Genomic DNA, 72089 nt, shown 5'->3' with positions numbered 1-72089 from the left:
CGTGGTAATAGTATCATAACGAGGGAATATTGATGAGCAGGAAGCAGGTATTAACAGGAAATAGCGTACATTCAGGACTTTTTCCAACGGCATGATAAGGGATCTCATGGACAAAATTGTTTACATTAAAAAGATATGCCAGTTATCTTGCAGTTGTAACAGCAATATTGTGTAGAAGGATGGAAAATCATGACGTAACGTGGTAATAGAATAGTAGCAGTAACGAGGTAATATTGCGTTGTCAAGGTAAACCAATCCTCATTCATAAAAAGCTTAAAGGGAAAATAAGAAACATGAAATTAGATGATATATGGTGAGTGTACTTAAATTTCCTCAAAAATAGTTCAAAAGTTTCTTTCAATCTTTGATAATAATTTCCCAAATAGTGCCTGGTAAGTATCAACAAGTACAACGGTTAAACATAAAAGATTAATAAAACCAAGTCTTATAAAAGTACAGAAAGAAAACAATATTTGTACTTACTGTCGAAGTAGCATAACACAGGATCTTTAAGCATTCTTGTTGGGAGTAGAGTATGTTGAAATCTCCTGAATGTATAAGACAGGAGACAGATTGTAATTTGACTGTCAGCAAATTCACTGATTGGTATATGTATATATCTTGTTTAATCCGAAAGTCAAAAGTAAATGCGTATACTGGTATAAGTATTTTGACTGGAATTCCATTTTGACTGCAGGAGGAGAGAGCTTGAATTTAAAAAAAACTTCCAGAAACTTCTCCATTCGATTTCCTGCATGTTGACCAATTGGGCAAAATTCTACAAGCGGAATAGAATCTACTGTCGAAAGCGGAGTAAAATGCCCGCGGCGCCTGCTATTATAAAGAAAAAGTTTTTAGGCTAGCAACTGCCGTCCCGAAAAAAAGACCGAACATTTACGGAAGAGACTGATTACGGGTAGGCTTGCGCGACAAAACAAAACAAAACAAAACGCGCAAGAATTCGAGATTCCAGTCCAATATCTATGCGTGAAACTATAAGTGCCTCCTCGTCGCTGCGCTCCTGCGGGGGCAATTATATATAAAAAAAACTTTACAAAACGGTCAAAGTTATCTCGCACTAATAATAAAAAGTTTCAAATGATAATGAAATTAATATAAAAAGTCATCAAAAGAATTTTTAATCATTAGAAGCATAAACATTGTTAAAATGCTCCTCAGTTTTCATCGTCGACTTCTTTTCGTCATTTAAATCCTCACATCGTCAGAATGTCTTTGTTTCGTCATTCTATTGTTCAAATGCATCTCTGTGGTTCATTATTATGTCGTTGTATCAAGAAAACTCAACTCTTCTTCTTCTCCCCATGAAGTGTTGGATGAAGATGAGGGTATTGTATGAGTGATCCATGGAGATGTTTCAGACATCTTGGTGTACACCCCAAACTTGTCGGGTTGTCCACAACCATCACTGTGTCCCCAACTCGTCACTCCAACTAGTGACCTGTCATAATTAAAAATGGATCATTTGTTATTGAATGCACCCTCATTTAATTTGCTTCAGGGGAAGTCATCATTCTTTAATCTAGGAGCATTTCTTTATTATGAATTTTCGTGTTTTTAACAAGGTAGGGAATAGTAAAATTGAACCTTTCGGGTACAAGTACAACTTACCAACTTTTGTCATTATTTTTGCACATTAAAGGTCCACCAGAATCGCCACGGCACGTATCGGCGAAATTGTCATTGTATGGACCTGGACATAGCACGTTCAGGGCGGCCTCATTCGTTCGCAAGGGACTTGCGTTGCAAGAGCTCAGTGGATCGGTGAGACAGATTTGAGGTCATTAAGTTGGCTCTCTAGTGCAGCTCCACTGTTGTCACAAAAGTGCCGGGATTCTCAAAGTAGCGCAAGTGCATGTCAGAACGAATGAGAGCTATTGAACCAATGCTCACAGAATGATCGAATACATTTAATTATTTTACCAGCTTTCTATAAATCAGGATTTAATTCGTGAATGATGTTTTCAGCAGAAACACAAACTGATCTTTATTTTGAAAATTCGGGAATAGCATTTTCTTGCAGTTAGTTAAAAAAATCATCCAGATCATGTTTACCATTAATCTACATCCGGATCATCATCATCATCTTTCGACCGCGGTCGAGATGATAGATTCCACCCTCTGGCGCCAAGAATCGCGGTCGCGCATGGCAGTCTCCAGGTCACTATAATGAAGTCCAGTGTCCCTGCTAACTGCGTCAGTAAAAGTTAACTTTCTCGATCTTTGAACCAGCCGCTTGGGTTTCCAGAGTAAGAGAGAGGAGATGACTTCTGTGGATGGACGAAGGCAATGACCAGCAAACTGAACACGTCTAGCCTTTAAGATGTTTGAGATAGGCTTAATCGAACCATAGATGGTGTTTTTAGTGGGATGATCGCGCCAGGAAAGATTTTTAACTCTTCTTAGAAGGTGTGTGTATGTTCCATCGAGTTGTTTTTCTAATTTACGTGTGAAGGACCACGTTTCCGAACCATAAAGAAGGATAGGTTCTATGGTGGATTTAAAAACTTTAATCTTAAGGTTAGAGTCAAGAAGAGAAGATGTCCAAATTTTGTGTAGTTTGTTACACGCACTCCAGGCAAGTGCTTTGCGAATCTTAAAATCTTTTTCAGATGACGAAATATAGGAGCCTAAGTATTTGTAATCGTCAACTTTCTTTAATTTGATTCCTGCAACAGTTCTGATACTTTCGGAAGGATCAATGGGATTGAGACTGAAAAACTCGGTTTTTGATTCGTTAAGATGTAAGCCTATGGAATTTGCAGCCGATTCTAGTGCATTTAGTAATTTTTGAGCGTCTGAAAGCTTAGAACTGGTTAGAGCTATATCATCAGCAAAGTCTGTATCAGTGAGATAAGTCGCTGGACTACGAGGCCCAAGTTTATGTTCAAGTAGAAAACCACATTGTGAGATTTTATCAACAGAAACACGCATGATGTAATCTACAACTAAAATAAAAAGAAACGGGGCGAGGGTATCACCTTGCAAGATACCTGCTAAGATGGGAAAAGTATCAGTCTCGCCGTCTGTAGTCTGGATAGAAGATTTGGTGTCTGTATAAAGAAGCTTGATGGCATTAATGATTTTCAAGGGAATGCCATATAGTGAGAGGATATCAAACATTTTATCTCGATCAACTGAATCGAAAGCTTTTTTAAAGTCAACAAATACAAGTATAGCGTCGATATTGAAAAACATCCGGATAATGTGTTAGTGATATCCCGAATCCCAACCTAGGGACAGTTAGCAAGATCCCTAGTTAGTGATCAGTTAGGTAAATATAGCATTTTCCACATATGTATTCATATATTTCCCGAACCTTGGTATTTGATTATTTTTTCCTGTGATAGTCGTTTTGGTCTCAAATTTTGAACAGTGATTCACTGCAAAGTTACTAATGTTACAATTAGATGATGGGTACATAAATGTTTTCAAATACTTGCTAGAAATCCATTCCCAAGACAATATTTGTACTTTTCAGGATTTCATGCCCATAATGCAATTGCGCCTGCTTTTTGTCAAAAAACGGTTTTGAAGCGTCAAAACTTTTATTCACTTCATTTTTGATGTACTCTAATGATTTTTTTTCTAAATCTCCATCAAATTTCTGACATTTTGGGATTTTGGTATGCAATATGATTATGTTTTGAGAAAGTCGATTTTCAGATTTTATTGACCACTACCATAAATAAGCTTTAAAATAAAACTTTGATGACCTTACGATTTCTTTGGGTTGTAACCATGGAGAAGAAAATTGAATTGAATTATACAATACCAACTTAAGTTTGGTAGTTAAGAGAGCCCAAAACCCAGCTTTGTAGGTTTTAAGGGGTGTCCACTGGCAATGACAAGGAACTTATACTTCTTCATAGAGGCAAATCCTCAATGGCTGAATAAACCTATTCTCCCTGAAGGAACAATATATGGGAACTCGAATTCTGGTAAAAAAGTCTCGAATCATCCTATTTATCATATCAACAAAAGAGGTATCGATATTAGAAGGAGCTTCTTTCGACCACTTGTCGGGACTCAGACCTTGAACCCTTGAAGGTAGGTAATATCTGAAAAGCCCCGTTCTTGATTTTATTTTGCCATATTCAAGTGCTATTGCATACGGCTTGCTTGTAATTGGCCAATCTATAACCTGGTGATCTTGTCGTAATACGTTTTTCACGGCCCGTTTTGCTCTTTCTGCTCTTTTCTTTCGACTGTTCTTTCAAGGAAAGATTCAAGGGCGTCAGTCCCTCTTTGACCTCGAATGTCCAGGTTATTTTTTATTTCTTCACTAGTTAAACAACCTGGAAATTTTACAATGAGGAAAGAAAGTTATGAAATAGTCAACTCTGGAAGTAACTTATGATATAATTTATGATATTATTCAGGTAACATCCAAACAATAATCGAATTTAAAGAACTATACGAGTATCTAACCGTAGTCATTAAATAATAAACTAGCAAGTAGCTTACGCTATAAATGCCCCGCTGAAAGCTTCCGAAGGTTTTGAAAAAACAGTGAAACTTGTTATGGAAGAAATGGCGGCTCAACCAAAGACAATAGCGAGTTTATGTATCTACTCTTTTTAATCAATATCTATCTCATCTCTCATCACCGACAAAATCAATGGTATACAACGCCATTTTCTACACGCTTATTTTTATAAGAATGGTTTTTTTCATTTCATCATGGATATTCTTAACTTTTCGGGGGAATTCATCCTAAAATATTCTTAAGGTATTCTTAGGTTAGAATTCAAACCAAGCCTGCATCTGACAATTAATGTGAACTCAAAGCAAAATTTCAAACTATTTGTCAAAGTCTTAGTAATGTCGGGGAAAAAACAGGCAATTTACAGGTAAAAGACGTTAAAAACAGCATTCTGAGGTTTGGTTCCCAAATTCCATGATGGTGATATTCTTAGCATATTCTTAATTTTTTGGCCAATTTCATCATGAATATTCTTATAAAGTATATTCTTATAGAAAAAAAGCGTGTATTCAGAGGCAAAATCGTACAATATCATGCACAAATATGCTTTCAGTTCCGATATGAAAACTTTTTTTCTTTTTTCTCAAAAATATTAACATTCATATGTACAAAAAGGTTAAAATTAAAAGTTGATACTTCAGAAGAAGTTTTGTTTAACAAAAAGATAACACGTTTCTTGCTAGAAATAAAGTTTGAAAATATATGAATGTTAAATGACATTCAACAAAAATACTAACATAAGATAAAAGAAGGTTACACTTTTTTTTTTTATAAGAACCAGTAAATTTTTGTTGAGGCTCGGCTGTTCTTATTTTTTTGGCACTTCGAGCCTCAAATTGTTCTTATCCTGTTCTTATTTTTAGGGCAAATTTGGGGGTATTTTTGGGTTTGAACCCTAATTTCATTAATTTGGCCCTTATTTTACCTAAAACTCAGCAACTCCAGGCTCAGGATTGTTCTTAAATTGTTCTTATTTTTTGGCATTTTTGAGCCTCATTGTTCTTATGAAATTGTTCTTATAAAAAAGAAAAAGTGTAGTTATAAATATGATTTTGTAGAAATGATAGATACCAATCAAAGGCCATCAAAGAATCATGACAACATTTCTGTGGTTTTCAGTAGGTAACTACAGAAGCATTCGACGAGCCATTTTTACAAAATATCTGCTGTTCTTTGCTAGGAGACGGTTTTTTATGAAAAACTGAACAGCACAGGTCTCATTTTCTAGGAGGGTCAATTTTCTTCAAAATATCTGTTGTTCTATTACAGGAGATAACGTCATCAGTGATCAGCAGATAGCATTTTCTAGGCAATAACTTTATAATGAATATTTTATCCATCTGCTGTTTCGTTTTGTTATTTTCATGAGACAGGGTACAAACTGTCGGGATATTTTTGAAGAACAGCAGATCATATTTTCTAGACAGGGGTACAAACCCATGCGCCCATGAACAGCAGATCAAATTTTTTTTTGAGACAGTGAGACAGGGATATAAACCCAAGAACAGCAGATCAAATTTCTTGAGACAGTGAGACATGGGTGCAGACAAAGAACATCAGATCAAAATTTTTGAGACACTTAGAAAGCCGGTACAACTAATCCAAGAACAGCAGATCAAATTTTCTATGGGACAGGGTACAAAACTAGGGTCTCAGGAATCAAAGAACAACAGATGTGAATTTCTAGGAGTAGGATTTTTCCAGCATTGAGACCAACAGATCAAAATTTCTAGGTTGAAAGTACGTGAACAGCAGATATTCAAAAAAAAGTCGTCGCTGGATGCTTGTGTAACTAAGTAAGTTGATAAAAATAACCAAAAAGTAAAGATCTCAAGAGAAATACATGTTCACAAAAAAACGACATGCCGATATGTCACTAAAAATAACATATTAAAGATTTAAGTTAAAATAATGTCTTCTGGGTGATGTTCAATCTTGGTAATTATCCGTTTACGGTCGTAATGAATGTCTATATCCTCCAACTCCAAAAATGCTTGTGCAAGGGATTTAAGACTAGAATTTTTGCCACTTGGTTCATTGGCGACAATCGTGACATTTTGATTGGCACAAAATCTCTTTGAAGCTGTTTGAAGCGTTTATGTGAATGATTATCATTGCTCATTACCCTGACCTTAGATTTACACGTAGGGGAGTATTTAATGTCAACATCAAAATAACAATTCTTGCTGCCAGAGACCAGTTCATCGTTAACATTGATAACACATCCAGATAATGCTGTAAAGAAGAAAATATATAATCAATCATGTACTACAGTTCAACACATACACGTTTTTTTTATAAGGAACCTTAACTTTGCTCTGAGCCTGGAGTTCCTTATTTTTACAGAGAATTCCAGTCTCAAAGTTCCTTATCGAGTTCCTTACTACATAGGAAATTTTGAACTTTTTGCCCCTTGAAAGATCAAAATTTGGTCAAATTAGTCCCAATAAGGTACATTATTTTCAAATCCACTTATCCTCAGCCTGAGCAGTTCCTTAACAATTCCTTATTTTTTGAACCATTTTCAGCCTCGAGTTCCTTATAAACGTGTTCCTTATAAAAAAAAACGTGTACATTAGCTGCATTTATATTTTGGTGGATGCATTTGAGTACCGTGAAAAGCACAGCTCAAAATCATATATTTACGCTGTGCCGACGAATCGAGATTCTATTCAATCAGCGAAGACAAAAGTAACCATGACGACCATCCAAGATCTTGGATGAGCGTCATAGTCGATATTTTTATTCCCGTCGTTGAAAACACAACTTACAAAAAGTCATCAATGCTTTGTAAAAAGAGTCAGTGATAGAGAATCATATCATAAAGTCTGTCTATTATTTCGATTCAATTAAAGTGACATTTCCATAATTAAAAGTTTAGTCATTACTGTTATACATTTGGGGATCATGTAAAAGATTTCTTTCGAAATAAACTTATTTCAACTACACTTGGAGGTTTCTGGGGAATTCGTAAATAGTAAACTGCATACTGATAAAGTCTGCTAGACATTAATATGGTAATATTTGCTCTTCATCTTCGATTTTTTCTACAGTGATTAGATTGACACATGCGCGATAAAATTTCTATTATTTGTCTTCAGAGGTTACTATTTTCTTTGAAAACTTAACCTCTGATACTCAGGGTAGCATTTGAGCGGTTCCAATTATAATCTGTTACCCCTTCTGGTCTGATTTTTGGTAATCAACTTTTGAAAAAAAAATTCAATTTCAGAAACATTCAAGATATCAGATTGACCATCAAAGAACAATTCAGTGTTATATCAGCCATATATCCATGTATCTGTTACACTTACTATTTATGAGGCTGAGGTGTTCTGTTTTAATTTGGTACTTAAAGCCTTAAATTGAATCAAGCAACTGTCATTTCGTCGGGTTTTTAACATTTAGTAAATCCTGATATATCAAGTCGGCAATCAACAAAATCTTTTGCTGCCACCTTTGATTTGCCAAACAATTCCAGTGAAATGTGCGCGCGCATGTGTTAACCTTAAAAGCGGACCTTATTTTCGGCCCTCGGGGGTATCGGCCCTAATGCGCCGCTGGATTTCTACTTGAAAGTTTCAATAAGGGTACATAAAAAAATCTTGAAATTAATTTGTTCCTTATTTCTGGCATAATATCTTTTATCGATCTCAGCTTTATTTTCCTCATTTTTTTTAAATTTTTGTCCTTTAAATCATCTTTGTCAATCTTTCTTTTCCTCAAAGTGCTAGCTATCTCAAAATGTTGGATGAGATGGAGATTTTACAAGCTCTTATTTGATTTGGTTGGTCGTTAACCAGTAATAAAACAATTTCGTTACTTTTTCTAAAGAACGCGTTATTTTTATTACTCCAAATGACCAATTATTAAGGTATCTTATAAAAACTCCATCTCATCTGCAAAATGTACAAGATTAGTTTGATCAGAAATATTTTCCTTTATGTAAATGCAAAAAAACAATCCACCATTATGAATCTCATAAAGTTGACGCAAACTTTTGCAACAAAATGTTTTTTCATGTAAATCATCAATATAGATCCAGTCTTTATCATCTAATACGGCACGTGAAAAGTGGTCTCCTCTATGTCTAACAAGACCTCGCAGGATATAGTTCTGATCATTTAAAACCACACGGCGATCTTTGATTGGATTAATCGGATTCAAATTTCCTTGTTTTAGCCTAATTTCAAGAAATTAACTGATAAGAAATGCTTTATTTTTCTTTTATCCTTTAGAGGACAAATATAAGTACATTCTGTGAAAATTTCAAGCTTCTAGCACTTTCCTATCCGGAATTATCTTGATTCCGATTTAGAGGGATCTCAACCGGGATGAGGACGGGATAGAGGGATCTCTCGAAAACGAAAGTACCCAATAACTGGTGAACAATTTGATGTATCAAAAAACTTTTTTTCCTACTTTTACATTGCTATAAGGAGACTTTATATACCAAATTTCATCTCCTTATGAGCACTACTTAAGGAGATACAAGGGATATTAGCCAAAATAATCCCGATTTTACAAAAGTTCCAATGAAAGATCACTGTGCCAAATTCTGTCCAAATTCTATATCATAATCACCTCCAAGTTCTACAAAGTAAATTGTAGGTGCAACAAATGAAACGAGCGATGTATCATGAGAAACATTCCCACAACTACTGCACATCATTGATTTATCAATCATAACTGGGTCTAAAAGATTCTGCCAATTATGGAAGTCGTCTAAAAGATTTAAGTTTAATTCTGAAATGTAATTCAAAAATGTACTACATTGACTCATTAATTCTTCACCGCAGTTAGAGCATGATCCCTCTATTCTGTAACGTGTCTCAAATAAAGCTTTCTCTTGCTCTGAAAAATTGCGAACAATACTTCCTGAAAAAATTTGAGAAAACTCAGCATTGCAATCACGATTTTCAAAAGATGTGCAATTTGTGATTAAGAAGTCCCAAACAGGCTGACGAATAATAGATAAGTTTTCTTCATTTTCCCTATTGTCTGTAATGTCAGAATTCAAAATGATACTGTATGACTTCAAACAATTTATTAACAAATCAAAGAATAAGCTCTGTGTCTCAATTTCAGCAATGTATGGGCCAAACGTAGAATATGGTATTTCCAAAAATGAGTCTACAGCACATGTATACACTGAATTTTCGTGTCTACACAAATTCATAAAATGTATGTCTCTATTTATACCTCTATTATTTTTGTACGAGTACCTTTCTTGATCTATCTGTTCTTTATCTTCTGGATAAAGCTCATCAATAATTTTCTTAGAAATTCCTTCATCAGAAACTGAAGAAGGCTCATCATGATTTTTCTTAGACATCTTCATAGATATTTGTGTATTTACGTTTTTCTGTTTTCTTGTTCAGCAGCATCCGAAGCATTAAAAAGCAGAAAAAAAGGGCAAGTCTTTCCATCATCGTGCATAGCTAGGAAAACCACCTTCACTGTTGGTTCGTCCGCGCATAGCTAGGAAATCAATACCAAGTAGCAGCAAAAGAGATTAATAATAGGTGCGCGAACATTTTTTAACAGCGGCGGCCCGCTCAGAATCGAAAGAAACATCATCATAAACATGAATATTTTTCTGGCGAGCAAGTCCGCTACGTGAAGCAACAAAAGCCCCTCCGGGACTATAAATGATAATGACATACAAATTCCCAGGCCATCGTGCGAGCTCATGGGCCTCTATGAACCGCTCTTTGTTCGGCTTACAATTTCCTTAAGGTAGAGTTTGTTCCTAGGGATCCCCTGACTTTGAATTATTCATTTCTTGGGTTTTCATACACCCACTGCATACGCCGCTCTTTAAATGTCTTCCTTCACTTTTTGTTAGGTTTTCTGTTATCCGGAAAAGTAATCTTACTCCTTTAGTGATCGCTCTCAACACTGTATTTTTGTCTACTTCGTTTGATCGGTCCATAGCGTTTCACATCTTCTCTTTCTTTCGAAAATTTCCCGATTATTTGGTTTTTCTTCTGTCTTTATATTCCTTAGGCGTTAGTAATAGTGTCTTGATGGCTGGATGCCATATTTCGATTTAATGGAAGCCAATCTATTGGTTTATAACTAGGTCACAATGTGGATGTAAACCATACTGAAACGACCGCCTTCCATCATGCATCACGCTCGCGAAAGAGCGCGCGCACATTATTAACGCCTACATGTCATCTCCAGTACATTTTAGATTATTCATTGAATACAGATAACAATATAGTCATTTAGTCATCAATTCCGAATAAAAGACATTCAGGGAGAAAAAAGAGAAACACCAAAATGTTGGAAATCAAGTATTCCAATTCTTACCGAAAACCACTGTTTTCTCTATTTCTTTCCGACTTTTACCTATTTTCAGAGAAATAATTAGGAAGCCTTATTTCGGTAATGCAATTATGGAAATTCATACGCTTTTCACGGCTACCGAATATAAACGAAACCGAAACTGATTTTCTTCGTCGGTTGATTCTATTGATGAAAGCATTAGGACGTACAGAACCAAATTCTCCAAGCACGACCCACCCTCCTCCTTAAAGGCCAGTTTTTTCAAGCAATAGTTTAAAGTCTATTCACGATAAATGTGCACTCTTTTTTCATTTACCTATAACTTTTGAAGGAATTCTTCAATATTTATAAATTTGGTATCATTGGAAAGATTGTGGATCAATTTGAAACAAAAAAATCTTTAAACAAATTCTAAAAATGAAGATGAAAATGAAGAAGAAAAAAATGAAGATCTTGTAGAAAGGTGCTATAACTATCATTTTCTCTGAAGTGAATCCTTGGTTATCGAACATCATCACTGTGAAAAAATTTCTCAAAAATAATCATTCAGTCAAAAGATATCAAACAAAGTTATAAGCTGGTTGACGTCTAAAAACGCTGTTTTCTGCTGTTTTCTGCTGTTTTTTGGGGTCACTCACTTATTAACTTTGTATCTTAACTTTATATTGAATAAATATTTTAGTGAAATTTCTTCACAGTGATGATCTCCTAAGATCAAAGAATCTCTCAAGTGAAAATGAAAGTTATAGCACTTCTCTACAAGATCTTCATTTTTTTCATCTTCATTTTCACCTTCGTTTTTAGAATTTTTTCAAAGACTTTTTTATTTCAAATTGTTCCACTCAAAAATATCTCTCCAACGATACCAAATTTATAAAGATTGAAGAATTCCTTCAAAAGTTATAGGTAAAAGAAAAAAGAGTGCACACTTATCGTGAACAGACTTTAATAACATATTTTTTCTTATTTTTCATGTGCAACCGGGTCGCCAATCCTTGGTGGAAAACCTATGCATCCACATCACAACTCGTATCAGCAACAAGAGAACCATCATATCTACAAAAACTAAACCAATAGAACAATCGTAATAAAGAAATATTTAAAGCATTTGAATAACTATATCGTCAAAACGAAATGCTTCTTGGACTCAAAAACACCCTATTTCTTAGGAAAATGGTCAAAAACATTCACAAAATGGTCAAAATAAGAACATGCTAAAAAATTTTTAGGCTTAAAACTCAAAAAGTTAAGAACATCCGAAGGCTTCAAAAAACCGTGTAATTCAACAAAAATGAGACACGACAAGAAATAGCATTTCGCCAATTTTTCCACGTGATCTTATCGCATCATTAGTCTGTTTTAACGAGGTAGGTAGGTCTTATTCAATTAATTGCCCCTGCAACGAGTGCAGCGAGTAGAACAAATGAGACATACAAAAAATAGCATTTTTCCACGTGATCTTATCGCATCATTAGTCTTTTTTAACGAGGTAGCGACAAAGTAAAGTAATTTAAGCAAACGCAACAGATTAATTTCGTTTTTCCCCTTTTTATTTAATTACTTGGAGTTTTTTGTTTAAGTGAAAGTGAGAGATAAGATGAAGTTTTTATAAGACACTTTAATAATTGGTGATTTGAAGTAATTAAAATGACGCGTTCTTTAGGAAAAGTAACAGAATTGTTTTATTACTGGTTAACGACCAACCAAATCAAATAAGAGCTTGGAAAAACGGGATGAGCTGGAGTTTTTACAAGATACTTCACTAATTGGTCATTTAAAGTGATAGAGATGACGCGTTCTTTAGAAAAAGTAATAAGATTCTTTTATTACATCTTAACGACCAATCAAATCAAATAAGAGCTTGTAAAAACTCCAGCTTGTCCCGAAAAAACTCCATCTTCTCCCAAAAGGGAGAAGCCAAAAAAAACTGTGAGGTTAGCTCCATAGTAATATCACTCTATGATCGACACTGAAAACGCATTTAAAGGCGAAATAAGAAGGAAACAAACAACATTGATATTTGTGATATCAAGATATCAACATGTGTTTATTTTACAGCTTCCAATGGTGTTGGGCAGAATTTCAACGATTTTTCAATGTTAGGGTGTTCAGAGTTCAGGAAAGTCACCTTCAAGCTTTCATGAGGATCATTTTGGTACTTCCCATCATACTTTTGATCACCGTCTTTTTGGACAAGGATTAAACGATTTACTTGACAATGAAGCATGTTTTATGGTGAACTATTTCAACAATTTTGACATCGTGAGATTTAGCCTCGATATCCAAGCTCAAAATTTTAGAAAAAACAAAATTTACCTCAACATAAAATTATAGAGCTTGGTCTCCCAAGAGAATGAAAGTGCAAACCCATCTTTCCAAAACTCTTCCTAGCTAACCCAGGGCAGCCAAATAAAAATTAAATAAAAAGCAGCCTCACAAGATCTAAACCCATTTAAGCAAGTGGAGGACTATCCTATTTTTGCTTCAGAATTGCTCCGCGCCATGCATATTGGTAATTACGGCTTTAGCGAAGTAAGCGCAAGCAAGTGGGCTGCATTCTCATATGAGAATGCAAAACGCTCTAGGGAGACCAGGCTGTAAACCAGAACAAAAAATATCAAAAACTAGACTGTCAAATAGTTTACATAGCCTGGATATCCAGGCTACGTAAGATTGTGAAAGAACTATAATATCAATTAATTTCAATTTCGAACAAAATATTTCCAATCTAAATACTCTCGACATGAGAACGAAAAGCGTAGAATCGTCGAACTAATAAATCAGCTTTATGATGAGAAAATCATGGGGAATGACGAAAACATTAAACAAACTATTGTCCTTATGGAAGGTGATATCCGTTCTGCTGATGAAATTCTCGAATATCTGGAGTTACTGCAGGAAGAGATAAAATGGGCAATTATTGTTTTTAGGACTATTACTAATCGACCGCCGGAGGCGATTTCTTTCATAGTGGTACGCTAATCTCGTTTTGCCTTGGCTCATTATTTGTCTACCATTTATTTTTTAACTAACCCAGGTGTTTCTCTTTATTGGACCTACCTCCGGGTACACCGTTGGAGGTCCTCTAAATTAACCCATGTCCGTTCGTTCGTTCGTCTGTTGCCAGCTTGTCTCAGGATTGGCTCATCAGTTTTTTCTGTTTTTTTGCACAAAGATGCAAAATGGCAATGGCCAAAATGTGACGGAGCCCGATTTTCGAAAAAAAATTATTTTTTTTGAAGCCGGAACTATTTAAAAATCGGCGGAACAACCCAATTTCGCCGGAAAGACAGTATTTTTTGAATTTCTCGAGCTGTACTTTATATTTTTTTATGAAATTTTGCACACTGATGCAAAATGATAATACCTAAAATGTGACGGAGCCCGATTAAAAAAAAAAAAAATTTATCGCCGAAAATGCCAGAAATATGCCGGAAAAACCGTTTTTTTGGCATTTTCTCGAATTTTCATCCTTACTTTTTTCTGATTTTTTGCAGAAAGATGCGTATTCGCAACGCTCAAAACATGGCCGTGTTCGATTTTTGAGAATATTTTTTTCCGGTTGAAAATGTCGGAAATCGCCGTTTTTGCAGATTTTCATTGGGATTTTTTCCTTATATTTCTACGTTTTTTACACAGTAACATTGCTCACCGTCAAGAATGATTCAATTGTCAATAAAACTGATTTTTGCGTCCAGAACTTTCTATTTATTTTTTCCCTACAACCCTTCCCTCTCCCCCCCCCATCAACAATCAATGATGAATTAATTGCGTTATGCATTTTCGCTAAACGCCATATTTTCTGACTGATTTTTTTTCATTTTTCTCCTCGCATTGCTATCTAACTTTCATCATCAGGTAGGTCCATTCAGCATCTAGCTTGTTTCCCTGGATGTCTTTTATTCGGAATTGAATAATCGAGACATGAAAAATGACTATATTGTAATCTGTTTTCAATGAACAATCTAAAATGTACTGGAGATGATATGTAGGCGTTAATAATGTGCGCACGCCCTTTCGCGAGCGCGATGCGTGATGGAAGGCGGTCGTTTCAGTGTGATTTACATCCACATTGTGACCTAGTTATAAACCAATAGATTGGCTTCCATTAAATCGAAATATGGCATCCAGCTATCAAGACAATATTACTATACGCCTAAGGAATATAAAGACAGAAAAAACAGAAATAATCGGGACATTTTCGAAAGAAAGAGAAGATGAGAAACGCTATAGACTTATCAAACGAAGAAGACAAAAATACAGTGTTGAGAGCGATCATTAAAGGAGTAAGATTGCCCTTCCGGGTAACAGAAAAACAAACAAAAAGTGAAAGGAAGATATTTAAAGAGCGGTGCATGAAATCCCAAAAAATGAATAATTTAATACCGGGTGCGCCACAAAAGAGTTTCTCTCTTTGAAACTAATTTTCTCGAAATCTAAAAATTTTAAAAGAACCATTCCTATTTCATTGGAAGGAAGAGAGATAGACTTAAATTTTGATGGGTCATTTATTAAATTCGATTCATTAGATCAAAAGTTATGTCCAATTGAATAAAAATGTTACTTTCAGAAAGTGCTCGAAAACGTTAAAAATCGACCTATCAAATTTTTACTTTAAATTTGGCAATTGCAATAGCCTTTACATGATTAAAAGCATTTTTCGTTACCTAAACAGATAAATTTTGAAACTGAAGGGTCGAAAGGGTTCAAAATCTTCATCAAAATTAATTTGATTTAGTTTTACCGAAATTTTCCTCAGATTTTTTGTTCTAGACTGGATTAAGTCTATGTAAGGCTGAATCTACCTCGAAACCCATATTTGATGTATTTTATTTTTTGGCCTTTTTCGACGAATTTTCTTCCTTTCATTGAAATTCAACCTTCCTTTAAATAACAAAAGTTCATTTAGACAGCTAATTATCATTTTTAATGACTGAAACAAAAATACTGATATATCATGTAATTATGCTTCTGAATAATTTGATAGGTCGATTTTTAACGTTTTTGAGCACTTTCCAAAAGTAAATTTTTTATTCAATTGAGCATAACTTTTGATCTAATGAATCGAATTCAATAAATGGCCCATCAAAATTTAAGTTTATTTTTCTTCTTTCCAATAAAATAGGAATGATTCTTTTAAAATTTTTAGATTTCGAGAAAATTACTTTTAAAGAGAGAAACTTTTTTTGTGGCGCACCCGGTAGAAAGAGGACACAAGCTTCAAATTTCAAGTCAGGGGATCCCTAGGAAAAAACTCTACATTTAGAAAATTGTAAGCCGAACAAAGATCGGTTCATAAAGGCCCATGTGGTCGCACGATGGCCTGCGAATTTGTATGGCATTATCATTTATTTATTATTTTATGACTACGGTCAAAAGAAACTGACAACTTATGGGAGAAAGATCAACAGATTGTGAACTGGTGACTGATAAGCATGAATTCCGTTTAATAAGTAAGCCCCATTCTTTATTTTAATTAATATTTTTATATTGGATCTTCCTAGATACTCGTATAGTTCTTGAAATGCGATCATTGTTTGGATGTTACCTGAATAATATTATAAATTATATCATAAGTTACTTCCAGAGTTGACTATTTCATACCTTTCTTTCCTCATTCTAAAATTTCCAGGTTGTTTAGCTAGTGAAGAAATGAAAAATAACCTGGGCATTCGAGGTCAAAGAGGGACCGACGCCCTTGAATCTTTCCTTGAAAGAATAGTCGAAACAAAAGAGCAGAAAGAGCAAAAGGGGCCGTAAAAAACGTATTACGACAAGATCACCAGGTTATAGATTGGCCAATTACAAGCAAGCCGTATGCAATAACACTTGATATATGGCAAAATAAAATCAAGAACAGGGCTTTTCAGAAATTACCTACCTTCAAGGGTTCAAGGTCTGAGTCCCGGCAAGTCGTCGAAAGAAGCTCCTTCTGATATCGATACCTCTTTTGTTGATATGATATATAAGAGTGGTGAGGTTAATACCGATTAGTGAGGCAAAGCCACCCACATTTTTAGAGTGAGCAAAAAGTATTGTCAGATACCTCCTAGCACTTCCAGGAAAGAATTTTCATTCGGTTTTTGACAACTACTCACCGCTCGAAGACCGATCAAAGAGGCCCCCAGCGGTTGGCGTGATGGCGTGATGGAGGGTTTTTTGTGGCGTGATGGCGTGAAATTTTGAAAAAAAACGGCGTGAAAATGAAGTGTCGGCGTGTTGCCTAACCATGGTAGGCTTTGTCAATTTACTCAAATATACATCAGCCCTAAAACCGGGACCCTTTGATGTGACCCACCAGTTGTCAAACAATTTTTGATATGCATAAAGTCAAGATTGCGTCGTTTTTCCTATCGGAAACACATGAAAAACTGGAATTTGACCCCTGTGTATTACTAAAAATAGAAAACAGTGAAATATATAATCTTGACTGAAGATACGGTACGGTACGAAACTCCGAGTATCGGAAAACAAATTTGTCTCTATTCTTGTCTGACTAATTTTGACTTACGCGTATGAGAATGCAGAAAAACTGATTGACAACCAAACACACACCTATTTGTGGGCAAAAAGTTAAGTTTATATAACGTTATTTTATCCATACCAATGGCTCTAAACGTGGTCTAAAATTGAATTTATCCAGAAAAAATATGAGCGTGAAAACTAAATTTTCTAGGCGTGATTACGTAAAATCGAAAAAAAATTGGCGTCATCGTGAAAATCAAATTTTTCAGACGTGATGGCGTGAATTTGAAAAAAAATTGGCACGATGGCGTGAATTTTGGGTCCACTGGGGGGGGGGCTCATCAAAATTGTTGTCTAAATAATTTATATAATCTCTGAAAGTATGTATTTAAATATTTTGATCAGTTTGACATAAAATATACTTTCTATAAAAGTAGAGGCCCCCCAAGCGGCAGCCTTAATCACGCCATCACGTAAAAGAAATTTCTCCATCACGCATCACAAAAATCGCTAAACTTTGTCATCACGCAAAAAATAGCGAAAAATAGCCCAAATCATGCATCACGCCTCAAAATTTTGCCCTATCACGCATCACGCCAAAATCTTGATCACACCATCACGCCAAAAAAAATCTCTAATCAGGCTATCACGCAAGAAAAAAGTCCCAATCACGCCATCACGCAAACCGCTGGGGGGGGGGCTCATAGTACAGTGCTTAAAAAGCTTTATCATAAAGAACTTAGTCTGGAGTCTTTCTAGAACAAAAACAAAAATGAAGTCATCTTAAAACTCATCTGCAGCATGACTGGGACATTTTCAGACCCAAGTTTATACCTCAAATTTACTTGTTTTTCAATTATCTTTCGAATAAGTCTAATATCGTTGATTTTCGAGCACTTTCGTTTTAGACTAAATTGTACACTTTAGGACCAAATAATAATGCCCAAAATGAGCAATTTGGGGTAAAATTTTGAAAAATCGGTCGCTGACTTGAGAATACGCTAGGGTTGAACTGCCGAAAACCGAAAAAAAAACAGAGGTTGGAGTGTTTTTCCGGGCGGAGCATGGCTATGTGACTGACTAGTTCTATTATGTCTTTTCTTTTTATGAACAAATAAACCCTTCCTGTGAGACAATAGCAGAAATTTCTTTCAGTCAGGTTTCAGATAAAACCACTCTCTTATTGTGGTAGAGTTGCTGTGTTAATTTATTTTCCTTATATTTCTAGATATTAATTATCATTTGTGATAAGAACCAAATTTTTGAAATGAGTTATCCTAAACAGCTGCCAGCAGCTAACGTAAGTATCTATATTTTTTCATTGTAAATTAAATGATGTTTTGGACTTCTTGTTTATAAAATCATTCAATTGTTAGCCTTAAAATTTGTATTGTATGAAGAATGAAGTAAAGGCTGTCCCATGAAACAATTTTCAAAATGTTTGTCAAACAAACGTGCAATTTTCTTCTTTCTTTTGTGATTTCTTGATAATTATTGTTCAAAAGTCACTTGAACCTTTAGTTGTTAGAAGGGCTTTTTAAGACTTTCATTAGTATCTGATAAGTTAGAAGTTTTTATACCCCATATAGTTTCTTTGATTATGACTTTTTTTACGAATTTTCTTTGCATTTTTGTTATAATTTAACTTAGGATCAAGGAAAAAGAATTTAATGTAGGATTACTCATAATTTAAGTTCAAATTCTGGAAAGTTTAATTCAAACTTGTACGCTGGGTAGTTAATTATGATAGGATAGTAGTTTTTATTCTTCTGGACAGTATCCACCAGCAGGACAATACCCTCCTCCAGGCCAGCCAGGACAGTACCCTCCTACTGGACAGCCTGAACAGTATCCACCAACAGGACAGTACCCTCCTCCAGGTCAGCCAGGACAGTACCCTCCTGCCGGCCAATATCCACCTCCTGGCCAACCTGGACAGTACCCACCAGGGCCTTATCCTCCAGTAGGACAGCCGGGTCCTTACCCACCAGTTGGACAGCCAGGGCAGTATCCACCTCCTGGTCAACCTGGACACTACCCATCTCAAGGAGGTAAACTTTCATTTGGAGTAGGAAAGAAATAAGAAAATTCAATCTTCAAAACAGAGTCTTTTGATTTATTACACAATATCCATATAAAAATACCTTTTTAGTGATACTTGATTTTAAACTGTACTATACTTCTCATTTTTACTAGCTAAAGATGAACATGCTGCACCATAGTTAGACCAATAAACTTTTTTTGTTGAATTTCAGGATATCCCCCAATGGCTCCAGGAGGACAACCGGTAAGATTTGATTTACGTTGATGCGTTTAAATATTTCCATCTATTAAAATAAGGTTGTAATGATTACATACAATGCAAATTGACTGCAATAAGTAAAATAGATATTTTTGAAATGAACGTTTTACTGTTTGTTTAAAAGAAATAACTTTCTTCGTTTGCCCCTTGAGTATCCCTTTTGATATTTATTTCTTTCCTGTAAGCTTTTATATTGATCGAGGTTGTCATTTTATTATCTTTCTAATTCCTTTTATATTTGTTGGTATTGGCGAAAGCAGCCGACGAGGCGACCTTTTTTTCCGATGTGTTCTGAGAGCGTATTTCAGCTAGATACTTTGATCTGTTCTGATAAGTTCTCGAAAATTAGCTAGCTACTAGAAATAATGATGTGTTCTGACGAGGCAGGGGTATAATCAAGGTCATCCAATGTGTTCTTGTTGTCTAGGTAACCCAGAACACATATTTTAAAGAGCCAGGGGTATATAATCAAGAGAAAATAGATGTAATCTTGTTGCCTAGTAACCCTAGAAATTTTCAGAACACATCTTTCGTGGAGAAAACAAATATCTTACAAGTATATCTTTGTAAAATGTTTCCTAGATTTTAGAACAAATCAAGCCATAAAGTAATAATAAGTTTAGAGAGACAAATATTGCGATAAAGGTTTCCTAGAAATCAGAACACATCATTTGGTTAAAAAAATTGATGGTCGTAACATGTGGTCTCCTAGAAGATAAGAACACATATTTCCAAAAATTCTCTCCGCCGGCTGCTTCTGTATTGGTATTTTTACCATTTTCTTAAGATTTTACATCTTTTCTTTTAGGGGTTCGATTCTGTTGATTCAGACCCAGAGGATTGTAAGTAGTATAGTGTTTTTGAGATCACCGAATCCCGGGGGGGGGGGGCAGCTGGGCAAAAGGACCGACGGGTATGTGCGGGTCCTAAGGGTACCTTTTCCAATATGTTTAAAATGCACTGTAAGGGCCGGAAAAACTAGAGATGCACTGTAAGGGTAGAAATTTCAGAAAATTCTTGAAAAATCTAGATATTTTGACCAAAAATGCTAGAATTTTGACCATTTTTTGCACGAAAGGGATCGAAAATTTGGGGGAAAATGCACTCTAAGGGTATGATTTTCACTGATTTTTGCTGCACTGTAAGGGTGCAATTTTAAAAGCCAATTTTTGGCCCGCACATACCGTCAGTCCGCAAACCCAGTGCCCCCCCCCCCGGGCACCGAATCAATCAAGTGTTACGTTCTATTTTGACTTTTGTATAATGGAAAGCTACTTGCTGGATCTAACAGTTTTCTATTTTGTATTTTGTAGATTTACGTTCCAAAGATGAAAGTCAACCGGTGACTGTCAAGTTCGTCAACAAAACAACTTTTAAGGTTAAACTTTACTGGCTTGACTTCAAAGGTGATTTAAAAAAGCCTTGCAAAATAAAGGAAGGTCGAGTTGAGAAAGTTGACAGCTATGAAGGGCACAAATACATGGCGTTTGGCTATTATGGTAAACTGGTTATCAACGGGAATGAATTGTTTATTGTTCGCACTGGTCATGGAAGCCATGGAAAAGTGCAAGCAGAAATCACAAATGGCAAAAGTAAGAACTGGTCGTATTGTTTTCAAGTAGTCTTCAGAATTTGAACTCCTTTCCACTTCCCTGAGTATCAGAGGTTAAGTTTTTAAAGAATATATCAACCTCTGAAGACCAATAATAGAAATTTTATTCCGCATGTGTCAATCTAATCATTGTAGAAAGAATCACAGATGAAGAGCAAATATTACCTTTTTAATGTCTAGCAGACTGTATCAGTATGCAGTTTACTATTTACGAATTCCCCAGAAACCTCCAAGTATAATTGAAATGAGTTTCTTTCGAAAGAAATCTTTTACATGATCCCCAAATGTATAACAGGTAATTACTAACCTTTTATTTATGGAAATGTCACTTTAATTGAATCGAAATAATAGACAGACTTTATGTTATGATTCTCTATCACTGACTCTTTTTAAAAAGCATTGATGATATTTTTGAGTTGTGTTTTCAACAACGGGAATAGAAATGTCAGCTTTGAACTTCATCCAAGATCTCAGATGGTCGTCATGGTTCCCGGGGGGGTACTTAGGCAAAATGGGTACCGGGTATGTGCGAGCCATAAGGGTACCTTTTCTCAATCCTCAAAAGTCTCTCAAAGGGGTACAAATTCAAAAGTTAGTCTCTGAAAGGGTCCCAAAATCATGAAAATCAAAAATTTCTCTCTCAAAGGGTCACGATTTCCAAAAATTTTGACCAAAATTTGGTGAAAATCAAACCAAAATTTGGAAAAAATGGACCAAAATTTAGGAAAAAGTCTCTCAAAGGGTCCCAAAATCACCAAAATTTAGTCTCTCAAAGGGTCGATTTTCGATTTTCGGCTCGGACATACCCGTCACCTCGCAAACCTAGTACCCCCCGGGTCATGGTTACTTTTCTCTGCTTTGATTGCACGCTGAATAGAATCTTGATTGGTCGGCACAGGTCAATATATAATATCGGCCCGTGCTTTTCACGGTACATTTCCTCATATAAAGGTCACAGTGAAATTACATACGTCAATTATGGGTAATCATCAGAAGGTCTTTGTACAAATAGTGGAGGAATGGAAGATATAGAGCAGTGCAAAGAAAGTGCTGAAGTGTTTTCAACAGAGTTAGTTCGGCAACCACAGAAGGGTCTAAAGTGTCGCGGAAGCCATGTCGAAATTATGCTCGTTGAGATGGCTGCAACCGACCCGAAGTCGATTAAGAAAGATCACTCCTTGAATGTCAGGAACATCAAAAACATGAGATTGCTTGGGTCTCAAAATTCATAGATTGCTTTTTTGAAAGTTTTAAATGAAGGTAGATCTCGTATATTACCTCCCAGAACATTCCACTGAGATATGCAGTACGGAAAAAAAGTGTTACGGAAACCCCAGTTCGTATATTAAAGAGGATAAAATAGGATTTCTTGTTCTAAGGCCACCTGGTGCTGTTAGTCTTACTGCAGGTAGTTAAGTAAATACGAAGGGGCTAAATTGTTAATAATTCCATAGAAAATTCATTCTTCTAGCAAAGCGCCGGTCAGCAAGACTTTCAAGACCAAGTTCTGAATATAGGTTTTTCTTGAGACGTTCCACGAAAACAGCCTGTTTATGCTAAACAGGCATTATATTGAATAGATTCAAGCTTCTGCACAAAGGTAGCATTTCCCGGGCGTCATATACGATATCACCATAATCAAGATGAGGCCTAATGAAAGATTTATAATGGTTAGTAGAGATCTCCTAGGCACATGCTTGCAAAGTCGGTTAATAAGACCAATTCCTTTATTGGGCCTTTTTATCTTCTCGTCTAGAATTTATTTATTTTATGGCGTGACTTTAAATGCCTTTTTATCAATAAAGTTTAACAAAATATGAAAAAATATTTTCTTCAATTTCTTCACTATAAGTTTCTGGGATTTCAGTATACCTTAGGAAGTACTGAAAGCTCATTTGATAATATTTATATTCTGGGGTAGCTCTCCGTGGAGCGGTGTCTGTCCGGGCAATTCCACGAAAAGTTTACAGTTGACACTCTCTAATTCGATTTCAAGGGATAAAGGAGCGTATCGAATAGTAATGCGTCAACTTGTATATAAATCCTGAAACAAAAGATACTTACAACATTCTGACAACCTTTCAACAAGTTCATTGCGTTAAGCTCCATTATTATGGGTGCCATACCACGTGAAGTCGGCATGACTTTAATAGCAACCTTCAATGAAAAAGGAGGAATGATGTTCAAATTTCTTTCCCTAATATGAGTTTGAACGTTTTGAAGTCACTGTCTAACAATGAAGCCAACAACTTTGAAACTTTAGGTATCTTAACTAAAAACACACCAGTTTTCGTATAAACCACAAATCAGAGTTCAACATAAACTTACTTGGTCACTTCGTCCAGAGGAGCGGAGCCGTCGAGCGAGAGGATCAATAGGGCAATTAAAGTTCACATAAGACGCTTGCTTCACTTGCCCGTACCCTCCCTCGCCTAGGCTCCGTCCCAGAACAAAACCATGCTGCAGACACTCGTGTGCTATGGTATGAGCTACCATAACGAGTATTCAAACGTTTCAATATATGAAATTTATGCAAATTTATTCAACTATCTTCTCAAAATGAGCAGATACAAATCCTTCAAGTCTAGGCCTGAAGGTGGGTTTCGAATAATGAAAAACCTTTTTTGAAATTTCCTTTTTCAATAGCTAACTTTTCATATTTGACGTCAAATAAAGTTTTGCACTATGACGTCAATTTTTTTAGTTTAAGATTTATTTTCTTTTACGTAGGAGAATCCACCAGTCGGCATACAACGTTTTTTTCGACATTTATCTAACGTTCCAACGTCCATATAACGTTAGATGAACGTTGAAACAACGTTGGGTGCCAGCTGGGCAGACACATAAAATACACACGATACACATTTTTATGACCTACCAGTGACTAATGAAAAGTTAACATCCTAGTCTTCCTCCCCAGTAGTGAAAGAGATCCTATATTGTGGTAGAATTTTGTCTTCCCCGCTTTAAATGTGAGAATTATTTCGCTTCCCGCCGCTACAAACAAGTCCAAAATAAACAAAACATCCTCTGACTCGAAAAACAATTTAATACCTTGTGGATATCGTTATAACCGGGTAATTTCAACATGTTTGATATAATATGAGTCGCTTTAAATCTGTCAAATTCTGTTAAAGGATTCATCAATCATTGTCCAAAACTTGAAAATGCTGACTTACATACCCGGGGGTACTAGGTTTACGAGGGGACAGGTATGTCCGTGCCAAAACTTGAAAATGCTGACTTACATACTTATAATGTTACAATAATGAAATCATTTGGAACAGGGTCCTGTCAATACTACAATCTTGGTTAAAATATATTGAGAATTCCGGTTATTTTAACGTTTTTCAAGATTTAAAGTTTCAGCGAGAAAGTCGATTTTGGGCTATATCTTTAGTTTATTTCAAATATTTCAATTTGGGAGGGGTTTGCAGACTTCCAGGCTATATTCTGAACCTCATTGGACTATTTTTCGAACTTCTGGATCCTCAAATTCTGAGGTCCTTAAGTCTAGCGTCAAAACTCAGAGTTAAAACTCTACCCTTCGAACCTACTTTAGAGCACTTTCAAATCGATCGTGGTTTCAAAACTTCCTGGGGAATCTTTTTCGCGAAAGTAAATGTCTTTGAAAATTCTTAACAGGTCAATTCGTGAAAGTTTATGCTTGCGAAAAATTCTCAAAAAAAATGGAAATACATAAAACCTGAAAACCCTAATAAATATCAAATTTTCGGCACTTTTTTATCCTCTAATCCCTTTTTAAAGTCGAAGAGCAACCGTCTTAAATCGGATTTAAGGAATATTTTACACTTTTAAGGTAATTTTCATTCGAAAATTGTCATTTTGATCCAATAATTTGCGAAAATTTATGGTTGCGAAAAACATTTTTTCCTCAAATTCGCGAAAGTAAGTGTCATAAGTTTCGCGATTTTTCGACCTTTAAGGTAAAGGTAAAGGTAAAATTCTTGATAAGATCTGAAAAGATCGTTAAAGATCTTTAAAGATCTTTAACAAGTAAGAATCTTAAGAGATCTTTGTAAGATCTTACAAAGATTCTTATGCAATCTTGAAAATTTCTTATTACAAAAAGATCTTTAAAGATCGTGTCAAGAAATTGTTAAGAATTGTCAAGATTCTTCGCACACATTCATAGTAAGAAAATTTAGGTTTCTTATTAAGTTCTTAAGAAGAATCTTATGAAATCTTATGAAATCTTGCAACCATAAAATAGTTTAAGATTCTTTGTGTTTCTTATCAAGTTCTTATAAAGAGACTTTCCAAATCTTAATTGACAAATATGCAAAGAAACTTTAAGATTCTTAGCGTTTCTTATCAAGTTCTTATAAAGAGACTTTCCAAATCTTAATTGACAAATATGCAAAGAAACTTTAAGATTCTTAGTGTTTCTTATAAAGTTCGGGTTAAGAATCTTGTTGAATAAACACAATAACACGTAAATTTGTGGTTATGATAAAATCTTCGATTTTGACTTTTTTTAAAGAATTTAAATATCAAATTTACATACAACCATACAAATAGGGTATATAGGGTAGAATTATTATTCTACAAAATATGTAGATTTCATATTTCTACAGACATCTGTAGAATTACGGCAAATTAGTAGATTGCTACACACCAGAGTCTATATTGTATACACCACAATGAGTAATTTAGCGCTGACAACTAAGGGCGAAGAATACTATGGGGTTGAGTATAATACCGGATAAATAGCGATCTAGGCAGTTAGCATAACTCGTCAGTTAGACTGTTTACTCGTCACTACAAAAGTTCTTGGGTCAGGGGTTTGGAGCTCACCGAGGCTAGTCACCTAGTCACCAAGGATAGTTGTCCTAAGATTCGGTAAGAATCTTGAATCGATGTAACGCTGATCAAAACTATCTCGCGTGGTTAAGTTAAAGATTTCATCCAAGGATAGTTGTTCTAAGATTCGGTAAGAATCTTGAATCGCTGTAACAGACAAGAAGTAAGTAAGTAAGTAAGTAAGTAATTTATTTGTCCTAAAAAGCGAGACTAGCGACCACACTCATAGACATAAAGCTAAACTAAGGAGGTGGCCGCACGATATAATTACAAGAAAAGCTAAGAAAAATAAAGTTACTAAGGTCTTACTAGTAACAAAGTGAAATAAAATTTTTTATAAAATATTTTCGAAAATTGGAAAAATTTAAAAAAAAAATAAATAAAAGAAAACTAAAATAAAAAAGAAGAAACTATTGAAATTTAAAATCAAACTCGAAAAGAGAGGGGAAAAAAAAAAAAAAAAAAAAAATTGAAAAATTAAAAAAAAAAACAAATCAAGTGTACGAGGAAAGGAAATATAATTTACTTAAATCTTTAAGACGATCCAATGCTAGTGTAGACGAATCATCGAAAGTAACAAAATCTTGAATTTCATTCCAAACCAAGATGGATTGGTATAAAATTGAATAGTTACCATAAGTCACTGTTTTTACTTCAGGTATTTTTAAAAGTCCAGACTTACAACGGATTACTTCATGACGGTCTGTATCATTTAAACGTTTGTACTCAAGAGTTTGTATGAGAGGAAGAGGTAATTTTCGATTCAAAAGTTTAAAATAAAGAGAATGTTAAGGTATTTAACAAAATCAAAAAATGAAAGAAGTTTAAACTGCAAAAAGAGAGGAAAAGAATGAGCACGGAAGTCAGAAAAAGACATGATTCTGAGAGCTTGTTTTTGAAGAATAAGAATTCGGCGGGCGTGGATGGTTTGGCGTTGCCCCCAGATTTGCGCTGCATAAGATATGTGACATTGAAAAAGAGAAAAATACAATGAAGTTAATATTTTCTTGTCGACATAATGCCGAAGTTTACTCAGAGCTCCATTAGCTCTCTTTAGTTTATTGCAGACAAAATCGATGTGGTGTTTCCAGTTCAGATGTTCATCAATATACACACCAAGGTATTTTACAACTTTGCTTGGTCTGAGCCGATGCCCGTTGATTTTAATTTTCAAGTCGTAATCGATCTTCTTACGTATTGGACGAAATAATAAGAGCTCTGTTTTACTAGCGTTTATAGAAATTTTATTAGCTTTGAGCCAATTCATAAGAAGCTTCAGATCAATATTAGCTTGTTTGGCGATCGGTTTCAAAGATTCATTCGCAAAAAAGAGCATAGTATCATCAGCAAACAAACTGACAAGAGAATAGCGAAGAGCAATATGAAGATCATTAACATAAAGGAGAAAGAGTAGAGGGCCTAAAACAGAACCTTGGGGGACACCATGTTGCATGTGTTTAGAAGAAGAGTTTTTACCAGAGACTGAAACAAACTGTGATCTTTCAAAAAGAAATGATCGAAACCATTCAAGAGCTTTCCCACGAACCCCATAAAAATCTAGCTTTGACAGTAAAATAGAGTGGTCAACGGTATCAAATGCCTTTTGTAAATCGATAAAAATTGAGCATCCATACTTACCTTCATCTAGAGCACTTGAAATTTGGTTGATGGAGTAAAGGAGGGCTGTTTCAGTTGAATGATTTGATCGGAATCCGAATTGTAATGGGTAGATTGAATTTGATTGGTCGAGAAAGTTCATCAGTCGTTTATGCATAAGTTTTTGGAAGATTTTGTCAATATTAGAAAGAAGAGAAATCGGCCTGTAGTTCTCAGCATCGAATGGAGAACCTTTGTTTTTGAAAACAGGAATAACTTTCGCTTCCTTCAGCTGACTTGGAAAGACACCAGTAAAGAAAGAGAGATTTACAATACGAGTAAAGATCGAAGAAAGGGTGTCCAAATTGGAAGAAATGATTCGATAAGGGATGCTATTCGGACCTGTAGCCTTGTTTTCACTGAGAGAAATAAGAGCTTTAGAGAGTTCAAGATTAGAAGCAGGAGCAATGAGAAAGTAGTCGGTATTTCGATTGTCATTCTTCAGCCATTCTGAAAAATGATGACGTGTGAAGGGAATTTTTGATCGTATTTTACCTGCAATGGTTGAAAAGAAATCGTTAAAAGCTTCAGAAACTTCTTCAGGATTCGAAGATAGGGAATCATTGATGTTAAGAGAAATAGAGCTTGAAGAAGAAGGAGAAGCTATAATCTCTCTGACGCCTTGCCATAATTTTCGAAGATTGCCTGAGTTTTGAAAAAAAGTAACGAGAATAATGGAGTTTTTTACTCGCACGGATAAGAGAAACAATGCGATTTCGATAAAATTTATATCTGTCACGAAGAAAATTCTTAAGATCGGATGAAGAATCAGGAACTTTCAAATAGTCGGTTTTAAGGCTATCTCTGATGTTCATAGAGACGAGAATACCTTTGGTGATCCAAGGTTTGAGTAGAAGGTTAGCTTGACGTCTGGTCAACTGTTTCAAAGGAACATGCTTATCATACAAAAAGAAAAACGAGTCAAAAAAGAATCAAAAGATGAGTCAACATTTCCCTTTTCAATTTCAAGAAGACCATTCCAATTGACGCTATCAAATTCTTCTTTGAAACTAGCCTCGTCAAATCTAGACCAATCTCGACGAAAAGGAAGTTCAGGTTTGTACTTAGAGTCACAGTCAGTATTCAAAATTAGAAATTGTGGAAGATGGTCAGATATAGCAACTGTAAGATTTCCAGAGAAAGAAGAGCAGGGAAAGGGAGAGGTAAAGATGTTATCAATAAGAGTACTAGAGGTATCAGTGATCCGCGTTGGCAAGGTAATAGTTGGTAGAATCTGGTAGGCACCAAGAATGTCAAGAAATTTGGAGTGAGAAATCACAGAGTCACAAGTCAAAAGGTCTATGTTGAAATCGCCTAACAAAATAAGATTTTTATTTTCTTGACAGGATTTTCTCAGCAAAGGTTTTAAGAATTTATCATTGAAAAGGTCGATGTCTAAAAGGGGATGTTTGTAGATACATCCAACAATGAAGTTTTTCCTATTTTTTAAGACGATTTCAACAAAGGTTGATTCGAGATTACCACAGTCCGAGTGTACTATCTTTGAAAGATCTTTACGAGGTTTTTTGTTGAGAGAGTTCGAGACAAAAAGAGCAGTTCCCCCAACTGTTGAGACTGCAGGGGTATCAAAAGATTTGAAGCCGCTAATAGAAAGTTCAGTGTTTTCGATAGAAGATTTGAGTCTTGTTTCAGTGATACCGAGTATACTGAAATTATGATTGAGATTAGAAAGTAAAGTAGTAAGGTTATCATGATGTTTTTCTAAAGAGCAGATATTGAGATGAAGGCAAGAAAAAGTTTGTTTTTTGAGAGGTAGAGAAGCAAATTCTTGAGTACTATGATATTTGCAGTCAAAATGATTAACATGATCATCAAAAGTAATATCGCCACGTTGTTCATCGATTTGAGAATCGAAGTTAGAAAAAGAGTTTGAAATAGAATTTAGATGTCTAAAATATGATTTTAAGTGACTTATATCTTTACCAATGGGTAATTTTTCATTGGATTCGAAATTAGGTAGAGCATCATGCGTACAAAGTTTACAGAGCCAAATGTTTTTTACGTATTTTGGTTCAACGCCTAAGCACCGTGCATGGGATCGTCTTTTACACTTGGGGCAAGAATGAAAAGTTTTAGAAGTTATTTTTTTCGAGCAAACAGAGCAGTCATCGTTTGCCATTGTAGAGTTTTTGTGTGCAAAATAAGTTTGCAAATGTTCCTCGAGCCAAAATGTAATAAAAAAAGGGAGAAAAAAAAGCAAGCATTTAGACGAAAAATGTAGACAATTAAACAGAGATGTTGTCAAAAAGAGGATCGGTCGTATGTAATAAAAAACTTATTCAAACAAAGAGTTTTCTATGATCAGGAAAAGTTTTAACTAAGTCATTAAGATGTGTCACCTTCATTGTTTCAATACCATCATTAAATCTCAAATTAACAGTGCCGTTATAAACCCAGAATGAATCAATGGCTTCACAATTGTACAATGCTTTCGCCCTTCCCCAGAGAAATCTATAGTAGCTGCACAGATTATTGTTAATGTAAATTTTCTTTGATAGATTTGCTTTGTCAAAGATCTCACGTTTACCAAAGTCTTTTCCCTTTTTAATCAAATTTTCTGCGAGCTTTCTGTTTACAAACCTCACAACAGTACGCTTTGGACCTTGCTGATTTTGTTTCTGATATAAGCGATGGCAAGCTTCAATATCCTTTGGACAAATTTTAACATCAACAGCCTTACCAATTTCAATTACTTTTGCCTCCAATTCATCCTGTTTAACCGAGTCAGGAATACCAGCGATTTCGATATTGTTTCGACGAATATACTGTTGTAGCTCACTGTTGTCTCTCTCTATTTCGATCAATTCATCCGAATCACTATGTTTCACAACTTCCTCTAGCTTGAATTTCAAATCATCAATAACTTGAGATTTTGTAGAAAGTTCATCTTTAAGGTTGGCTATTTCATTTTTCATGGCAAGATTCTCATTTTGTATTTTGATAAGAATATCCTCTTTAACAGCCTCAATTTTGGAAGCAATATCGTACTTAATGACTCTCATTTCATAGAAAATCATTTCGAGTGTTATCTCTTTCATAGGGTCGTCAAGAAACGATTTAGATACATTAAGAACAGATTGAGAAATAGAATCGTGAAATACATCACCATCTACAGTTGTAATAGAGTCTTGTGAGTCTTTTTGTGTCAAAGTGTTTTCCGTAAACTTGTCTTCTTGTGTTGGGGTTACTTCAGGGATGTCTTTAAGTACATCTTCCAATGCTTTTTGTTGCTTTGCCAAGTTATGTTGTTGTTGCTTTCTTGCTGTAACATTCATGTTCTGCATGTTGTAAAGTTTGGCTCGAGAAACAACGCCTATTTTTTCACGCGCCGAAAATTTTTGAGATAGGTCTTTACTCTACGGATGTCAAAGATCTAGTCTCTAGAATCTAGAATCTAGAATCTAGAATCTAGATCTAGAATCTTATTAGCATCTTACAAAAGAATCTTATCAGATCTTTAAAGATCTTAAAGGATCTTGGCACGTTCGTAGTAAGAAACTGAACAAGAACTTGCAAAGTTTCTTGATAAGATCTTATCAAGAACTTATCAAGAATTTTTACCAGGGTACGAACATTTGTACGCCTAAAGTACCATAGTACCTCTTTTACGCCGGTGATAAATCGAGTCCGTCGTAAAAATAGCAATAAGGTATATAGAAAAAGTAAAAGAATAAAGCAAAAGATTTTTAAAAGAATATTCGTAATAAAATTGGCAAAAGATTAAGAATACGCTAAGAATATCAGGGTCATGGAATTTGGTAACATGACACAAAAATGATGTTTTAGGTTTTTTTTTACTTTAACTTTCCAACTATCCCCGAGTAAGACTCGACAGTGCTTCAGGTATAAATTTACTACATTTTAAATTCAGGTTAAAAATTCGATCCTAACCTAAGAATACCATAGAAATATTTTAGGATGATTTTTCACGGAAAGTTTAAGAATATCCATGATGAATAGGAAGAGCGTAAAGAAAATGATAGTATAAGAAAGAAAACCAACTTACTTGGTCATTGTGTCCAGAGGAGCGGAGCCGTCGAGCAAGAGGATCAACTGGGCAGTTAAAGTTCACGTACGACGCTTGCTTAACTTGCCCGTATCCTCCCTCGCCTAGGCTCCGTCCCAGAACAAAACCATGTTGTAGACATTCGTGTGCTATACCACTCATTATTATTATAATCGATATCAATCGTTAGAGATCAATATGAAAAAATCGATACTACTATTTCTCACGAAAAAGCGAGAAAATCCTTCAAGTGTCTATTCTCAAAGGTGGGTCGAAGTATGATGATTTTTTCGAAACAATTTTTTCTTTTTTCTTATGTTTTTAATTTTTATTTGACGTCAAATACATTTTTCCTAATTCGATACGTCAATTTTCCACAAAAGATTGTAGCGAGATAGCGTATTTCAAATGCCTTTGCACTTTATAATTGTATACTGAAAGTCAGAAACTCGGTTAAAATTATTTTTTTTCTTTATTATAGCAATGGTGTTTTTTTCTATTTTATGGTGGACATTTTCACTTTTTTTGGGAAAATTATCCTATTGCATTCCTACGGACTTCTAAGGCTAGGTAGCAGCCTCAACCTAAATTAAACATATGTAACACAGTGAAAGTAAAATCTCCAATTAGCGGACACTCTCAAAGGCGGACACCTCTGATTAATGGACAATTTTATTTTCCAGACTGTTTCCTAGTCAAATCCTCAAGAAAGGTATACTGGACTGGCAGTATATCGACGATTTAGATGTTAGCAGCTTTGAACTTCCATATTTGGCATATTTGAAAAATAAAAAAAACTACCCGGATGTGAGACAATGAGCATTGATTGGCTAAACAGAATGTTTTGATCACATGTTCACGGAACACAGAACGCCTGCGAAAAAAAACAAACCAAACGCCATTATTTCATCCCAAAAATCTTATCGATAGACACGCAAAAAGACTATCGTAATACTTTCGTCAGGCGAAATTTAAAAATGTGCAGCGCATCTCCCCTTTATTTTGGATCAGGTGAATAAGAAAAGCGTTCAGCAACCAAAGCACTCGAGCCGTGTGCCGTGTTCGCCGAACATAAAATGCTGAGTGGGTAGCGACCTTAAAACTCAAAAAGTTAGGAACATCGGAAGGCTTAAAAATTTTTGGATGTTTTTATATAACATAAAACTTGTAGTTAATTAGTGAGGCTGAAGACGATCTTATTGTCTATAAAGACGAGGTTAATTTGAGGGGTAAATGAAAGTAGCAAAAAGTATTGGCTAAGGTTTAGTTGAATTAAGTACTGTTTCGACCCGTAATTTGCTTAAAACCCCGCTCTTCCACGTCTAGGGTTGAACTGCTTTTACTTTTTAGTTTATTGAGCCTCAATTTAAACAATATTTATTATTACCCATACAGCGATCATTAAGTAAGCCATTCGATAATTAAGTAGTGGAGACGTGCGTGTTTGTTTACTAACACGAGATATATTGTAAGTTTCGCAACTAGGTCTACCATTATACAATAATGCTTTGGTATAATAAATGCTGACTAAGCGTAAAAGTAATAACAACAATAAGTAGACAATTGAGCCTTCAGGGATAGGTAGATCGTTACGGGAAGGCTTGCAGCTGATCTGATTGTGGCGCATGTTGTAGATTAAACGGCGGTGGTGTTGTTCTTCTATGAGCTTCTGGTCGTCGAGCGGTAGGGGAGTGGAGGTGAATTGATCACGTTGGGTCCACATTTCTCGAGATGATAAGCCTTGTGAGCGTAACCGTGAATTCAAATTGGCTACTGCTATGGCGAGTTGGGAGTTGGTAACGGTGGAACGGTCTCTGTCAAGCTTGAGGATTTCGTCTTCGAGTTCTTGAATTGACTTCTCCGCGACTGGATTCTTGTTGATGTTTTTCGCACGGCCTAGCTCAATAATGATTCTGTGTTGAGCCAAAACTGTGTCCTGGACAAGTTTTTGAAAGCCAGGAGCAGGGTCAGTACGAATGGTTGCAGAGGGACCGTCTAAAGGAATTAATCCAACACAAAGCTGAATCAGTCCATTACGTAAGTTAATGTGGTCCTCACTGTCTATGATACATGCAAGAGTGTATGATGTGACGGACTCTCGCAGGACAAGTATGAACTGTTTTTCACGTCGAAGAACATCACCGGCAAAGGATAATCCGATGGCTGGGGGAGGGTCGGATGTCGTGGATGGAGCTTCCAGAGAGCTGTGGTCAATCTTCTTGAGTGAGAAGCAGGTATGACAATTCTCACAGGTGGCACGGAGAGCTGAGTCAATATCGAGGGCGAAGAAATACCTTGAGAAGATTTTCTTCAGTTGAAACTGCGTGGGATGGACTAATTTGATGTGAAGGGCGGTGAGCAATCCAGGCAGGACCTTTCGTGGAACAACGATACGTTCTTTGACGGGGGCAAATGCTTCTTTGTGTGGAACAACTAACAAGCCATCTCGAGAGATTGTACAGTTCTGAATATAGCGTTTCGTGTCCTTAATGTTAGTCAGTTTCTTTGAAGGACGAGTACCCTGTTTAAGGTAGGCATGGCAACGTCGAAGGTCTTGGCAATCAGCTTGAAGTGAAATCCATGCAGGTCGATTGACAAATGGCATTTTGGAGGTTCCTGCTGTGATGTCATCAATGTTTATTTTCAATACCGAAGCGGATTGTAGATTGTTAACGAAGGAACAGATCTGGCAAGAAGTATCGAGGCATTCAGCTGCGTTGCGCGACTGGAAGTCTGATGGTACATTTGTGCTACCAGCCAGGTGTTGGAGCTGGGCGTTGAAACGACTGGCTGCAGAGAGAAAGGTGGTTAGGCGATTACTGTGGGAGAAGTTTCCTCTAAGTAGACGTTGATGTGCTTGAACACAGGGTTGGCTGTCGGTTAGTACAGAGACTTGATGCTTGGACTGTATGATGTACGGGCTGAAGTGGAGTAGAGACACAGCAATACTTAAGGCTTCGATTTCGCATGGGATCCATGAGATCTGACGTTCCTTCAACTTGGCACTGAAATATCCAGCAATCTTTAAGGAGCCGTTACGCTGTACGTACAGGGTTGAACCGATACCGGGAAGTTTTTCTGCACCATCTGTGACAATCCACAGTTGGTCATCTGGTTGAGGGATGGTGATTGAACGGTTGTTGTGTAGATGTAACTGGGAATCACGAAAAACTTGAAGGAGCTCATCGGTCCAGTTAAGAGCGTTGGTGGAGGCTTTGCCAGCAACTAATGACTCTAACGGTGCGAGGTAGGTCGAGCAATTTGGGATGACACGTGATAGAAACTTGTAGGCACCCAAATAGGATCGTAAGCCTTTAACTTTATCGGGGCGAGCACAGGTGGAGAGAGTAGAAATACGATGTGATGAGGCTTTCAAGGTTCCTTCTGACCATATCCAACCGAGAATGGTGGCGGACTTGGGAGCAATAACGGTCTTGCGAGCGGACAACGTTAGTTTGTTAGTGTTAAGTGCTGTCAATACTTTGCGCCAATTCGATAAAAGTTCTCTAGGTGTATTCCCTCCACAGTAAAGATCGTCGGCAACTTTGGCTACGTAGCCGTTCTCAATAAGTTCACCGAGGACGCGGGACATAAGCTCTTCTAATGCAGTTTCCGATCCAGGCATGCCCATCGCAGATCTGGCGTAGACACGGGTGCCACGAAAAGGTGTCGATATTCCACAATATTTAACAGAGTTCCTTGCAAGCGGAATTTGGTAGAATGCTTGGGTGAGGTCGGTTTGGATGATATACTTCCACTGGCCAATTGATTGGAGGGTTGCATTAACGTCAGGCATGAGGGCGGGTTGCGGTTTGGAGTATTGGGCTACTTCACCAAAGGAAGTAACAAGACGAAATCCACCTGAAGGTTTCTTCACGAGAAACGAAGGGTTAAGATACTCTGGAGTTATACCAAGATCCTCTGGTTTACGAAGGACCTGGAGTCTCTCTAACTCGTCACATTTAGCTTGGAGTTCGTGAAGTTTATCGTTTGAATACTGCGGAACCTTCCCTTTACGTTGAGGAGGTTCAACTGGACCCATATTGACAATTGCTTTGATTGGTCCACTGGCTCCGTTGTATCCTGGAAACGAGGGATCGAATACGGATGAAAATTCTTGATGAAGATCTTTGAAAGCAGACCGGACGTCGGGCGGGAGTTGGTTACTTTCATCGAGTAAGATGGTGTGTAATGGAGGTGTAGGTGTGATTGCTTCAAATGATTGGTCAGGGAGAGAAGATGGAACAGTTGGTGATGGATCTGATGCTGGGATGATCTGAGCAAACTGTTGGTTCTTGCGTAGCACTTTGGGTTGGTCCGTGGAATTAGGTATACGGATCTTGCCAGCTTTCGGGCGGGTGATCATAGGGGGCGGCCATGAAAGGTGTCGGTTGCTGCTATCGCCAGAGCGGGGCTCGAGGACTATGTCTTGTTCATCCCATTCCGGGGGTACAGTCATTTCTAAATACTCGTTGGGCCATACTGTGGTGGCTGGGGAACGGAGGATGTACGAGCTCGTTCTTTTAACATTAGCAGGGTGTTTGAAGGTACGTAGGTTGTTGTAAACGTAGGCTGACCCATCACTAAAGTTGACTTGTCTCTTTGAGGGTCTGAGCGTAATGTCGTGCTCACTAAGAAAAGGTATACCTGCAATAACATCTCCATCAAGGTTTTTAACAACTAGTGCTTCCAAAGAAAATGTTTTGTTATGGAATGTCAAGTTAATTCGAGTTTCACCAATTACTGAGAGTTCGGACTGACCATCCGCTTGGACAGCGCTCTGCGAACTTGGAGTTATGGGAGCGTGTATGAGGCGTGCCGTAGATTCACTGATCATGTTAGTTTCGGAGCCTGTGTCCAGTGTCGTAGAAATGTCATATTGTTTATATGTCATGTTAACAACAGGAGAGGATTTGATTTGGACACGTCTCGTTGATGATGGTAAGCTGATGGCTGCAACTTGGGACGGTAGGTCCTCAGCAGATTGGAGGTCAATTTCAGGTTGGTCATTCTCGTCAAGGGCAGCAATAAGGCGGGCTTTGGCCATGAATCTCCGGTCTTGGTCTGGGAGGAACTGACATTTGCTAAGGAAGTGGTTGGATGGCCGGTTCATGGACGAACATAGTGGGCATGATGCTTTGATGGAGGATGGTCGACGTGTTGACGATGAGGGTTGTTTTGAGCGATGGAACGATGAAGCTGAACGTAAGACTTTGGCTTCGTCATTAGACTGGATACTTTCGAGGAGGGAGTCCATTGCTTGCGATATTTCAGGTTTTATGGAAGCTAATGTTCGAGAGCGTAATTCTGTACCATATCTCTGTTTGACGAGAGTAGGTAAGTCCTTGTGTAGCAAATGGAGCCACTGTAAAACAATAAAGTTCTCAAGGGTTGGTGTTAATTCCTCTTCTTCTCCAATGGCTTCGCCATGGTGGGTTAATCCACTGTTCTCGTTCAAAAGACTGTCTTCAACAAAGGCCATTAAACGTTGAAAAAGGTCCTCTGGTCTTTCATCAGGTTTTAACTGGATGTTGATTAAGTCGATAAAGTGTGCACCGGTAGACTGAAAACCATAGTGGGCGCGGATGGATTGCCAGATTGATTCGACTGAGGTACTGTTTTTGACGATGGTGTTGCGCGAAATTATGGGGCAAAAATTTGCGATTTGTCCCAATAATAAATCTAGTTGGGCTACCTTCTGGGCAGCAGTTCTACGGTTGGGGACGTCTTCTGCATCATCTTGGAGGCCACGAAGGGGAGCTGCTCTGGTTTTCTTCAACCATGTTGTATTAGACAGTAGAAAGGTGGCGAAGCTAGCATCCAAAGATAAGGTGTACAGCAGATTTTGTCTCCAACTTTCAAACGAAGTTATAGTTTCATTGCGAGTGAGGCTCCACTGTTTAGGAGCTCTGTTGTTCGCCATGATGATTTAAAATGTTTGTTTGCATAAAAGCAGTGAGTCTTGAAGACGATGGTGTGAGTATGATTCGAATCTATCACCACGATAATTAAGTAGTGGAGACGTGCGTGTTTGTTTACTAACACGAGATATATTGTAAGTTTCGCAACTAGGTCTACCATTATACAATAATGCTTTGGTATAATAAATGCTGACTAAGCGTAAAAGTAATAACAACAATAATGGCGGATAAGCCGCGAGCAAACTATAAACGATAATATTGGCGATTAAAGATACAATCGGCAGGCGGTTATTGAAAGGTTTTGTGATTCAAATTGTCATACCCGCACTGAGGAAACTAAAGTGCTAGGCTTTAGAGGGCTGAAATATCATTAACCACCCAGGTTATAGGGTATTATTATCCATATAGCGGTCATTAAGTAAGCCATTACAGATTCGGACGGTGGGTGGTATTGAAAGGTTCTATGACTCAAATAGTCATACCCGCGCTGAGAAAAGTAAGGCGTCGTGCTTCAGAGGGCTGAAATATCATTAACCGCCCTGGTTATAGGGCGATAACATAATTTGCAGCCCGCTCGGAACTTTATTGAAGTAGTTGCATTGAAGTGGTGAAACTAAACCGACGTCAGAAAAAAACACTTTTTGTTCATTTGCGGCCCGCTCGCAAGGGTACTCAAAACTTGTTGAAGTCATTGTATTGAAGCGAAAAGACTTGGCTGACGCTAGAAAAAAACGTTGTTTGAATTTCCGATATGGATAATAATAGTAATAGCGTAAAGTTTTCGTTTGTTGTTGTTACTAATTCTGCTCTTGCAGTTTGATTATTAGCCCTCTAGTGCCATTTGACACAGTCCCAAATGACACTATCGGGTGGATAATCAAACTGCGCGGGCAGAAAATAACAACAACTACCTCAAACTGAACGCTATTGTTGTATTGCAAAAGAAGAAAGAGTGTAAATCATTCATTTTCCAATAATTGTCAAAAGCTGCTTAAAAGAGGACTGCAAATATTCCAACTGTCAATTATTGTTATCATATATTTCGATTGTTGTAAACTGTAAATAGTTCTGAAATAAACGAATACAATCTTGATAAATAAAATTATTAAATGTTTAGGATGGCTATGTAGTAGGTAACCTAATGTAACGAAACAAATTTGAAATGATTGTTTTGCTGCTTTAGTCAAAACAATCACCCCTAATCAACCCCAACGCAGAAATATGTAATTTTAAGCTGAGCTACCTGCTCAGTAATTGCCATTCGTAATTGCCTCCCAGATATACCCAGTTATGGATGGTCACTGTACAACCAAGGATTTATTATACACTGGATATACAAGTAACAGATTTTTGCCGATTTCTCTTGTACTAGCTATGTCCGCAGTAATGATATTATTGTTCACTCTCCTTCCCTCATTAAATGATTTTTCGAAGCATTTTTATTGCATTTCTTATCGAAAATCACTCATCCAATTCCCAAAAGAGACTTAAAACCTTCCTGTGAGAGTTATGACGTTTCAAGCTGTGAGAAAGATGCAAAAGACGTGTTGTGTATAAGAAATTGAATGTTGACACCGGAAATTTTCAAACTTCAACATAAAAAAACAACCTTGCCACCACGTGCCACCAAAAGATTTTCATACCACAGTGGAACCAAGACACTCAAGTCTTATGTTAGTTAATTTCAGCTCTTCCGGGGACAGTTTTGGAAAGATATTTCCGATTGAAAATTTCGTGTCACTATAAGCATTTTGTCTGAATTTCTTGTCTAATGATGATTTTCTCACACTAAATTTCACAAATGTATCCGGCTTGGTATGCTAGCCTTATTTTCAATTTTTTTTTTCTGCAAATGTACAAAAAGAAAGAGCTAGAGAACTTTTAAAAAATAAGACTGATAAACATTTTTTTAAATCAGACATCTTCGAGCCGCCGTGACGGTTGTCCTTTGCGGACAAAGCTAGAGCATCAATTGTTTTCTGAAAAAATGGGAATACAATGATCGCTCTCCATCGTTTTATGAGTCGTTTATCCAGTGTATAATAAATCTTTGGTACAACTACCAAGTCCGTAAATTTCGTAACTTCGCATCTTAGTTGCATTTTAATTACAAATCTGTGAACAATAAAAATCCTTTTCACGAGGGAAATTATGTCTTGTCTATTTTCCTAATGAAATTATGTTTTATTTGTATTTTCCTGACTTCTGTTTTTATCCCTAAGATCGAACTAGACTGGACCATTTTCAAATCTCCAAAAACTTCTTTAATTTCTTGGTGATGGTGGATTAATTTCACAACATCGAATATCATAACGATATTTGTTGAGATCTCTGTTTCCCAATGGGCACAAACGTCTTTTGGACGTCTAATGTACGTTTCTAGGACGTCTAAAGGTCTTAAAGCCGTCCATTGAATGTCCATAAGACGTAGCGTGCCCATAGGGTTCGTTTCAATTGAAAATATGCAAGATAGTAATTGGTAGCACAGCTCATAGCATGTCGGTCAAGGTAAGCTGCATTGCCATCACCATCATCGTTGAAACCTGAAATTAAAAGAAAATTTAAGACAACCCTGTTTCACAGCTCCGGTGGAATTCTTCCAAATTGGGATAGAAATTCTATTGTTCCCAGGTCAAAAAATCCAATGCAGATGATTTTGGGGTGCAATTTTTAAACATTGAATTTCAAGTGCGGATTAAATTAAATTAAATATCTCAGTGGGAATGAACTTCCAGGGTATTTTCCTACCGGGGATGGAATATTTGCCAAATTTTTAAGTGGGGCTTTGGTCCCAGCAGATCTGTTGTTTTAAGATGACAAAGGAACAAACAGAAAAAAAATCACTTGCTGATTATCATGTCTAGATGCCTTAGGCTTGCCCAGCTGACACACAACGTTGTTTCAACATTCATCTAACGTTAAATGGACGTTTTAAGCATAAAATTGACGTTGAAAGAACGTTGTGTTCACGAGTGACATGTTAGATAGTATCAGTTATTTAAAAAATGTTGGAAATCACTTTAAAGGCTGAAACATTGTGATTTTTGCCAATATTTGTGTCAGCTTTTGTTAAACATGAAATTGCTCCATGATGTAAATCAAGGGTATCTCTAGGGCTTTCGTAGAGACGCTAAAAGGGGCTCTAAATCTTAAAGAAACTGTTGCTCATATACAAATCAAAAGGTCCCAGTTATAAGTAGAGTCTGTTAAATGACGCGCCTTACGCGCCCACGCACCTTCCATTTATTGACGCGCCCACGCGCCCACGCGCCTTACGTGCGTATTACTACCTTAATCAGACAAATTAATTTGGAAATTAATACTACTTGACAAAGCTTACCATGCATCTTTAAATCAATAGTTTTAAAACTATGCTTACGCATCAGCCCTATCTGACCAATAATAATGTAATGCCTATGTATACTTATTCTTCAAAAAGAAGTAAACTATTTTTGACAAAAGCTTCGACATCACATAATTAAAGAAAAATTGTTAGGAATTATTGGAGATTCAGATTGAAGGAAACTAATTGAAAGTTTTGTTACGAAAATGATGCTTGTAAAAACAAGTATGCTATGTTTGATTTATGAAAAAAGTTATTACCGAAAGCTAAATTCCCTTAAATCGAAAGTTATTGATTGGTTTCTTATAAAGACGACGCTTATAAGAAAAATAAATATGCCCACGTTAAGCACAGTCCCTTACTTGCTTTGAAAATACTGCTTACCGAAAGGCTAATCCCCTCAAATTAAAAGTTATTGATTGGTTTCTTATAAAGAAGATGCTTATAAGAAAAATAAATATGCTGATATTAAACACAATTCCTTATTTGCTTTGAAAAGGACTAATAGCGAGGTTAAATATCGGGTTTGCTCTAGAACACGTTTCCGTTCACTTTCTCGTTCTAGAGCAAATCCGATATTTTTGCCCGGGGGGTGTGTCTGCCTAGCTTTAGGATTAGCCTGTAGAAAAGTGCCGTAGCGCGAACGAAGACTTCAAAAATTCGTCCGTCGTCCTGAGTTATCTACTGATACTTAACCTCAGGGCGCGTCGGTAATAAGGCAAGTAAGAAAGGCGCGTCAAAAATTTAGGGCACATCGATAATAAGGCGCGTAAGAGGGTGCGCCAAAACTTAAAGGCGTATCGAAATTCAGGCGCGTAGGGTGCGTAGGGCGCGTGGGTGCGTAAGGCGCGTAAGGCGCGTCATTTAACAGACTCTTATAAGTAATAAGTGATTTTGAAACCAAAGTGTCACCATCGCTTACAGTATCATTGAAATTTGAAATTTTCAGTTAATCAAAGCAATTATCTCGATTGATTGATTTTATGAAGTAGCTGTACTGTTTTTGTCAAATTTGGTTCTTACTGATAATTTGCGGTGAAGCTTAAATGAATTTCTTTCTATTTTTTGGAAAATTTGACCTAAATTCAGATTTTAAAATCGATGATCCACGCGACACGAGGACATAAATAACAAATTCTTAAAATTTCCGAGTTGAACATTTTATACAAAAAAGGTCTTCAGAAAATACTCCAAACCCTTTCCTTATATCTCCCTGCGAATAACTGATTATTTACTCTTTCTTTATACCTGTTTTATCCCAGCAGCTGAAAGTAAAGTGCTTTTGTGGCAGTTTGAAAATGTGATGTAGAACAAACGGAAAGCCGAAAATATAATCAATCTGAATGTCTAAGACAGGAGGATTCACTGGTTTTTATGTAAATTATTGCTTAAAAGTAATGCAAATCGACTGTTAGACTGACTTGAGCAGCGAAAATATTTCAAATTCAAAATGTCTGCCGTTCCGAAAACGTGACTTTGTTTACTTAGCCTGTACCACACTGGCTACGGGCGTATTTTTTATATTTTCTTTTCGGTCAGCGAAGAAGAGTTTGGTACATGCTAACGTTTACTAACTTACCTGCATTTCTCATGATCCAAAATTCATTCGCGCTTCAATAAAAATGAAAAATACGTCCGCCACGCATGCCAAAAGAGAAACGCTGTAAAAATTTTGACCGGGTAGCAATTGTCACGGGACATCATTTTAGCCAGAACATACGATACTGACAAACAAAAAAACGCGCAAAAATTCGAGATGCGTGTCCAATATTCTATCGTGAAGCAATGACTGCCATCCTCGCTCGCCCTCAGGCTCGCTGCGGTGGCAATTAGTCGTCTAGCATCGTAAATTTGACTTACACATCAAAAAAAGATATTTGTATTATTTTAGCTGCTGAATCTTTCCGAGAGGTATACACAAAATGGAATGATGACGGAAACGCCGGCCTTGTTTATTTGGACAGGCACGACGTTCGATGCAAAGATGGCCAATACATCAAATACACGAAATTAGAAAGAAGAAAGGCAGGCTGGTTCAATTATCAAATACGTTATAAGTATATATGTTGTCAAACGATGGCTTCATGTTCAAGTGTTACTCATTCGACTAAGGACGAATATAATGGTGGTGGTGAAGGAAACGCCAGATTCTTAGATCGTCATTCAGTCAATTGCGGCAAAAATGGTTAGTATAAGAAAATTACCATGACAAATTTATAAAAGAAATTGAAGCACAGATGATAATAATAATGGAGAAAAAGGGAACGTTTATTCAATGAAAATTTCCCTTGAAAATCAAATTGAAGAGCATCATTTGTATTTGTAAGATTTGTAAATAAAAAGTAGAGAGTGATAAAATTCTCATCGTCCGTCTCCACAGGTTGAATTTCAGAGAAAGCTAAACTATACATATGGTTTCTTCGGAACGTAAATTTCTCTATATAAAGAGTTAATTTCGGTTTTAACTCGTCATCGTGAAAATTCCGGTAGCCTTTATTACTGTTATAATTAAGATTAACTTTGTAAAACTTTATATTATTCCAATTCCACAACTTTGCAACAGGTCAAACTTGTGAGAAATGGCGACAATATTCGATACGATTATACATGCTGCGAAACAACTGACCCCACTTCACTCACCACATCATGTAAAGACACAGATACAGGTATAAAGAAAGAGTAAATAATCAGTTATTCGCAGGGAGATATAAGGAAAGGGTTTGGAGTATTTTCTGAAGACCTTTTTTGTATAAAATGTTCAACTCGGAAATTTTAAGAATTTGTTATTTATGTCCTCGTGTCGCGTGGATCATCGATTTTAAAATCTGAATTTAGGTCAAATTTTCCAAAAAATAGAAAGAAATTCATTTAAGCTTCACCGCAAATTATCAGTAAGAACCAAATTTGACAAAAACAGTACAGCTACTTCATAAAATCAATCAATCGAGATAATTGCTTTGATTAACTGAAAATTTCAAATTTCAATGATACTGTAAGCGATGGTGACACTTTGGTTTCAAAATCACTTATTACTTATAAGAGTCTGTTAAATGACGCGCCTTACGCGCCTTACGCACCCACGCGCCCTACGCACCCTACGCGCCTGAATTTCGATACGCCTTTAAGTTTTGGCGCACCCTCTTACGCGCCTTATTATCGATGTGCCCTAAATTTTTGACGCGCCTTTCTTACTTGCCTTATTACCGACGCGCCCTGAGGTTAAGTATCAGTAGATAACTCAGGACGACGGACGAATTTTTGAAGTCTTCGTTCGCGCTACGGCACTTTTCATGCGCTGTAGATTGTTTTCTTGAAATATGTTACCGCTTGCTTCTTCCAGAAATCAAAGCTAAAGTATCGTTTGAAAATTCAAGTGATTTTTTTAATTTGCTTCAAATAAGTGGATCAATGGAAATTGTATTTGAAAACAACAATATGAAAAGTAATGCTTTTCGACTGCTGGATGAAATTAGAGAACCAGTATGGTCAAAAATCATTGAAAATTGTGGTACGTTTACCAGAAGAAATGGTGACGCAGAGTTCCAAGAAATTTTTGCAATTGATATTTATAAGAAATTATCAGAAGCAGAAAGACTCGTTTTTGAAACAAGTTATACAATTCAAGGTACTTGTAATAGTTGTGGTAGTGAGAAGGAACACAGAGAAACAGGTAACATCGTTAGCATTATTTCACACAATATGTATCCAGAGATTGTAAAAGATTCTTAACCCTTTCAGTCCCACGCAACCGCACTGCGGTCCCTTTGGACCCGTCGTTTTTTCCCAGAGGACTGCATAGCGGTCCCTAATTTACTTTTCAAATTGTGATGTTTTGGCGGGAAATAAAGAGATGTCTTTAAACAGCTTTCAAAGAAGATAAGATAGCGCGTCGTGTGCAAAAGACCGCGTAAAAAAAGCTTGTTCGAGTAAGAAGTTTTGTTTACAAAAGTATTTACAAAAATTTTTGCAAGCAAAATCTGTAAGGCCGAAAATGGGATTTTTTCCAACTTCTATCAATCATTATGATTTTTCTAAGAGGGCTAATCAAACAATTCTTTTTTCAGTTAGTAGATACTGTTGTGCTAAACATTTATCAGAAGAATGAATGGGTTTAATCATTTTTTCATAAAAGAAATTACCATTGAATGGCAAAAAATTGCTGTTTTCAAATTTTTTCTGCCTTTCTCTGGTCACGTGACACGCTGATGATGTCATTTTGCAATTTCTTTTCTATCAAAATGATTCTCATACTATAAGTTAAAAAGGGTGAAAACTTGAGAGGACTAAGTTTAGTGATTCCAGAGATATTGAAGCATGAGTAAATGCATTCAAAAAATCATTTTACGGCTCTGGGAAAGTAGCTGTGAAAACTCTGGGACTGAAAGGGTTTAATTACATCATTACTATCAGTCGTGTTCAGACCTGAAAGTTTAAGTTTAAGGCTTAAGTAGTACTAAGTTGATATGGGAATTAAGAAATGCAACGACTTAATTTCTATTTCATCTTTTAGATAAATTACATAAGAGAGGAAAAAGGAATCCCCTTCGTTTTTGATGCGGAGTATGGGTCCATCGATCTATGATATTCTCATTAAAAGCCCATTAACTGCCTAAATTGCTAGAGACGTTCCGAGCGTCTCTAAGTCATAAATTTCACGTTCTCCTTTCATAATTTACAAAAGGAGCATGCTTCTCACTTGCGAATTCTGATTTTGTCTATTCAGAAAACTGTCACGAAATCGTAAAAACGTTTTTTTTTAAACCAGAGGGTGATTCCTTTTTAAACTTTGGTTTAACTAATGAGGAGCGTGCAGTTAAATACAAAAGGAATATAAAAGAGGCATGCGGACATAATTACTTTAAACCTAGGTCTGAACACGGCCTCTTTTACGAGACTTTGTACTGATTATGACGTCACATTTTTTTTAATAGGGAAATCAGTTTGTGATAAAAACGGTATTTTGGAAATTTGATATTCGCCACTGTAATTTATGAAGCTCTATGAGAAAGATTAAGCGTTTTGATATGGATTTATTCTAGAGAAAGAGATTTTGTAAGCCAAAGGCTTTTTTAGTGTCAATTCACTTAAGTTCCTTTACAATAAATTACAAGATTATCATATGGATTAAAGATTTGATTTATCTGGTTGATTTGAGTTGATTTATCTGGTTGACTTGTTTTTTTTATTTTGTGATTTTTTGAATTTATTTATGGTTGTGGAATTATCTATGGTTGTGGTGTAAACTAAAGACAAAGACAAAGATAAAGGAAAGGCAAAGACAAAGACAAAGAATCACTACGACATTTGTTCTAAATTCTGTTGTTTTTGATTGTCTGTTACTCCGTCTGGGAAATCGAGTCTGGAATTCCAGCCCCACGTGTTTGTATTCCAGAAAATTCACATTTGAGGACAACCCACGCTTGTTTCTCGTAATCATACCTGGTTCCATAATTCTTCCGGGATCTTGTCCACGTTTCCTAGTTTGCACGCCTGTTTCCGTCCGTATCCTTACCTTACCGGGAGACTCCATATTGATTTCTAACCATATCGAATTTTTCTACTGAAAATTGAGTTATTCGAGGATAACCTACGTTTGATCCTTAAATTCTGCAATTTGGAAAAATTGTGCATTGCCATCGGAAAAACAGAAATTCAACAAAGCCTACATATTGTTTGTCGAATTGACGCCCCTTTTCCGTGTTTGTACCGGTAAAATTGTGAACCTTACCGTATTCTCGAGATTTCTGTACACCACAATTTTCCGTCTGAAAATTTGAGTTTTCACCGTTTCCGCAAACTTACCTTACCGCATTCCGAAAATCCCGCTTGTTTTCAGTTTCAACTTCTAAAGTTTGAGTAACCACCCTGTCAAGTTCTTACCGTATTCAGGAATACCGCATTCTGTCTGTTCCCATTCCGAACGTTTGAATTTTTCCTTATTTGTAACTCCCGTTTCGTATCGTTGTTCCGCATATACCGCATTTACCGCATACTTTGAAATCGCAATCTATCACGGGCTTACTTATCAATGGCTTTACGCATCTGCATATCAAAATTATCGTATCAAACTGCATCTAACTATCATATCAAAATGTCTCATAACGATAGAGCCAGAGAAATCCAATTGAATAAGGAAATCTCTCAGACAATCCGTAAACGAAACGGCGCTAAACATCGAATCACAAAAATGATTCCTGAAATCCTGGGGCTTATAGACGAAAGGGGGAGTAGAACTGAAATCCGTTTCCTGGGAACGACTCTTGATGAAACCCTCAAAGGCGCTATCAATCATTATGAAGCGTTAATGCTTATTTTACCTGAAGGAGATTCTCGATTCGGCGATGAATGGATCGATGAACTCGCTCTCGTAAATTCTTGTTTCGGAAGAATCGAACGTTATCTTGATAGCCGTCAGGATTATCCGCCATCATCGTTACTATCTTCCAAAAAGCGCAAAGATATTCAAAAGTGGCGTGAAAAATCACGTGACCAGGAGGGATCTGGCTCTGGCTCTGGCTCTAATCCTTCAATGAGCGACATGTGCGGTGCGTTCTTTAAACTATACGTAAATGAATCACAATTACTCGGAGAATTGCGTTCCTTACCTGACCCCGCGTCTCAAAATGAGGGTATTGAATCGCCACAATGGCCAATAATATAGAGCGCAAGCGAAATTCGATCAGTACAAATGGATATCAATCACACAAATACCGAAACTCGATCATTACAAAATCTAAGCGACAGCACAAGCAATACTCACGCAATTCAAAACCATACGGAACTTATCGAGACCTCGATACAGGATTATACTGAACCCATCGTTACCTCAACGCATGATACAAAATAATACGCAAACTAACATCAACCCTTTTGCTATCGCCAGTACAAGCCAACACGGTGGTGCGCGCACCCGCCATCCAATACCACCCGATACCTGAATAGTCCCGTATCACCCATGAAAAACTTAGTCGAAACCTATTTGAATCCTAATACCGATGAATTTACTCCGAAATTACCAAGAAATCCGGGTTACCAATCAAACTTCAACGATCAATTACAAAGTACCTACACAATACCAAACGTGTCTACCGTATTTCCAACCTTAATTCTTTCCGACGATGAATTAAATCTTCCTAATCTAAACCCAACCGTTTGTTTGTCGACAACATTACCAATTCCTCATGCAAATGTTGCTTCAAAAATGGCATTGTCTCTGCATGGTAATGTCACCCAAATGATCAAGCCTCCTCAGGCTACGTACACTCAACTGACTTTAACTCCGCATGTTACTGTCCAACAAATATTACCTCGTCAGGCTAATGTTATCTCAAAGACATTGAATCCCCTCGTGAGTGTCAAACCTTCAAAGACATTGATTCCTCAAATGAATGTCTACACTTTAACGGCATTAGATCCCTTCGTGAATGCCAACCCTTCTACGACATTGAATCCCCTTATGAATGTCAACACTTCAACGGCATTAGATCCCTTCGTGAATGCCAACCCTTCTACGACATTGAATCCCCTCGTGAATGTCAACCCCTCAACAACATTGCCTCCTCAGATGAAAAATGTTATCACTTCATCTTTACAAACCGAAGCTTCAAAGAGATCTCTCAAATCAGTGCAGTTTGTTGATTCAAATCGCCCGATTCAAGGCACTCATCCCATCGCGGAATGCAGATCTCTAGACCAATGGATAGATGAATTAGATCCAAATAATTTGACCATCCCGGATACCAATCATTCCAGGAATATACAAATGGAGCTACTCATTCAACAAAGGTTACCAGACAAGAGTTGATAGTGTTTGCAGGAGAAACTGACAAATGGATCGAATTCGTATCAAAGTTCTATGACATAGTCCATAAGCAACCATATCTCGACTCCATCCAAAAGCACACTTACTTGTGTCTGAAATCGCCCTGAAATCGATTGAAGGTTTCACCAATGATGATCAAGGTTATGTCAGTTCCTTAAAGAAACTGAAGTACCTATATTTGGAAACAATGTGGTCGTTGCTCAATCTGTGATCGAAAGGATAACTAAACACAAACAAGTCCACGATTCTGATCCGAAGGCTCTTGCAAACCTGTATTTCGAAATCTCGACTTGTCTAAACACACCCACACTGCTAAAGATGAACTATGTTGCTGATATCTACCACGTCAGACCTTGTTGAAGCTTCCTGTCTACCTCAAAAGGAAATGGTCTGAATACTCACTTATATTGCGAAGGAACCAAAACCCAATCTGTATCATCTTGAAAAGTGGCTGCAAGATAGAGTCATGGTAGCTAGGGATCCATACCTTAACAACGACGGCTACAAAAAACTGTCAAACATGCACAACCAAACTTCTCCTGAGGATGATTCTCAAGAGCAGAAACGCCGTTGTTCCTTATGCAACAAAGATCATTGGTTACATCGCTGTCCCATATACAAATCCAAAGATGACACAGAAAAGGTTTCTTTCGTTAGAAAGAAAAGGTTATGCTTCAATTGTCTCAGCCCGAAACACAACGTTAAAGCTTGCAAGTCAAAAAAGCATTGCTTCATTGATGGATGCAAGATTAGACATCATACAACCCTGCACCAAGGTCTAAAGAAAGGCCCAGAAAGCCATACAAGTCTCCTCAACCAAAGCTTAAATCTTCCACAAAAAAGGAGCAACAGAACTCTCCAAAGGCTGACGAGGCAAAATCTGAAGATCCTTCAATCCCAGCAGCCAACTTACCTGATGGGGAGAAGATCGAAACCACCATAAATAGAATAGTAAAAGGAAGAAGTCATGTCTAACTGCAGGTTGTCCCTGTTCGGGTGAAGAATGTTCGGGGTATGTGGGTTGATACATACGCCATGCTAGATACTGGCAGCCAATGTACCCTTATTACCAAATCACTTTGCAATGAACTAAATCTTCAAGGAAGAAAGACCAAAATCAACTTTGGTACAATCAGAGATAGTACCATTTTACCGACAAAGCTGGTTGATCTTACCATCGCAGCTGTTGACGGCAGTTATCAGACTAAAGTGAAAAATGTGTACTCCCTCAATGATTCGGATTTCAATGTACCAGGACAAGAAGTTCTGGTAACAACTGATTCTAGCTGGGATTACATCAGAGATCTCGGTCTTCAAGATATCGACAGCAACCAAGTACAACTACTGATTGGTGCTGATGTTCCAGATGTTCTCATCAGCTATGATTTCAGGAAGTCAAAGAAAGGCTACCCAGATGCTTCAAAGACTCGACTCGGTTGGAATCTGCTTGGAGTGTACGATGGTACTTCATGGTACACCCACCAATCCCAGAAAACGGAATTACTCAGTTTCAAGCAATTTAGGGGTCAAAGTAATCAAAAATTTTGTATAACGCCTAAAATGCCTCAATTTCGCCCAATAAATAAGAATAAAATAATAAAAATTTGATTCTCAAAGTGCCAAAGTAATAAGAACAACTGAGCCTCTGAACATTTTATTGGTTCTTATAAAAAGTGTAAATACAAAACAGCAACACTGATGTAAAAAAGTTTTCAAATGCCATCTTGAGATTGTGATTGACTACTTCGCACGTCCAATTAACGTTTCTTGTTGTATTTCCAACAATTGCGAAGTTCAAAGTAGTAAAATTTAAAAAATCATTGCGCAAACCACGTGTCATTAAAGCGAACAATTAATCACGTGTCCAAAACAAATTTGTAAAACAAAAGTGACCCTTGGAGAGACTTTTTTACAATCTTTTTCACTCTAAATCAAAGACTAATTTAAAACCCATTTTTGCCTAATTGCCCCCCTCCTCCAAATTTCTTTTTATTTCCCTTACTTGAAAAAAGCCCATCAGCCCAATAGCCCATAATTGGACCAAAAACCCCCTTATTTTGGAATTTTCACTACATTTGAAGAATGTTTTGTTTAATCTTCGTATTCTACAGTTGATTATCAGGTCACTTTTAGCCCCAATAGCCCATAATTGGGCTCTTCATTCAATTCTACACTATTTCATTGTGTTGTATGCATAATTTCGTTGGAATTGGACGACATTAACTTATTCTTTCGAAAATTTGCCTCTGGGACGCACATGGGGCACACAAAGCTGTAAAAGGTTAAAGTGACATCCAAAAAATACACTAAAACATATCCGCATGGACAAAACTAGCCCTGAAACCTAAACGAAAAAACCCGTTTACTGAATTCGATCCCTCCGATTTTTGTGATTGCGATTGCGATGAGTTTAGCAACGGATTTTCTCTTATCGTATTTTGCTTGGTTTGAAAATCTCGAAAAAGCAATTTTTTCACTTCTGGATCGAAGAACTGAGAACTCTCACACCTCATGGATTGAACCAAGAACTCAATCTTCTCCATACGAGCACCCAAGTCTGATTTACACGTTCATTTTAGACTAAATTCAACTTATCAGATGGCCCTATTTACACTAACCCATCTTCAACCCGAAATCGCCTAAAAATGACATATTTGTTCAGATTGACGTCAAATAAATTTCTTTTTTATCCGACGCGCGTAAATAGCGAAATTTGATTGGCTTCTTTCCTGTCCAATATTTTCGAATATATAGCTTCTATCATGGAGGCTACATATTTCAAAAATTCACGTCACACAACGAGTTCAATGACAATTGAGCATCATCTTTTTGACGTTACGTCACAAAATGAAAATAAGACTTTTGAATAAAAAACTACAAAGAAACCAGATTTACAAGCATATAAATTGGAATTATGTTTGAAAACGAGAAATATTTTAGCAATGAACGGATAATAAACCATTTATTTGGACGCAGCCTCATCCAATATGAAGAATATTAGGTTACGAGAAAAGATATTGGACTCGACGAAGCCTCGTCCAATATCTTTTCTCGCATGCCCAATATTTTTGCATATTGGATTCGACTTTGTCCAATAACTGCTCTTAATAAAAACATTTTTTTTCTATAAAAATATTATTCCCTTGAGAACGGACCGAGTTCAAAAAATGTCGGGAAAAATCAAAATATAATAGCCCCATTCTTTTTCATCGTTCAACGCACAATTTTTCACTCTTAATGACTTTTAGGATCTTTCTATATCATGCCAAAAGCCAAAAAGGTTAATAATTGTGGCACTTTATAACGTTTCTCCAAAAACCTTCTAAGGAACACACTTAAAACTAGTATAATATTTGTAATGGCACTTTGTATCGTTATGAGAAGAGGTGTACATGTTAAGCAGAAAAGAAGTAAGCATGCAAGATTTAATTTCTTTTCTTGAAAAATAGACCCGGGGGAGGTACTTAGGCAAATGGAGAGTACAGTCAAGGAAGTAGAAGCCGAATGCTAGAAGTCAATCTCTTTGCTAGGATTTAAACCCAACAAATCCTACGAAAGTTGCGCGGCGTTGAGCGACTCGCCTTGTTTTTACACAAATGACAGATTGAAACTAAAATTTACCGCTAAATTTCGAAAAAAATATCAATCGTAAACAAAGGAATTAGTAGATTCAATCTCTCGACAAAGATACGGCGCATTTTTTTAAGGCTTCACTTTTTCTTGCCTGAGAAAGGTTAGAGATTCTACTCTAGCTCTCAAACTCAATGGGTACGGTATGTGCCGCCCTCAAGGGTACCTTTTTTGGATTTCCAAAGTCCTGCTAAGGGTCGGAAAAATCAAAAAATCAAATTTAGGTCCCACAAAGATTAGGAGAAATAGGAAAATTTCAACTTTTTACCCCGAAAAAGATCGAAATTTGGTCAAAATTGGTCAAATTTGTCCCGGTAAGGGTCTTAAAATTCTCAAAATTTTCCTTTGTTTTCTCCTTTTTAGTCCAGGTAAGGGTTCGAGTATTGAAAGTCGGGCGGCACCCCCCTGTCAGCTTGCAACCCTAGTACCCCCCCCGGAAATTAGACTATCTTTAAGTCCCATAAGGTTGATTTCTAATTTTTTATAAATAAAAATAAAATGATGAGAAAAAATACTATTTACAGTAAAAAAACAACAATTGATTAAAAATAAATGCTTGTATTTACACCTTTTCAACCGTAGTCGCGCGGTCAGGCGCGTGCCACTTATTTATTTAATTATCCCCCCCTAAACTCGTTCTAATCCTTTTTTGACACATTTTTCTATTGTCTATAGGCGCAAAAAAAATACTGGGATTTAGTGGGATAAAACGGACAAAAAAAATGCCCGAGCGGCAATTGGCGGCTACGATCGAAAAGGTGTTTATTCAAAATATGTATTTATCAATTCTATATAATGATAAAGTTATATACCCTGAGTATCAGAGGTTAAGTTTTCAAAGGAAATAGTAACCTCTGAAGACAAATAATATAAATTTTATCGCGCATGTGTCAATCTAATCACTGTAGAAAAAATCAAAGATGAAGAGCAAATATTACCATATTAATGTCTAGCAGACTGTATCAGTATGCAGTTTACTATTTACAAATTCCCCAGAAACCTCCAAGTGTAGTTGAAATGAGTTTATTTCGAAAGAAATCTTTTACATGATCCCCAAATGTATAACAGTAATTACTAAACTTTTAATTATGGAAATGTCACTTTAATGATTCTCTATCACTGACTCTTTTTACAAAGCATTGATGACTTTTTGTAAGTTGTGTTTTCAACGACGGGAATAAAAATATCGACTATGACGCTCATCCAAGATCTTGGATGGTCGTCATGGTTACTTTTGTCTTCGCTGATTGCGCGATGAATAGAATCTCGATTCGTCGGCACAGCGTAAATATATGATTTTGAGCTGTGCTTTTCACGGTAAAAGTTATACTCATTACCATATAAATATTTGCCGTATATATACCAAAAACATTTATCAGCTTGAAATGAAGAGCAAATTAAAACCATCCAATATTTAAGGCCCATGAGTCTCTTCCAAAAAACCGTAAAAACTTTAACAGTACTTAAAAAATTTAACCTTGATTGCTTCCCCCTTGGAGGTGTCAAACCTAAACCGTAAGAAAATCCTTAGAACAAAGGTTAGCAAAAAATACATCTAAAAACAAGCCAAAATGCATTACAGAAATGTAGAGATGGAATGAATAAATAACGTAAGCGTAGAAACGGCGTCAAAAATAACGGGTGTAACTTCTCATGCGTGCTGTCATATTGGGAATCTAAAAATAAAAAATTGAAAATTTTGGAGGTTAATTGCAAAACGAAACTTGTTGACTTCTTGAAGATAAATAAATGGTTTTTTTTAAAGCGGCTAATGAGAATGCTGAAAGTTTGGTCAGGTGGAAAAGTTAAAAAAACACAGAGCAGTACAATTTTTTTTATTAGTAAACTTCTTTGAGATATCACAACCTATTTTTAGAATTTTCAGCCTCATGTTGTTGCATAGCCTTTTCTTACTTCCAGGTCAAAGTTAGGATATTTTAGGCTTTCTACACTATTTCTACGATAGAAAGAAACAATTGCATTAATTTGAATAATTGAAGAAGCCTAAATTCTAAAGATAATTCAACACTTTACAACCGAGATCTGCGTGGATTTGTTTCAAGACACATGAACGTCTGAACCGTACATACTGAATTTCCTTGGTCTTTTCAGGGTTTGGTACAGGCTAACCACAAAGCCCTCTTTTCTAAGTTTTTTTGAATGGATTCCCTTTTTCAAAAGATTTCGAAATTTAGGCTGCAGGCCCGATTTTGCTTCAACCAGATACCAAATACAAAATCAAATAGACTTACGTGGAAATGTTTGGAACCGATGACGTCATTGGAAACGATGAAACAAACAATGGAAACAATCAATCAATCTGAAAAATAAATCATCGAATGAAAAACAAGTGAAACAAATACATGAAGAAACGTAAAATCAATCAATTAATTAATTAATTAATTAATTCTTTCTTCACCGATAAAATAAGTTCATAACAACCAGAGAAAAAAATGCATAAACAACCATCTTCATCCTGCAAATTTCAACCGTCTCCAAAATATGTCTGCTCAAATCCAGAGAAAAATCTTTATCAAAAAATTGAAATCAATTTATCCCGTTTCAGTGATTTAAACTTCGAAAAGGTAAAATTTATCAAAATTCAACTTATCAGATGGCCCTATTTACACTAACCAATCTTCCACCCGAAATCGCCTAAAAATGACATATTTGTTCAGATTGACGTCAAATAAATTTCTTTTTTATCCGACGCGCGTAAATAGCGACATTTGATTGGCTTCTTTCCTGTCCAATATTTATGATTATCGGCGATCCAAAAATATCTGCAATCTGATTGGTTAAAAAGAGTACAATATATCTTGTATTTTACATGTAAAAATATAAATGGACGGAAAGATGTTGTTGCATTGTAGCGGTAGAAGCAATCTAACGTCACTTTGCTACAAATATGTCCTCCAACACAAAAAGTGCTTTTTTTGGGTCACCCATAAACCAGTTATCAGACATTTGCTCGTACAATATTGTACTAGCAACTGTCCGATAACTATTACATATATAGCTTCCATCATGGAGGTTACATATTTCAAAAATTGACGTCACACAGCGAGTTCAATGACAATTGAGCATCATTTTTTTGACGTTACGTCACAAAATGAAAATAAGACTTTTGAATAAAAAACTACAAAGAAACCAGATTTACAAGCATATAAATTGCATGAACTTCATGTAAATTGGAATTATGTTTGAAAACGAGAAATATTTTAGCAATGAACGGCTAATAAACCATTTATTTGGACGTAGTCTCATCCAATATGAAGAATATTAGGTTACGAAAAAAGATATTGGACTAAAAGATATCTTTTCTCGCATGCCCAATATTTTTGCATATTGGATTCGACTTTGTCCAATAACTGCTCTTAATAAAACATTTTTTTTCTATGGAAGTATCATTCCCTTGAGAACGGACAGGGTTCGAAACATGTCGGGAAAAATCAAAATATAATAGCCCCATTCTTTTTCACCGTTCAACGCACAATTTTTCACTCTTAATGACTTTTAGGATCTTTCTATATCATGCCAAAAGCCAAAAAGGTTAATAATTGTGGCACTTTATAACGTTTCTCCGAAAACCTTCTAAGGAACACACTTAAAACTAATATAATATTTGTAGTTGCACTTTGTATCGTTATGAGAAGAGGTGTACACGTTAAGGTGGTCGTTAACAAACTTTTTGAAAATGTCAAAAAATATTCAAATTGAAATATCTCAAAATGTATAAATGATATATTGTTGAAACTTTGTATGATGGTACTTCATTATTATGTTGTTCTAAAAATAGAAAAAATAAATAAAAATATCAAGGACGGGGGTCATGACGTCACTTCTAAAAATAGATTCGAAAATCTCTTGGCAGAAAAATCTCAGCAACCAGAAGGAGTTAGCTTTTGATATTTGGCAGTTATGTTACCCTAGTGACCTTCTGTGATCTGAGTGAAAAAAAAATTTGAAAAAAATAAAATCAGGGGGTAAAAACCCAAAAAACTGTTTTTTATGATTATAAAATCAACAAAACATTTTTTTAAATAACTGTTTCACTCAGATCACACCTTTCCATGAGGGGAAGCTGTGTTGAAAATTTCATGCCAATCGGACCATCCAATCCTGAGATATTTCCGCCAAGAGATCAAAAACCCCCGGTTTTGCTGTTTTGCGTAAACTGGCATTAAAACTAATTATTGCTGTAAAAAGAGGAAAAAAAAGCTTTTAATATGGGATTTTTGACATATTTCAGTTGAACTTGATGCACTAATCCAATTTTCAACATAAGAAAGAAAGTAAAGCCATTTTTTTTGCATGTGTCAGCAAATTCATGGCTTCACCTGGAACCCTGAGATTTACCGCAAACATGCAAAAAAGTTGCGTAAACCTTACTTTTGCCTGCGAAAAAGCTAAAAGTTGGTGAAAAGTGATTGAAAAGTATTCCCTAACCTTTTCATTGCTTAAAGTAACACATTTCATTGTGGAAAAGCAAATTTCCATCCCCGTTACTTGAAATACAAGCTGCGCTCAAGTCTAGTAAAGAGCACTTTCACTTTCACTTTTGTGAAAACCCCGAAATGCACCAAAATCAACTATATCACTATCAAAACCCAGCTAAAGGTGTATGGATAGTTTCAAGAATATATTATGGACCTTTTTAAAAGTAAATTATCAATTAAATAACTTAAAAAGAGAGAGAAAACAGAAGAAACGTTTCACGTACCTGTCACACATTTGTGGTGCTGAAATTTGATCCCAATGGGGAGGAAATTAGAAAGATTATCAAGTAAAAATGTTCCTTGGAGTTTTGAGAAGCTCTTTATATAAAATGGAAGCATTAAACCATCACTTACTACAAGAAAATAAGCCATGAAACAGTTATTCCCTTTACCAAAAAACCACACTTGAAATTTGACAAGATTCAAGATGGCGGGTTTTGTTTTGGTTGTCATAAATCCATAACTAATAACAGTACCGGTGTAAAATTTTCCGGAAATGTTCTTTGTGGCTCTAAATAGCGACGGTAAAAATTTAGAGTCGTTCCAAGGACCAGAAGAGCGAATATTGCGGTTTTCGTGACGGGCGGCGGGGTGGGCGTTTAGGGCGGACCGCAAGATCTGCTCAGGTAGGTGTCTATAGACCTAAATTTTTCCACTTTCCTCTTCTTTATATCAAATAAAACTTCGGGATATTTTTTAGTAAGGTTCAAAATTTAATTTAAACCAAAAATTGAAAAATCGAAAGATACGGCGCATTTTTTTAAAGCTTCACTTTTTCTTGCCTGAGATAGGTTAGAGATTCTACTCTAGCTCTCAAACTCAATGGGTACGGTATGTGCCGCCGCCCTCAAGGGTACCTTTTTTGGATTTCCAAAGTCCTGCTAAGGGTCGGAAAAATCAAAAAATAAAATCTAGGTCCCACAAAGATTAGGAGAAATAGGAAAATGTCAACTTTTTACCCCCAAAAAAATCCAAATTTGGTCAAAATTGTTCAAATTTGTCCCGGTAAGGGTCGCAAAATTCTCAAAATTTTCCTTTGTTTTTTCCTTTTTAGTCCCGGTAAGGGTTCGAGGATTGAAAGTCGGGCGGCACCCCCCCGTCAGCTTGCAACCCTAGTACCCCCCCCCCCGGGAAATTAGATTATCTTTAAGTCGCATAAGGTTGATTTCTAATTTTTTATAAATAAAAATAAAATGATGAGAAAAAATACTATTTACAGTAAAAAAACAACAATTGATTACAAAGAAATGCTTGTATTTACACCTTTTCAACCGTAGTCGCGCGGTCAGGCGCGTGCCACTTATTTATTTAATTATCCCCCCCCCTAAACTCGATCTAATCCTTTTTTGACACATTTTTCTATTGTCTATAGGCGCAAAAAAATACTGGGATTTAGTGGGATAAAACGGACAAAAAAAATGCCCGCGCGGCAATTGGCGGCTACGATCGAAAAGGTGTTTATTCAGAATATGTATTTATCAATTCTATATAATGATAAAGTTTTCTTATCTTATTACCATATAAATATTTGCGGTATATATACCAAAAACATTTATCAGCTTGAAATGAAGAGCAAATTAAAACCATCCAATATTTAGCGCCCATGAGTCTCTTCCAAAAAACCGTAAAAACTTTAACAGTACTTAGAAAATTTAACCTTGATTGCTTCCCCCTTGGAGGTGTCAAACCTAAACCGTAAGAAAATCCTTAGAACAAAGGTTAGCAAATAATCAAGTTTTCACCGGGGCCACTGTTGACAGAGTTTTCCTGACTGAACAAAATTTTACCGAGTTAACGAAAAAAGTCGGATATTTGCAAGGGAAATGATCCAATCGAAATCAATAGCGACATGACTTTTAGCATTGTACTCTTTTTCATATTCAACCGAGGTAATCCATAAGGTGAGAACGTAAGGACGCAAGAAGAATAGACACGCCACCGAAACTAGTGCGACGGTTGACGTAATAATAGTCAAGTCAGTGCAGTGGTAAAAATACATCTAAAAACAAGCAAAATTGCATTACAGAAATGTAGAGATGGAATGAATAAATAACATAAGCGTAGAAACGGTGTCGAAAATAACGGATGTAACTTCTCATGCGTGCTGTCATATTGGGAATCTAAAAATAAAAAATTTAAAATTTTAGAGGTTAATTGCAAAACGAAACTTGTTGACTTCTTGAAGATAAATAAATGGTTTTTTTTAAAGCGGCTAAAGAGAATGCTGAAGATTTGGTCAGGTGGAAAAGTTAAAAAAACACAGAGCAGTACAATTTTTTTTATTAGTAAACTTCTTTGAGATATCACAACCTATTTTTAGAATTTTCAGCCTCATGTTGTTGCATAGCCTTTTCTTACTTCCAGGTAAAAGTTAGGATATTTTAGGCTTTATACACTATTTCTACTATAGAAAGAAACAATTGCATTTATTCGAATAACTGAAGAAGCCTAAATTCTGCAAATAATTCAACACTTTACAACCGAGATCTGCGTGGATTTGTTTCAAGACACATGAAAGTCTGAACCGTACATCATACTGAATTTCCTTGGTCTTTTCAGGGTTTGGTACAGGCTAACCGCAAAGCCCTCTTTTCTAAGTTTTTTTGAATGGATTCCCTTTTTCAAAAGATTTCGAAATTCAGGCTGCAGGCCCGATTTTGCTTCAACCAGATACCAAATACAAAATCAAATAGACTTACGTGGAAATGTTTGGAACCGATGACGTCATTGGAAACGATGAAACAAACAATGGAAACAATCAATCAATCTGAAAAATAAATCATCTGAAAAACAAGTGAAACAAATACATGAAGAAACGTAAAATCAATCAATTAATTAATTAATTAATTAATTAATTCTTTCTTCACCGAAAAAATAAGTTCATAACAACCAGAGAAAAAAATTCATAAACAACCATCTTCATCCTGCAAATTTCAACCGTCTCCAAAATATGTCTGCTCAAATCCAAAGAAAAATCTTTATCAAAAAATTGAAATCAAATTATCCCGTTTCATTGATTTAAACTTCGAAAAGGTAAAATTTATCAAACTGAAAAATTTAAAGTCTACCTAAAAACATTTTACTTCTATTTTAAAAACTTTAAGAAAGAGTTCAACACTTCTCGCACTACTAGAAAAAACAAGATTTGAAACTGCAAAAAATATTTCCACCCTAAAAAAACATGAAAAAGGGGATGTTTTTCTTACCAAGACGAACGAAACGATCGAAAGATTTCTTTGGTAACACCATCACACCTTTCATGTTCATCAGGGCGTTGACCATCATCATTTTTCAATTTATGATTCGCTCCTTTGGCCAACAACCATCTGATGACGTCATGATTGTTGCGACATGCTGCACAATGCAATGGTGTTTTGTTATGTTTGTCTCTCCTATCGATCAACATTTTGATTGTTTGTTGATCAAACATTTCCAATTGACGAATTGTTCCATACCAACCAACATAATGAAGAATGTTGTAACCACGATCATCATCCACGAGTGAAAAATCGTGTTGATATTTCATCAAGTGAACGAAAACGTCGAAACCATCTCTCCAAACAGCCTCCATGAGAAGTGTCTTACCAAAACCACCACCACGCAATGTGTTGATGATGTTCGGATTTTGTTGGAAAATTTCTCCGAATTTCTTGAAATTCTTTTCGCTCAACATTTTCCAAACATCTGAAGATAAAAAGAAGAAAATCAAACTTTTTACGCGGTAAAAACTTTTCAAAAAAATGAACCTCAATATCTCAGGAACTAAAAATACTTTGAAGCTGAAATTTTGCAAACAAAAAGAGGAAAATATTTCCGAATTGGTGTCGGAAAAATTTTGAATCTTGAACGAAAACTTTTTGCACAGCAAGAAATCATTTTTATCAGTGAAAGAAGAAAATTTCGACTTTAAAAGATCAAACTTCAATAAGTCAAATACTAAAAATACTTTGAAGCTGAAATTTTCCAATCTGAACAAGGAAAATATCTCCCAATTGATGGTGACATTTTTTTAATCTATTTTGTTGCGACTTGTATTGATTTTTAGTTCTTAAATCTCACACCTACTTACAAAGTAAAACAGGGATAGTGTACAATATGAGCATATTTATTTTTCTTATTTAAGCACCTACTTTATAAGAATCAAATCAATAACTCTCGATAGACGGTGATATACCTTTCGGAAATTAGTCCTTACAAAGTAAACAATGGGTAGCACATATGAGCATTTTTATTTTTCTTATAAGCACTTACTTTATAAGCAGCAAATAAATAACTCTTGATAGGTGGACAATATACCTTTCGGTAATTAATTTTTACAAAGTAAACAAGGGACAGCGGACAATATGAGCATATTCATTTTTCTTATAAGCATCTGCGTAGTGGTGTAGTGGTTATCGTGCTTGACTTCTGTCCAGGAGGCTCGAGTTCGATACCCACCGTGGCACTACGATTCACTTGGCAAGTGAATGCTCCTTTGCCCGGGTCAACCCATGCCATGTGAGGGGAATTGGGTACCATAACTCTGATACAAGAGTATGGGTAGATATTTCAGACATTGTGGTGTGCTGTGACACTCAAGAGGTTCTATACCTGCGAGGACATCCGTTCTCCCGTGTAGTTCGAGTGTCGTGGCATACACCATGGCTCGGCAGCTCGCATCTGCAGGGTTGCAATGTCTGCTTGCGCTGTGATTCCTACTCCACCGTGGGTAGGACCCATTCCGATGCATCGGAGGGCATATCTATCATATCTATCTATAAGCATCTAGTTTATAAGAATCAAGTCAATAACTCTTGAATAACAGCCACATACCTTTTGGTAATTTGTTCTTACAAAGTAAACAAGGGATATCAAGATATTTTACTGAGCTGTACACCTCGTTTCTTTTTTATCAGCCAATCAGAGAGAAGAAGAACATTTGATTTTTGTGTTGTTTTTTCTTGTGTAAAAATATTTTCCATATTGTGCTGCTCGCAATGGTTTCAAAAAGACAAGCACTCAGCGAATAGAAATCTCTAGTTGTGTGCATTTTGGATGGCGTTTCAATAAAACGATCTAGTAGAATGCAGCCTGCAAACGTTCATTCTCGATAAAGCGTTCGCAGGGCATTCATAGCGACAGCTACTTGCTAGTTTTACTTATAACGGGAAAAAACTCCTCCCTGAAAAATGAAATTGAATTTCGATATCTTCCGAGCGAAGAATTGTTTGAAGTTGAAATTTTGGAATCAGAATTTCCATTAAGTTTGTAAAAAAACAAGAGCCGCAAAGATGCGGATAAATTTTTCCTTTACAAATGTTAAAATAATAATTAATGTCCATAAAAGACTTCAAAGTGCTTTAAATCTCAGATAACATCAAGCAACATAAGTCCCTAAGAATTCCAAAATTCCATTTATGTTATTGCCAGTATTTACAGGATTATTCATAAGACGACTGTAGGTTCAAAGCTACGGATCACGGAATATATCCAAGCTGAACCCGACTGGAACTTTAATTTTCGTTAGGTGGACTTTAAATGGATTTTAGTATTATACTAGCGGTCACCCGGCGTCGCACCGCCAAGTAGAGTGTTGTTGAACACATCAAAAGACCTGATTATATAATTATTATTTTAAGCGCTGATTTCCAGAAATATTATATAGCCAAAAAGGGCAAATATTTAAAATGAAAGAATGACAAAAAGGAGAATATTTCACAGTAAAGAAAACCAAAGAAAATTTTATATATTTTCAAAATGAGATGAAATATTTTGCATTATACTTTCATATACAGTATAAAATATTGTAAAAAATGTAAAAATTAAAAGTAACTTTTGGAGTTTTTTGAAATGATGTACGTGCTAAAAAGTAAAAATCTTTCAAAACAGGGAAACAATTTCATATTTTCCGACAGAATGCAAAAAAAAAAATATCTCATATTTACTGTATATACTGGGAAACATTTCATAATCTGAAAGAATGTCGATAGGAAAAAATTCCCCTAGCAGAAGCGATTTTATAATTTCTAAAAGCATGCTGCAAGAGCAAAAAATGTCACATACTTGGAAACAATCAAATTTTCAAAAAAAATGTCAGAAAATAAAATAAATTGTCATGCCAGGAAATCACTTGAGTTTTCTTCATTTTTTAAATGCATGTGGAAGAAAATATCAACTTCACGACAAAAGTTTTCCACGTTTTGAATGCACGTGTAAGAAAATCTCCAAATTTATCACAAAATTTTCCACGTTTTAAATGTACATACTGTCAACTGCTTTAACTTGGGACGATTGGTCGAAACATGAGACTGTTTGATATCTGGTCTGCATTTTCACTAACTTGTTAAATCTCTTTGACAGCAAACTTGCTTTGATAACTCCATCAAGTTTATCAATCATACTTCCTTTCATAACATGTCTTTCACTGATAGCGACGATTGGAGGATTAGAGAATGCCCGCTGCCTAACCGCCTATCCCCCGATGGGATTAACAAATAACGCGTGTGTAACTTGCCGCTCGAGTGACGTCAAATGTTCCATCGTTTTGCCATTTTTTAATACGCCGTTCATTAACTCAAATCAAATGACTTTGGAGGTTCGGTGAAATGGTCGCCAAATTGCCATCCCATGTTTTGTCAGATAGTCCCAGGAGCAGTTGACGGTAAGAAAATCTCCAAATTCACGACAAAAGTTTCCACGTTTAAAGCACACGTTGCAAAAGATTTCTAAATTCACAACTAAAGTTTTCCACGTTTTAAAATGCATGCGGGAAGAAAATCTCCAAGTTCAAGAAAAATCTTAATTGTACATGTGAGTTGATTTCAAATTAATTACATCCATATTCAATGCAATAAACCTTTTAAGAAGTATAACATAACATTCTTCATATTGGGGTCGTGGTGTTCCGGATCCAGTTATCAGCTTTAAAATTTGAAATTTATAACCGCAACGAGTTTTCACTAACTGTCACTAACCACAGCAGTTAATTCATTGGTTGTAGATAAAAAACCAAGGGAAATTTAATCATTAACCAGTCAATTTTGCTCCATATTTAAATTTTAGCTAAAATCAGTTCATCAACCATTCCCATTGCATCATTGTCGGCTTGCTTGCATTTGTTGGGTGCAAACTTTTTTTATATTATTGCAAGTATGTAATTTTACAGGTATAACATGGTCAGATTTATTCACAGTCACTTGCCTTCGTATGATTTATGTAAATATACAAACAAAATTGAAGTTAGTTTGTTGTGAAAGTTGATAAAATGTCCTGTTTTTCCAAGACTAAGAGATTGTATTATCATCTCTCATTCCAGCTCATTCCAAACCAACAGAATGTAAACGAAACATCAAATCCAGAAGGTAATATTAAGAAAAGTTCACTATCGACCATTCTTTGTGACAATCGTACAAAAATCATGATCCAATTCAACCATTCAACTCATCAAAGCATATAAACCAAAGCAAAGAAACGAAGAAAAGTAGCGAAAGAGCAAAAGTTTTTGTCTATTTTCTGCCATCTTTGTTTTGACAGTTAGAAACAAAGCAGTATGGTCCGATCAACAATACGCTTTTGAAACGGCCGACGTTACCCGATCGACAAGGAGAATAGAGCGCCGTACGCCGTACGAATATTTACCACAGACGTTTCTCTAAAAAATGACGTCTTCCGCCTCGAAAAAAGAACATCCTACTGTTTTTACCGCCGGAGCTTGATTTAAAAAGAGACTCATGTACAAATTCACGAAATTGATCAGAACCGAGCGTTAGACTTGGAGAAGGAGAAGAAATTTTACCGTTTTAACAAATATTTCCTATATAGATAGGAAATATTTAAAAAGACTTTATTTGTTTGTAAAGAAAAAGATGTTGTATGTTGTGCACAGATATGTAATCTTTGCGCAGATATCACTGCATGAAAAGTTGTCTTCTCTAACGCAAGATATATGACGAAAAGTTAACTTTTCTCTCAATTTTCTTGTTTTGAAATCATTGAATTTTCTTCTGTACGAAAACAAGTAACAGTGAATCTTCACTATTTCTCGAAAAGCTTAAATTTTCTAAATATCGACATAATTAACTTTTCGATGTACAAAATGATTGGATTTTTAGCCACGAAAAGTACTACTTTTCTCTGAAGTGAAAAGATTAGACTTTCTCCACGCAGTGAAGATTCACTTTTACTTGTTTTCTTGTCCATGGAAATTTTAAATTCAAAACTGAGAAAAGACGAACCTTTTTTGTAAAAAAAATAACGAAATTCTTTTAATGAAAGGAAAGATTAACAATTTATTATTGACGCATTTTCGAAAAGATGCAGATGTTTTGACCAGAAATAACCAACGTTTCGTTATTGGGAATATATATTCTAGCTTAAAAAAATACTTGATCCGCCTCATTTCATAACATTGAAAAGGTAAAAAACTTCTAATATGGAAACATTAAATTTCTGGTTACTGTAGCGACAATTAGACGCGAGATTAAATTCGATAAGATATTGAATTATTACATATTCTTGGATGATTTTCTTCTTTAAAATTAAAGTCAATATTAAAAAAATCATATTAATATCTATGTACTCATAATTCTTGTGCTAAAAATCTAAAGTATGCCTTATTTACATAAAATGACATAAATTAATAAGATAATGTACACTGGGCGAAAAAAGAGATTTCCAATGTGTGGAAAGGCGTGGAAATGTGACAATTCCACATCTTTCCAATGAGTGGAATGATGGTCTTTCCACATCCATTGGAAAGTTAATAAGGTTACCTTTCTATCTTTCCACAAGGTCATCTTTCTAACTTTCCAATCAGTGGAAAGATCATTACTCCAACTTTCCAACTATTAAGAAATTTCACTTTTCAAACTGGTGGAAATACGTAAATGTCAACTTTCTACATCTTTCAACTGACAAAAATTTCATCTTTCCACATCGATTGGAAAGTTTGTAAGGTTACCTTTCTATCTTTCCACAATATCATCTTTCTAACTTTCCAACAATTAGAAAGTCCATATTTCGAAAAAGTGGAAATACGAGGAAATATCAATCTTCCACATCTTTCCATACTGTTCAAAAATTTCATATTTTCACATTGATTGGAAATTTAGTTAGGCTATCTTCAAGCATTTGAAAATTCTTTTTTCTAAAGGTTGTAAAAACGTGGAATTTACGTTATTTCTAAATCTTCCAAGCTATTGGGGATTTGATCTTTCAACAATAATGGAAAGTTACAAGAAAGGTTTGAAATCTGAAATTCTTTCCAAACAGCTGAAAGTTCTAATTCCCACAAGTAATTAGAAGTTATATAATTAGTGACAAGTTGTGTTTCTTGCTATTAAGGCTACTAATTTAAGAGTAAAATTTTGACTAATAAAATATTTCATAATTATATGCTTTTACATCGATAAGTTAAAAGCCACTTAACCATGCATGTGATATGGAAATAAAATCTAAAGTACACAGTTTTCATAAGAATTACATAAATCCGGGAAAGCCTCAAATTTTTCAATTTTTAAAATATCTTTCATTTAATCGTCAAAATTTTCTCTATTCAACTACCAAGTATTGTCTCAAACGTGAGAAAAAGAGGAAGAAGGAAACAAGAACTAATAATTTCAAAAGCCCAAGAATAATTCTAAGCCTTGTTTATTTTATGAATGGAAGACAAATAAATTTTAACTGAAAAATATTTTGAGTCTCAGCATAATTCTTAAAACATAAAAGTTTGCAAATATTTGAGTCTTGCGATTCTTATAAAAAAATTAATCTAATCACAAATAATAATTTGAAAGAATTAAAAATGGTGAGGAAGAAAGCTTGAGAAATCAAATTCAGCTACCATAAACCAGATTTTAACTTCATATATTGAGGGTTACAATGTATAGCAATGTGCCCTCCCGGTTATTACCATAATAGCTTAATGGCAATGATGGCTCTATATTGAGGGTTATTTTTTTCTAAAATGTTTAGAAAACTCTAAGGTTGCAAAAAAAAATCATTTTCAATCTTGCCTGGACACTCTCAAAAAGCTTTAGAGTATAATGATAAATCATTTTGATGATCTAAAATACTAATAAATAAATAATAAATAATATAAAAAACTCTTACCAAGATAATCTAATTTCCATTGATTTCAAATTAAATGAAAAACTAAAAATAATGGTAAACTGTATATATTCCAAAGAGGAAACTTGGATAAAAACATGAAGCACAAGCAAAACCAAGTTTACATCAAATTCATTTGATAATTGTTCAAAAGTCAGCTTCCACTATATAGCTATAAAAATTGGTATGCAGCAATCATTTGAATAATGGCTGGGATAAATTCATAAGTTGATTTAATCGATATTGAAAATCACAGCATCCTACAACACTTTGATTGGACCATCTCTCCTGAACAAAATAAGAAAATACAAAAACATTTAATTCATCAAGTCTGCCAGAAATCTTAGAAGCTATCAACTTTGGTACATGATACCAGCAGTCAAGTTGTTGCTTGCATCTCTCTGATGCCTGAAGGAGAAAAGTTTCTAGTACGAATTCAGTTTGTAATGCTCTTATTAATTAAACTAATTAGGATACTCTCTGAGTTTAATTGTGTTGAATACAAAAGAAATTTGAAGAAAAATACATACTAACAATATAAAATTTATTGCAGAACAATGACAATGATTTTATCCATTTTCACATCAACACATTGTCGAACGTTGTGACCTGAGGTGAGGAAGAGTAAAGCATATTTACACACCAGCTTGAATTAAAGAATTATCTAATCCCAGCTGTAAAAAAGCTAAAAGCATTTAAAGCTGAAACTTTTTTATTCTTTTATCCAACCCATTTAAAATGCCTAACATTTTGTGTAATCAGAGAACAATTATTTCTATCATTATGAAAAAACCAAAACAACCAAAAATTTAATTCATTCTCACTTTAGTTTAGCTAATTTGTTTTAATTACAATTTTCAAGAGACAATTTGATGCAATATATAGATTTCACTTCTTTGTGCTGTTCTGTAAATCTTGAAAAAATATATGGAGCACAACCCTTTCATAACAAATGGACCAGGCTGGACTTAAAAAGGTTGGTTTGTCAATCCCCAAACCCTAGATTTTGAAGATGGGTAGGAAAATTTTTTTTTTTTTTCAAGGTTTAGTTCCTAGTTTAGTTGTTCCCTTCTTAGCCTCAATTGGACTGCATGGAATTTCCACAAAAATGTTAGAAAACTGCTGAAAATCACATCCTGAATGCAACATATCAAGTGCAAATAAAGGGGGTTTTTAGGGGTTCGAAATACCGTTTTCACGTCTAAATTTTTTGCTGTATCCTGGAATCTTGAAAATTGAAAAAAATAATAACACCGTCACACCGGTTTGTACAAGTTCAAATACCGGCTAATGACAAAAAAATAAGGCCAAATACCGTTTTCCCTTCTTTTTTTTCGACTTAAAAATGGCCAACCCCCGTCACACCATGAAAGTACAAACCCCCCAATAAAGGACGGCTATTCAAGTTTCCATTGAACCTATTTCTATATCTATTTATTTAAACTTTACAAAAGTCTCGTAAAACTCGTAAACCATGTCTAGGTCTGTTTCTTTAGAATTTTAGAAATACAGTATTTATTGTGTTGCAATACATTCACTAGAAACAACAATCATAGAAAGAAAATATCTAGTCACAGTCCCCTGAAAAGGCATTAATGTGATATTGCCAGAGGCATCTCTCAGAAAAAAGTGACGACAGACTGCTGAAAAAGTGCCAAAGAAAGCATCATGTGAAAGAGTCTCAGAAAAACTATTCCAGCTAAGACAAAAAGGACATTTTCAGTTCTAATATTCAAGTGGCTAAACTCTGAAAAGTAGCTAAATTTGGTACTTACAAAGGCTTAGGGGAGAAATCAGGTCTTGCTTCAGTCTTCTTCCAACAACTTGGTTTGGCTTGCTTCCTGCTTTCATCAACCAGAATTTTGAAAGACTTATTTTTTCCAATGTTATGAATTTGTAGACGAAAATGAAAACCGGGGGTTACAACCGAAACACTCAAAGTCGTTTTTAATTATTTAGCACGTTTAGCACAATGTTTACACTTTGCTAGGTGCATAGAGATTTTAAATCTATTTTAGACTTTTATATATTCTGAAAATAAATCATGAATTGAAACGTAGTTGAAAAAAGGATATTTTTACAAGTTATTCTTGACCCCCAGAAATCTTATGTTTTTCATTAATATTCAAGATGGCCAACGCGCCATAACCAAATAAGCGCGCGCACACATTTAGACTTTGAAAAGTGGGTTGACAAATTTTGATTTTCTGATATGCCTTAAAATCCCGGGGGGGGGGGGGTACTTAGGCAAAATGGGTGCCGGGTATGTGCGAGCCATAAGGGTACCTTTTCTCATTCCTCAAAAGCGCTCAAAAGTCTCTCAAAGGGGTACAAATTCAAAAGTTAGTCTCTGAAAGGGTCCCAAAATCACGAAAATCAAAAATTTCTCTCTCAAAGGGTCACGATTTCCAAAAATTTTGACCAAAATTTGGTGAAAATCGAACCAAAATTTGGAAAAAATGGACCAAAATTTATGAAAAAGTCTCTCAAAGGGTCCCTAAATCACCAAAATTTTGTCTCTCAAAGGGTTGATTTTCGATTGTCGGCTCGGACATACCCGTCACCTCGCAAACCTAGTACCCCCCCGGGCTTAAAGGGACATAACAGTACTTGCGAAATTTGTAAACAAACTGTATGCAGCGGATACAAAATCAAAACAAATGTCACATGTCAAAATAAAAAATCAAACCAAATATGGCTAATTTTGATTATTCAATTGTTTTACAAGTTTGTTTTGGACACGTGATTTTAATTGTTCTTTTTAATGACACGTGGTTCGCGCAATGTTTACATTTTACTACTGTAATGTCCCTTTAAAATGGCACTATTTTATATAGAATAGATTATATATATGCCAAAAAAGTGAAGCTTTTAATTAAGGGATAATAGGAATAAGTAGGGTTGCTTAATTGAATCGTTTGATCCGGTTCCGGGGATAGTAAATATTTTTGAAAATTTGAAAGTGAAGAAAACAACTTTCCATGGATTGGAAATTCCACTCTTCTTCCTAAAATTAGGAAAGTTAGTAATAGTCATATTTTTTGAAAATTGTAAAGATGGAAAAAATCATCTTTCAACAAATTTCCATAGATTGGAAATCTCATTCTTCTTAAAATTAGGAAATTTAGTAAAAGTCATATTTTCGAAAATTGGAAAATTGGAAAAAATCTACTTTTAACAACTTTCCATAGATTGGAATTTTCACTCTTCCTAAAATTAGGAAATTTAGTAAAAGTCATATTTTTGAAAATTGGAAAAGTGAAGAAAGACCGCCTTTCAACGAGTTTCCACGATCATAGAAATATCATCTTTCAAATTTTTGGAAAGATAGTGAAGATGAAATTTCCAAAATTGTAAATATGAAGAAATGAGATCTTTCAACAAATTTCCACAAAATTGTAAAAATGGTCTTTCGCTAATTGAGGAAAGATGTTAAAGATGAACATTCCAACATCTTTCCAAAATGGAAAGCTCTAATTTCGCCCAGTGGTAAGATAATAAATCATGATATATAATTTGTAAAACAATGGCAATAACTGATGTGGTATAGAAGGAGCTTATAGGGTTGGGGGGATATTTCTGACAAAATTTGATATTGTAAAGCATTTTTCGAATTTAAGAAATAAGATTTAGGTTACGGTTCAAGAAATTGTATTGGTATAAAAAATGATGAACTAATTAATAAAAGAAGTACAACAATTACTCCTTCAGTTGTATATCGTGCCTCTTTTCCCGAGGGTTCTCCGATTCTTCGTTCATTGAAGCATTGAAGATGTTTCTTTAGTTGTGTTGTCGAACAATCATCTTTACTTCTTTTTCTTAATACCATTTATTTCTTGGTCTTCTGATGAGACGATGTTCATTTTGTGATAAGTTTTCTCCACACGTCTTTGACATTGCACAGAATTGATGTTTCAGTTCTCTCCGCTGAGCTCGCGATACGTTTTTCGACTTTCTGTAGAGAGAAAATGATAAAAATTATACTCTACTTTTTAAACAGGATTATCAAATAGATTAATTGTCCATTTATTTTTATTGAAAATTGAATTGAACTTTAAATTGAAAATAACTAGTAAAAATCCAAAATGACTTGAAGATTACAAAAAAACATAATAGCAAGAAAGAAATTACGCGTTTTAGACAGGTTATTTCAAAAATAACTTGAACGAGTGAGTACTTACATGATCATTGCATGGCCTCTTTAGCATTATTGACGCATATTCATCGCCAAGGCTTTACTTGTTTCACTGTAAAGTTCGTGTCAAAGCATATTACAAGATTTCGTGACAAATCAAATTTCTTTCCCTCTTTTAATTTCTGCCAATTAAAATCTCTTTATCAACATTTTTCTATAAGAGACTTAATTGGACTGCAATTGAAAATATCGTAATTTCTCCACAATTATAAATGTGTTAACACAGGGTACCAAGGGGAATGGTGTTGTTCAGTTCAAACAGTTAATTGAAATTTTTTGATGAAACCGCCGAACAAATTTTTCAGCCTTTGAAATATCGTCAAAAAAGAGAAACTACGAATCGTTCTTTTCTTCCATCAAGTTAAAGCATCCGAGTTTAATTTTAACAAGTTTAATTAATTGAACTGTTATTAGGAGCTCTTCGTACACACCACTGCCCCAAGTTTACGAGAATTAGTTAACGCAAAAACTTAATACTACACGTTTTTTTATAAGAACAAACTATATATAAGAAAATAAGGCTTAAAAGGCCAAAATGTTAAGAACAAGTTAAGAATATTTCAAGGCTTTGGGAACTCAAAAACACCCGATTTCTTACGAAAATGGCCATAAATACTCATAAAATGGGGGGGGGGGGGGTAAGAACATGTTAAGCACACTTTTTAGGCTTATTTCCGAAGGCAAAAATTTTGGATGTTCTTATAAAAAAACGTGTATTCATGAAATATCAAAATCAAAAAGGTTTCTTTTTATATACATTCCTGATTCGTTCTGTATGTAAAACTCGTCAAACTCACTGACCATAAAAATTATTTTTGGCTGATTTGCAAAATATCTAATACATCCAAAAATTTTATGCTATCTATAATATAAAATACAGGCTTAAATGCAACCTACTAGCCGTAAGCA

The 72089-nt window shown here is 35.7% G+C and overlaps 2 protein-coding genes and 2 long non-coding RNA genes across 4 annotated transcripts; 1 reads left to right on the top strand and 3 right to left on the bottom strand.

Annotated features, from left to right (window-relative positions):
* Window positions 1-18495: 18495 nt before the first annotated feature.
* LOC136820171 (calcium-binding protein P-like) lies at window positions 18496-19571 on the top strand. Its single transcript, XM_067076405.1, has 3 exons — window positions 18496-18563; window positions 19041-19314; window positions 19519-19571. Exons 1-3 carry the CDS (start codon window positions 18531-18533, stop codon window positions 19569-19571), a joined length of 360 nt encoding a protein of 119 aa, XP_066932506.1. The 5' UTR covers window positions 18496-18530.
* Window positions 19572-33050: 13479 nt separating this feature from the next.
* On the bottom strand, window positions 33051-37730 carry LOC136820169 (uncharacterized). Its single transcript, XM_067076404.1, has one exon. The coding sequence runs from the start codon at window positions 37605-37607 to the stop codon at window positions 33051-33053; it is 4557 nt and encodes a 1518-aa protein (XP_066932505.1). The 5' UTR covers window positions 37608-37730.
* A 21236-nt stretch (window positions 37731-58966) lies between these two features.
* Window positions 58967-60289, bottom strand: LOC136820174 (uncharacterized). Its single transcript, XR_010848539.1, has 3 exons — window positions 60106-60289; window positions 59599-59666; window positions 58967-59019 (listed from the first exon to the last, which is right to left on the bottom strand). It is a non-coding gene; the product is annotated as an uncharacterized lncRNA (long non-coding RNA).
* Window positions 60290-66808: 6519 nt separating this feature from the next.
* Window positions 66809-68896, bottom strand: LOC136820167 (uncharacterized). Its single transcript, XR_010848537.1, has 3 exons — window positions 68761-68896; window positions 67520-67594; window positions 66809-67273 (listed from the first exon to the last, which is right to left on the bottom strand). It is a non-coding gene; the product is annotated as an uncharacterized lncRNA (long non-coding RNA).
* Window positions 68897-72089: the final 3193 nt, after the last annotated feature.

Source organism: Clytia hemisphaerica, unplaced genomic scaffold, assembly GCF_902728285.1.
Source record: "Clytia hemisphaerica strain Z4C2 unplaced genomic scaffold, Clytia hemisphaerica genome assembly, whole genome shotgun sequence".
In the NCBI taxonomy this organism is placed as follows: domain Eukaryota; kingdom Metazoa; phylum Cnidaria; class Hydrozoa; order Leptothecata; family Clytiidae; genus Clytia; species Clytia hemisphaerica.
Note: the sequence above shows the minus strand (reverse complement) of the source record. Positions and strands in the feature narration are given on the sequence as shown.

Excerpts from the sequence above, each read along its gene's own strand:
- LOC136820169 (XM_067076404.1), bottom strand. The coding sequence starts at position 37,607 with ATGGCGAACAACAGAGCTCCTAAACAGTGGAGCCTCACTCGCAATGAA.
- LOC136820171 (XM_067076405.1), top strand. The coding sequence starts at position 18,531 with ATGAGTTATCCTAAACAGCTGCCAGCAGCTAAC. Across the intron at positions 18,564-19,040 it reads AACAGCTGCCAGCAGCTAAC|TATCCACCAGCAGGACAATA; the intron begins GTAAGTATCTAT and ends TCTTCTGGACAG. Across the intron at positions 19,315-19,518 it reads ACACTACCCATCTCAAGGAG|GATATCCCCCAATGGCTCCA; the intron begins GTAAACTTTCAT and ends GTTGAATTTCAG.